This window comes from Quercus lobata, chromosome 1 (genome assembly GCF_001633185.2).
Source record: "Quercus lobata isolate SW786 chromosome 1, ValleyOak3.0 Primary Assembly, whole genome shotgun sequence".
Classification (NCBI taxonomy): domain Eukaryota; kingdom Viridiplantae; phylum Streptophyta; class Magnoliopsida; order Fagales; family Fagaceae; genus Quercus; species Quercus lobata.
Window position 1 is genome coordinate 10,628,103 of NC_044904.1, and position 71,571 is coordinate 10,699,673.

General features: G+C 33.6%; 5 protein-coding genes, 1 long non-coding RNA gene and 1 pseudogene across 12 annotated transcripts; 5 read left to right on the forward strand and 2 right to left on the reverse strand.

Moving 5' to 3' along the window:
* Positions 1-2,630: 2,630 nt before the first annotated feature.
* Positions 2,631-10,459, forward strand: LOC115978318 (pumilio homolog 12). 4 transcript variants are annotated; one of them, XM_031100340.1, is made up of 7 exons: positions 2,631-2,894; positions 3,719-5,409; positions 5,515-5,677; positions 7,458-7,621; positions 8,540-8,798; positions 9,707-9,820; positions 9,952-10,459. In XM_031100340.1, the coding sequence occupies exons 2-6, from the start codon at positions 3,809-3,811 to the stop codon at positions 9,812-9,814; spliced, it is 2,295 nt and encodes a 764-aa protein (XP_030956200.1). In that variant the 5' UTR covers positions 2,631-2,894; positions 3,719-3,808; the 3' UTR covers positions 9,815-9,820; positions 9,952-10,459. The 4 variants fall into 4 exon arrangements, with proteins under 4 accessions (XP_030956200.1, XP_030956207.1, XP_030956219.1 ...); XM_031100347.1 differs by having other exon boundaries at positions 3,661-5,409; positions 9,952-10,197; XM_031100359.1 differs by having other exon boundaries at positions 2,631-2,733; positions 3,661-5,409; positions 9,952-10,197.
* Positions 10,460-15,684: 5,225 nt separating this feature from the next.
* On the forward strand, positions 15,685-18,908 carry LOC115977141 (NAC domain-containing protein JA2-like). 2 transcript variants are annotated; one of them, XM_031098944.1, is made up of 4 exons: positions 15,685-16,239; positions 16,973-17,256; positions 17,401-18,199; positions 18,324-18,908. In XM_031098944.1, exons 1-4 carry the CDS (start codon positions 15,786-15,788, stop codon positions 18,344-18,346), a joined length of 1,560 nt encoding a protein of 519 aa, XP_030954804.1. In that variant the 5' UTR covers positions 15,685-15,785; the 3' UTR covers positions 18,347-18,908. The 2 variants fall into 2 exon arrangements, with proteins under 2 accessions (XP_030954804.1, XP_030954721.1); XM_031098861.1 differs by having other exon boundaries at positions 15,687-16,239; positions 17,401-18,908.
* A 2,326-nt stretch (positions 18,909-21,234) lies between these two features.
* LOC115978343 (protein MET1, chloroplastic) lies at positions 21,235-24,826 on the reverse strand. The gene is made up of 7 exons (XM_031100369.1): positions 24,231-24,826; positions 23,304-23,410; positions 23,029-23,123; positions 22,795-22,871; positions 22,240-22,360; positions 21,701-21,760; positions 21,235-21,616 (listed from the first exon to the last, which is right to left on the reverse strand). The coding sequence occupies exons 1-7, from the start codon at positions 24,644-24,646 to the stop codon at positions 21,473-21,475; spliced, it is 1,020 nt and encodes a 339-aa protein (XP_030956229.1). The 5' UTR covers positions 24,647-24,826; the 3' UTR covers positions 21,235-21,472.
* A 4,836-nt stretch (positions 24,827-29,662) lies between these two features.
* LOC115978356 (LEAF RUST 10 DISEASE-RESISTANCE LOCUS RECEPTOR-LIKE PROTEIN KINASE-like 2.4) lies at positions 29,663-33,833 on the forward strand. 2 transcript variants are annotated; one of them, XM_031100379.1, is made up of 3 exons: positions 29,663-30,565; positions 32,380-32,430; positions 32,538-33,833. In XM_031100379.1, exons 1-3 carry the CDS (start codon positions 29,779-29,781, stop codon positions 33,668-33,670), a joined length of 1,971 nt encoding a protein of 656 aa, XP_030956239.1. In that variant the 5' UTR covers positions 29,663-29,778; the 3' UTR covers positions 33,671-33,833. The 2 variants fall into 2 exon arrangements, with proteins under 2 accessions (XP_030956239.1, XP_030956245.1); XM_031100385.1 differs by having other exon boundaries at positions 32,389-32,430.
* Positions 33,834-35,960: 2,127 nt separating this feature from the next.
* Positions 35,961-39,790, forward strand: LOC115978369. Of its 2 annotated transcripts, none has more exons than XR_004088698.1 (5): positions 35,961-36,140; positions 36,564-36,634; positions 36,757-36,958; positions 37,127-37,257; positions 39,464-39,790. It is a non-coding gene; the product is annotated as an uncharacterized LOC115978369 (long non-coding RNA). The 2 variants fall into 2 exon arrangements; XR_004088696.1 differs by having other exon boundaries at positions 36,871-36,958.
* Positions 39,791-58,340: 18,550 nt separating this feature from the next.
* LOC115978379 (ataxin-2 homolog) lies at positions 58,341-61,168 on the forward strand. Its single transcript, XM_031100404.1, has 2 exons — positions 58,341-59,729; positions 59,857-61,168. Exons 1-2 carry the CDS (start codon positions 58,429-58,431, stop codon positions 60,869-60,871), a joined length of 2,316 nt encoding a protein of 771 aa, XP_030956264.1. The 5' UTR covers positions 58,341-58,428; the 3' UTR covers positions 60,872-61,168.
* Positions 61,169-64,614: 3,446 nt separating this feature from the next.
* Positions 64,615-71,571, reverse strand: part of LOC115978390 — an 8,806-nt pseudogene continuing 1,849 nt past the window's right edge.

A 71,571-nucleotide genomic window follows, 5' to 3' on the forward strand; every position in this document is an offset into this window, starting at 1 on the left:
TCGGCAATTAAATAATTAGATTATACTAAAAACTATTAGGAACTATATCATTTATATATTTAAAGTCAAAGTTGAGAGAAAATTCAATTAAATTTTAAATTGGATTTCAATTTAGGTCAAATTTTCTTTTGAAAAAAAAAAAAATTGAGGTCAAATTTTGCACCACGTGACTTATTCAAGATTTTAAGTTTTTGTGCCAAGTTAATTACTTATTTAAAAAAAAAAAAAGAGTGCAATATTAAATGAAGCACATATAAAAAAAACCAATCATACACCTAATCTAGTCATTTTATTGTATAAATACCTTTGATCTAAACCACCTTGAGGTTGATCTTGGGATAATATGTGGCATTTCATTGACCATGTAGTATGCTAGAATCACCATGTGGGTAGTTGATAAGTTTTGTTTTAGTATCAAAAAAATGATAAATATTTGTTATTGACCAAATTATAAGTATATGCAAGTTAATTAGGATCAAAACACTTCTTTGGAACTGTATGATTGATTTTTTTTTTTTAAGTGCTAACCAAAAATTATATGAAATCATCATGGTTTAAGTTAAAATAAAAAATACAACCTAAAAATATTAAAATATGATAGTTAAATATATGATCTACAAATCTTTATTATTTTTTTTTTTGTGAAGAATCTACAAATCTTAGTGCATGTAAAATGTATCCACACATAGTGTGGTTACATGCTTGTAGTTGTTTAGGTAGGTGTATAAAGTAGGCTTGATCCACCCCCTCCAAAAATAAAAAATGTTAGGCTTGATCCAAGCATGATCATTCCATTTGACCTTTAACCTTTGACCTCTTATATCTTATATCATGTCATCTAAATCAAAGATATGACGTCAAGGGGAAGGGGGGGGGGGGGAGGGGAATCTAAATCAAAGTTCTAAATATTCTAATTTATCAATCATATCAGTCAAATATTGTATATTGATAATCTCATACTACTACTCAAATATTTCAATTTACTAACTAAATTGAAACAACCTCTTATAAGATTATTTATAGCTTTGATTCAAATCCTTTCTTGAGGTCAGTAACTCCGTCAACTAAATATGAGATAAAAATCCTACTTTAACATAATCTCTACGCTCCCAAATAGGTTATTAGCATGATAGAATGACGGGTTGTGATTATCTTTAATGGAGGATATGTTTAATATAACAGTATAGCCATACGACTAATTACAAGTGTATTGAAAAGTCATCATTTCATTTGTTTAGATAGTAACGTGTTTGATAAAAAAAGGAAAAGAAAAAGAAGAATGATGATCCGAATACGCACCAATTTACCATTCCAAATTTGCAACAAATTAATTAATTTTTTGGGGCCATGTGTTACAGTGAGTATTCAACTTGGGGCACGCTATCCCTATGCTTTAATAAGTGGGGGCACTTTTTATATGAACCCAGTAGTCTTATATCCTTTGATTCCAAGAATTCATTTGAGATTTTTGGTAAAGAGGCTTTTATGAATTGTGTTATCATAATAATTATTATAATAATAATAATTTATTATTATCATAAGACCAAAACACTCACCGCCATCAGAATTATGATAAACAAACATATGGTGGATGGTTTATATTAAGTATTTGCAGGATTTTAAAATTCACACAATAAAAAGTTGGTTGGACTAAGGGCCAATTAATGGGAAACAGGTAAATAAAAAAGACCTTGTAAATAGTTTTCCCAATTAGAGGTTAAATGTTGTTTCTAAAAAAAAAAAAAAAGGTAAAATGTGAATTGGACTACGGCTTGTAAAATGCACTTATATAAATGTAAAGACATAATTAGAGTTAAAAGTATTATTTTGCTGTAAAATTTGGAGCTATGTTTATGAATTTTATGATGCATACCCTTCTGTCGTTTACCATTTTAGCTAGGAGCCTAGGAATTTGTTTCGCGTAGGAGAAACCTTAAAAAAACAAAGAATAGAAAAGGAAAGGTAAAAGGTCAAACATGTAATAACTGTATTAGTATTTTATTATTATATAATTTATTTAAAAAGAGAGACTAATGATTTTTTTTTTTTTTTGAGATATGAGAGACTAATGATTGGAATTTGGAAATAAGACCAGGTCTTATTAATAATAATAATAATAATAATAATGATAATAATAATAAGTTGTTGTTTCTAAGATATTTATAGAATAGATATATAATATAGTTTGTGAATAAGGGTATTTAGACCGGTTAGTTTAATTATGTATAGTTCTTCCATTTCATACACACTAGATAATTATAAAGAAAAATCCATTATAGGGGATCTCAGACGTTGGCAAGAGTTATATAAGGTGGTATACATTACACATTGGCAATTCTATGAGATATATAATATAGTTTTTGAAGGACATGAGATATATAATATAGTTGATTCTTAAAAAAATAAAATATAGTATGTGTCAAATAAATAAATAAAAACATTATTATAAGAAGTTTGACATTAGGAACGTACAACGAGAAAAAGCATGGCATACAATAATTCCTTTCCATGCAGTGTCATTTGCTATATAAATCTCGCAATTCTAGTTGGCGTGTGTTTCTTTGTGTTTATAGCCAAATCAATTTGCTCTCTTTCTCTCTCTCACACAAAACAATGACACAAACACAAAACACACACACACTCTCTCTCCACTAGTCCTTTGAAAACTTCTCCTTCTTCTTCACGCCGCCTCTCTTTTCTCTTTCTGACCTCAACCAACACCGCTTTATACATGTAACTCCCTTTACATTCCCATTTGTTTGTTTTTGTTTTTTATTATTATTTTTACTTTTGTAAGCGCTTTCGCATATACACACATATTCACACACTGACTGACACATAAACTCAGTCATGGCCTCGTCTTCTTCTCTCTAATGCCGGCTCTTTCTTCACTGGTAATGCCCTTTTAAGATATGGGTTTCTTTTTCTCTGTATCAGTCATTGGAATACATATTCATCACTATGGCTGAATTTTGTTATTGGGTTTTGTTCTTTTTTGGATAAAGGTTTGAACTTTATGTGACTCTGAATTTTGGGTTTTGATGATCGGGATATACTGGTTTTTTAGTGATGTGAACTGGGTTCAATTTGGATTTAAAAAAAAAAAAAAAATTGTATGTTCACACATTCCGATTTGTTTTGTGCTGTGTATTGTGCTTGGACGTAAAAGTTTTTGAATTGGTCTGATGACGATGATGATAGTGGCTTCCCAAGTCGTTTGTGGGGTCTGATTACGAGGTTGGATTTGGCATTGATTTGTTTTCTAGTATAGAATCTGTATATGTTCTCTGTTCTTTGTTGCTTTTATATTTTTCTTTTTTTCTTTTTTCTAAATTCAATTTTGTTTTGTGGTGGGAGAATTTGATGACTGAGGTATGACTACATTAGTTGATGAATCAATTCAATCTGTTCATAACTTGGAATTTTGAGGATCAGTTAATTTGGTGGGGCTTGGGAGGGGCTAAGATGAAGGTTTTTATGAGATGTTGGATTCTTTACTCCTTGTTAAGAAAAATTTTTCTTGTTTGGGAAATGATTATGGGGTTGTTTTCATAATGCACAATGTAGTTGCAACTAATTTGTATAGAAATTGTTTAGATGATAAGGATGTTGATGAAATTTTGGTTAATTAATTTGATTGAAATTTTTTATTTTTTGTAGGATTTTACTGAATTTAAAATTGTGAATGGTTCAAGTGATTTTTTCTTTTCTTGTTTAGTTGAAGGATTTTTTGTGTGGATCTCCATTGCCTGGTAGAGTTCGCGCTGTTTGGTAGAGAGGATTTTGAACTTTTTTTTTTTTTCACAATATGGACCAAGGGAGAACTGAATTAGAATTTGATGAGCTTGAGAAGCTTCTTGGTGAGATTCCAAATGCTACTTCTGGAAAACCACATTCTGATGGATCTGGACCAAAGGGGGTGTCTTTGGGTGGAAACTTGTCTCCTATTTGTCTGAATTCCTGCAAAGGGCCTTCCAGTGAGAAACTTCAAAACAATAGGAATTTGGATGAGGGAAAAATCTCATTGAATAAATTTGGGCAATCACTGACTAAAAGGGTTCAGCCAGAGGAAATGAATTTGCCTGATGACCAGTCCTTGTCGTCTGCATTTGCAGGATTGAGCTTCACCAATGGCATGCCAATGGAAGCTGGAAAGTCTACATCCTTACAAAATCACAACATTTTATTGAATGGTCAATATCTAAACAGCTTAATGAAACCAAATTCCAATGTGGATTCACAGGTGATGGTTGTTCCCTCTTTCCAATCACCACCAAAAACAGTACCCTGTGATTTTGATGAGTTTGGTGAGACAAAAGTTGGCCAGGAAAGTTCAAATTTGTTGAAGCAGCAAGTAGGCTATTGTCAGCCAACTGAAAATTTCTCCACTGCTGTTCCATTTGCTCATGCGGTGCCAAGCTTACAGTACCTCTCTAATGTGCCGGTCCATGGTGTACAGTTTCCTGTTATGCCAGATCGGCAGCAATTCTTCCTGGATGCACAGTCTCCAGTGCATTATTTACATTCACAACAATTAAACCAGCCACAAATTAGTTGGAGGAATGTGGAAGAGGAACAGTATTATAGGATGCATCAGCAATACCTGTACCTGCAGCAGCTTCAAAGTCAGAGGTTTGAAGCTCAGCATCCTATTCAAGCACATGGGAATGTCTCAACTAGACTGATGAGTGAGAACCCAAGGCAGCCATACTTTGAGGTGCCAATCTCTCACCAGCTTGGAAACTCTAGACAAGAGTCATTTTGGAACAACTATACAAACCATAGGGGTTCAAACCATTTGAATCCTTCCCTTTCATTCACAGATTTTAATGCAATTCAACTTTTGGACAAAGTTACAAAGGAAAAGTTTAAGTTTCCTGACAAAATTATGACAAGATCATATGAAATGAACACACCCAGAGCTGTGAAGCTCAGCTCCATTGGCAGAAATGAATCACCAACCCATGTCAGCCAAAATGGGAAATTTCTCTCAAATCATCATCTTTGGCGTAGCTTATCTACTCCAACTGCTGGATGTTTTCAGTTAGATGGTTTGAGCTCGTGGGATTTGTCCCCTGAAACTACAGATTTCAAGGGTACTGATCTGAAGCCACTGACTCAGAAATATAACTCTGTTGATGAAGTCACTGGAAGAATATATCTCTTGGCCAAGGACCAACATGGTTGCCGCTTCTTACAGAGAAAATTTGTGGATGGCAACACAAAAGATATTGAAAAGATTTTTCTTGAGATCATTGATTACATTGTTGAGCTCATGACAGATCCTTTTGGGAATTACCTAGTACAGAAGTTGCTTGAAGTTTGTGATGAGGATCAGAGGATGCAAATACTTCATGCAATCACTAGAAATTCTGGTGAACTTGTTAGGATATCATGTGATATGCACGGGTTAGCTCTATTTCTCTAACATGAGTGTTATTGCACAAATAGATGGTTATTATTTTTAATTTGATATGTGTTAGTTGTCTGCTGAGTTTTTCTTCCCAACTACAGGACTAGGGCTGTTCAGAAGGTCATTGAAACCCTTAAGACTCCAGAGCAGTTCTCCATGGTTGTTTCCTCACTGAAGCCTGGCATTGTGACTTTAATGAAAAACATGAATGGCAACCATGTTGCTCAGCGCTGCTTGCAACATTTAATGCCTCAATACAGAGAGGTAAGGATTACATGTCTTGTGCATCTAATTTCTTTTCAGTTAAGTATGTGCATTAACAGATATATTTGTGTGAAAAAAAAAAAGAAGATGTTTACCCTTGCTGTATGCAAAGTTGCAAACAAGTCAACCTATTTGTTATACCTTGCCATCTAGGGGTCATATTCTCAAGGTGAAAGTGTACAAAGATTACAATGAGAAATTTTTTCTAAAGAAGTTAGATTTATCTACATATAACAGAGTTGTATAATCCTAGAAGTAATATTTTAGGTATTACTTTCATCAAGTAGATGAGACTATGAAGTTGTTCTTCACTTCTTGGAGTGGTTTTTGGTAACATCTTGCCGATGAAATTTTAAAACATGTAAAAATGGAAGTTTTCCTAAAACAAAATAGGACTTTTGTTTTTGGATCCAAGTGCTAAGTGACCATTGATTCATGTTGCAAGTGCACCGAAGATATGGATGTTGAATTCTCCAAATATTGTCCACACCTTGTATATTGATAGTAAGATTGAAAGGTGCTAGGGTTTATCTAGTCTTAGAGATCTCTTTGAGGGAACCATATCATTTGATAGCCTTTGTGCTGGCGGTGCCTTGCAGCCGTGCAAGTTCTACAAGGACATATGATTCAATTTCTTCAGAGCTGCATTCAGATGGAGTGTATCTGGTTTTGCGATATATCTCCATATGTGGTTGGCCTTGTAATCCTTTAAGTACTTCTTGTCTTGTTTGTTTGCTCCCCTGATTTTGCTTTTATTTGTTACGTGTTGTCTCACTTTATATCATGACAGACATGTGAAATACTTTGCATATTTCAGTGGGTTCTTTGGTGTTGTATGCTTTATTGTCAGTAGCAGTGGTTTTCTTCTAAAACTGTGGGTAATTTCTTTCCTATATTGGGTCTTGAATAGGTGATGTTTTAGTCAAGATTGATGTTTCACCAAACTTATGCTCTGTGTTCGTGCTTTACATTTTTTCAAGGAGAGTTCAATGGATACACTAATTGTTAGTATGTTAATATTTTGAAATGGAACTTTTGGAAACTCTTCTTTTGGAGTTGTTTTGTAACAATCTTCCGCACATTAACTCATTTTGTTCGGATATCACTGGGAATTTAAAATCATTCTAGAGTTAGTGGAATATGCCTGTTTCATATCTGTAGCATTGGAAGACTGTTCTATATGGACAATGCTTCATAGAAGATGCAATGTACAAGTCATATTCTGTATCATTATTTGTAATGAGTTCCTTTAAAATTTGAAATTGGTCTTCTTCCTTGGTCATGTAGCATCTTGTTTGTCGCTTTATGCCTTTGAGTTTTGTGAAATAGAAATTGTAATGATTGCAATTTTCAAGCTCCTCATAACTAAAGTTATCATCTTTTGCTATGTGATGTGGTGTGGTGTGGTGTCTTTGATTTGAGTGAAATGCTAAGACTCTTGAGGGTTTCTTCCCTCAAATCTTTATTTGAGTGGATGAATGCTTCCTCTTTATTTTCTTTTGTGTATATGTTTTAGATGCTTGACAATTGTTCATTTTGTGCTTAATATTGGTGTACTCTGTGTACACATCCTATGTACAGGGTTGCCCCTTTTTGCGTTTATTTAATGAAATACTTAAAAAAAAACTGAAGTTATCATCTTACATCATTTGTTCAGCTCCTATGTATGTATCCATCTGATAGTGTTTCTGCTGTTCTAAAATCTTGCAGTATATTTAGTTTAGCAATCAAAGGAAGTTTGCAGGATGACATGAAATAATAATAACGTTTTCTTTTGCAGTTCTTTTTTGAAGCTGCAACCACTAATTGTGTTAATCTTGCAACGGATCGCCATGGCTGTTGTGTACTTCAAAAATGCCTCAGCCATTCTACCGGCGATCAAAGATGCTGTTTAGTCCATAAGATTACTTCAAATGCTCTAATCCTTTGTCAAGATCAATTTGGGTACTCTTTTTTTCCACTTCCTTCTTCTGTAACCATGCTATCTTTTCTTATTCACTTGTGACAATAACTTAATGGTTGTTTAAACACGTCTTGTCCTGGGAGTTATTTAAATGTAATTATTCTTGCACATTTTTTTAGAAGTGCTTAGACTTGGTCATTCATGATTTAAGTACAGATATGACCTTGTACTAAGAAGGATGCTAGGAAAAGGTTGTGTAGCTAACCTGCAATGCATGTGATAAGGCTTTATTCAGCATAGTTGAGATCTATAACAAAAATTTCTCATGCAATTTGCACTGATAAATTAAACGATGCTGCCTTATTACTTTTAAACGACTTGTACACATAATTACACACACACACACACACACACATAACATGCAATGCATGTGTGTACACACACACGTCTATGAAAAAAAAAATTAGGAACAATCAAATATGTCATTGACTTGACTGTCAAATACTATGATGTTCTTGCATTTTTCCTGTTCTGGGAATCACCCTCTCACAAAAAAAAGAGGGGGGGGGGGGTGGTGATGTTAAGGCTGCCTATCAATTGCATTTCCTAGACCCTATAGAAGTGGGAGTTTTGTGCATTGGATACAACCTTTTTTAGATAAATGCCATGTGTGTAGAACTAGTGCTTGGGGTTGGAGGGCCCGGATGCAAGTGGTTCATTGGATCCACTTCCATATTTCTCTTCTTTTTTTTGTTTTTGTTCTTGTTCTTGTGTGTTGAGAAATGTGTTTATGGAAGGCATGCTGAACACACCCGTTACATCAAATCAAATTTTAAATTTCAGTGAGAATTTTATTCCACTGTATTATTATGTGTTTTAGCGAGACTTTGACTTCCCATTGCATGTGCATATCTGTATTTACAATATCAAGCTTCAGACTCTAACTTTCAGTTCTGCAGGAATTATGTTGTGCAATTTGTCTTTGAGCTTCAGCTTCCATGGGCAACAGAAGATATTCTTGACCAGTTGGAGGGTCACTTTGGGGACTTGTCCATGCAGAAATGTAGCAGTAATGTGGTTGAGAAATGTCTGAAGTATGCAGGTGAAGAACACCGCACTCGCATTATCCAAGAGTTGATTGATAATCCTCGGTTAGATCAAATAATGCAAGACCCTTATGGCAATTATGTTATCCAAGCAGCATTAAATCAGTCAAAGGTTAGCAATTGCAGAGTTTTAAGCCATCTTTTTCTTAAGGACAATTTCGTGTATAAGCATGTCATGCTTTACAACAATATATTATGCGGTTATACTCATATAACTTAGGAATTATTTGATTTAATCATGTTTTTCCAAGGTTTTAAAGTCTCATCTGTTTTTGAATGGTCCCATTTTCTATCTTCATTAGTATTCAATCATCCATTTCTCTCATGGAGAATTCCTTATATGGGCTTAAATCTAGTTGTATATTAGCATGTTCCATTTTAGTACTTTCTTTCTTGAGAAGGCACGTTTCCATTGGAGTTTCACTGTAAGCAAGGTTTGAAGCTCAGTCATCAGTTTGTGATTTGCTTGCAGGAGATATAATCAGGAATGAAAGCATTAAAAAATTGAAAACTGTGAACTAGGTTTTATTAAGTTAGAAATGTACAAAAAGGAGATTGAGCGTTGGTGCAATGGCAAGTGCCTTTCACCAAAAACGATAGGTCACGGGTTTGTCTTTGGGAATCAGCCTCTCCAATAAATTGGGGGTAAGGCTGCCTACCATGACCTCTCTAAGACCCTACAAAAGTGGGAACTTTGTGCATTGGGTACAACATTTTAATGGTACAAAAAACCTTGGTATATACCCACATTGTTGTGATTGCTTTGGTTTGAGAAGCATTCTTTTTCTATTTTTAATTTCTTTTCTTCAAAAGAGGTTTATTGTGTGATTCAAAGATAGGAAACACAGGAAAGAGGGTCATTAGAGTTTCCACTGTTATATGTCCATACATTATGATCATCTAAATATTGCTACTTTTAACAATTAGAGTAACAACTCCAAGATTATGAGACTTTAATAGTTGTGATTTGACTAGTTTTCTTTCTTTTTTAAGCTAATTGTTGTTGTACTTGTTGAGCAGGGAGCTCTTCATATTGCATTAGTGGCTGCTATAAGACCCCATGTTCCTGCGCTTCGGACAAGCCCATATGGGAAGAAAGTTCTCTCTTGCAGTAGTTTGAAAAAATAATTTTTGGTATGATCTCAAATTTATTTGGGTGCATTTTTTTGGTCCTTTTTTTTTTGGGTGCATTTTTTTTATAAAAAAATTCTATTTTTATGTGGAATTCTAATATGCTTTAATTTTTTTTTTTTTTTTTCATTTAGGTTTAATTGTTCAAGAAAATCCTGTATATTCTGTAATAAGCAAGTGAAGAAAAGCTTTGAGCTGGGCTTTATGACTTGTGAATTTCAGAATCAGAAGCTTAGTCCTGAAAGAAATAGGTCATTGATGCCTTCAACAGCTCATCTGAACAGATGAAAGGTGAATTTTTGGTTGTTTTATTGTCCTTTTGGACAAGGTGGGATCATATTTGTATGTAGGCGTTTTTTTTCTTTGCATTGGGTAGAAATAAAAAAAAAGGGGTGACGATCTAGAGTTCTTTGAGTTTATGGGAATTTTTCTATGGATGGATTTTTTGACTAGAGCTCAAGGCTTGGCGGGTGGTTGCAGAATGGAAGAGCCTTTTTTCCCAATGTCTGGGTTTTCTGCTAGGCATTTATCATCTTGTGTAAATCCTTTGCCTGTAGATTGCCACGATTAGCCCTTGTTCATGTTATCGTATATTGTATTAATACTTGTTCTGATCTTTATATTCTTTTAGTGATGCCTTGATATTATAAGTATAATGCCGCCAATGGCGTATAAATAGTCTACAATTCTCATATTCTACACCCTTGAATTCACATTTTATTTTGCAGAGCTCTTTGACAATTTAACTTCAAATGCACATAACACTTGCTGTGTGTGTGTGTGTGTGTGTGTGGGGGGGGGGGGGGGGGGGGGTGGTGTTGTGGGGGTGAGAATTCTTTGAGAGCTAGCCACCCCTGGCATCTCAAACTCTGCGAACAAGAAAATCTCTTAGAACCATGGTAGACTTGGAAAAAAAAATCAGCCCATTGCCGCATTTAACATTGAAAAATTGATTGGTGTCAAGAATCTCCAAGCTGCAAGCATGTTTGTGTTCTAGCAGAAATGAAACATTATCCAGTTAAAGTTCCCTTCAACTAATCATCCTGGCTACCCTAGACCACTACCACCTAGTTCGAACTTAGGTAGAGGATCAATCCGTAGTGAAAGGAATTTAGGTATGAATGGGGATCCAAAGAATCCTAGATATCACAGTTGCATTAGAGATAGAAGCAACAATCCTTAAAAAATCACATTGAACAATTTGAACTAATGATATGGAAAAATGCACATAAGGAAATTGATTGATGACAATGATAACTTTGTTGTTGCTACTATCCTTGTAGTTATAGTCTTTGTACTTTAGTGATAGACTTAATGTTAGAAGATCGTATAATGCCATCTATGGAGTTTGTGTACTTATTGATGATTGATGATTCTGCACTGCTCATTTGTTACACCCTTAATAAAAAATTCATTTCTGCTAAAAAGTAAAAATAGTGTCTTTTAGCTGGTTTTATTAGACTTGGAATCTTTTTTAAAAAGAAGAATGAATTTAGATTAGCAAAAATAGAACCTTTTTTTTTTTTTTTTTTTAAAGAAAAAGTTGGGGGGTGGGGGTGGGGGGGGTTTATAAAGTAGAAACAAATTTAATATTTTGAATTTAGATTGGAACCTTATGCCAAGATGATAATTTCTAAGGCAGAGTGTTCTTTGACGATTTGTGTGTTTCTAAGTACAAATGAAAGCTCATTTTCGCAGTTATCAAGTTCAAAGCAATTTTCGCAGTTATCAAATTCAAAGCATTTTTCACGAAGGTAGGATTGGATTTAGTTGGATTGACTAGATTTGAATTGGATTAGACAACAGTTATCCAATCTTGTGCTTTTCATGTTTATATAAACTGTGGATAAAACTTCGATTCCAAGAAATCATTTTCAAGTGTTTGTTTTGTTGTAAAAAAATAGAATAAAATAAAAATCAATACATATATAAAAGCAAAGAGACGTGGGAGAGTATAATGTTCTGCCAAGTGGTACATTCCTTGAGTCTTTCTCATTTAGGTTTCCATCTCATCAAATTTGCATTTATGTCAAATTTTTAGTTCATTAAATATGTCAATGGAGTAAATGCACATATTAATTATTTATAGATGTGCACTAATATTATAATATAAAAATATTTTATATATATATATTTTTAAAAAATTTTATGTAGGAAAGTAAAAATCTCATGTGGTAGAACATGCAGTTCTACCATGTGGCTCTTTTTTAGAGTAATTTTTCATTTAACTTTCTACCTCACAGTTTTTACATATTTTGAATTATAATAAAATTCTATTAGTAGGATATTATTATTGTGTGCGGACTGAAACAATGGCCCGGCCCAAGTTAGATGGTTTGGTATTGTATTGTGGCCCAATAAAATTAATTTGTAAAGGTAGGTTATCAAGATCAACCTTTCAGGCCTAACTAATTATGTTGGATGATTAAGAGAAAACTGTGCAATTAAGGAAAAGCTTCATGAGAAAAGATAGTGAAAACAGACAAAGATATTGGTATAAATTCTTCCTCGGGATGGTCCGAGGAGCCTTAACTCATATGATAACACCCTCTCGGTTACAAAGTTTTTGATTATACTTTATATTTTTCCCTCTAATTCTTTCGTTTTCCCCCTTTCTAGAGGAGTCATTTTTCCTTATATAGCTACCTGAAGTGCATCTCAGCTCTCCACTTGGACAACCACTAATCTTCACCTGGATGCTTGTCCAATCAGGACTTTGCTGGAGGTGGTAAAATGTGCAGTAAGTTGTGAGGGTACTGTTTAGGGGTTATTCTGTCATTAATGCAACCAGCTGAGTTGGTATAGTGCATTGAATGCGGAGGTGATGAACTTTACCTGGAAACTTCCCCCCTTTCTTTACTTGTACATCTACTTCTTTCCTCTGTCTTCAATCTTCTGGCCTTGGTGGTTTGTCTATGGTCTCTTGAGGAGTGTTCGCTCCCCGGGCTCCTTGGGTGGGCCGTTTCCTTGGTTTTACTATCTGGGTTATCGTCAATGTGCTGGACCGGAGCTGATGAGAAGTTGGGCCCACCTTCTCCTCAAGTTAGATCTATTTGGTAATATTCCGTCTTCAAGCCTTCCCCTCCCACAATTATTTTTATTGAGTATTTAACCTACCACTATCATAAATTTTCTGTGATATTTCTATAAGCCAACTAAACATTAACATTATATTATAGAAAATTTATGCTAACTCCAATGCATTGAAGAAACAAAAACTATGATTAAACAAACATCAACTTATTACACCACATAATAATAATTTCTAATTTTATGACATTTACTCTATAATCTAAATTCTTCATGCCCTTAATTTTGTAGTACATTATTGATTTAACAAAAACCTCTTCATGTTATCGTAACATTACCTCATTTTTTTACTTTAAAATATTTTGAACATTTTATTAACCTTCTTATATGGTTGTTTATAGCATTATCCGTGCATCGTGCAAGCCCATTGCTAGTATTTCAAATTAGAAAGAATGGCATACTTATGTCAATTTAATTATAATATGTTATAGAAAATCAAATCATTCACAATTTGACTTAAAAAATACTTAATAGATGAAAAAAAAAAAAAAAAATTTCAAGGTTACAATATAATATATATAATTTTTATGTTTATAGTAAAACTTAAAAAAACAATATTAATTTTGATAATTTAATTCTTATTATATATATAGTGATTACTTAACAAATTTAACGATTATGTCAATAAAAGTATTGAGGTTGAGTTAAGTGAAAATATTCTTGTACAATAGTAATGTTTAATATGTTATTTATACATTCAATTATAGAAAATACTTATATTTTCAGAAATTTTTTTTATTTAGTTTGATAATCATGAGGATTTTTTTTTTTTTAAAAAAAAAAAAAGGAAAATGCTCTAACTACCATCAATTTTACTACAAAATCCTTACATATTGATGCTGCAATGATAAGGCGGCTTCACATTGAGTCCAAGGTGGTCACAAGACCACCGTGACTTGGAAAAACAATTATTATATATAAATTTAAAAAAAAATTGATGATTTTTTTATCTTTAAAAAAAATTTGTGACCACCCTAAATATTTTTAGGCTCAACCTAATTAAATTTTGAAAAATTATTAGTAATAAACTTGGTTATAGACTAAGGCTACAATTCCGCTTAATATTTTTTTTATTGGATGTGAATTTTGATAAATCCACCATTGAACTACATTTTTTTCTTATATCCTTCTCCATACTTGCAAAATTTTAAGAAGATCAAAGATCAATAGTTATGTCATAAATCAAATGTTTAAATTTTGAGTTTTTCTAGTATAAAATTATACATAAAAAAAAGTTTATGGATCAAATAGTAAATAACATTCGATTGGCATGAAATTTGACATGTGTTTTAAGAACATATAATTCAACGGTTATATTTTCAAAATATGTAACTATAAGGACTCAATTCGTGACGGCCCCAAAATAGTATTGGGTTCGCACGTTAAGGGCTCAAACAATATAATTTGTAGAATGTAGGTTTGAAAGACTAGGCCTTGGTCACTGGACGGTAGTTAATCAGGGTTTCCATATTGATTTGCACAAGGATGAACTTGATGCGTTTAGTAATAATCTATTCTGGTACGCCATGAGTGACTCCAGTCCTTCGACCTCGTCCAAGGAGCTTCATGTCCTTATTATTCTCCCTTTTTTAGGACTCCATGGTCTAGAAGCCCCCTCTTTTTGGCGCACAAGTCTTTACATTATATAGCCCTTCTCGGTTGATCCTGACCCTCCACCTGTTTATCAGGTAGGTTCCTATTTGAATACCTGTCCCATCAACCGCCTCCCCCTGCTTTTTGTTAGTTGCACTAACCGAAACCACACTGTTCAGGCGTCTTTTCTCATTAATATGGCTAGGACGTTTGTGAGCGCATTCAATGCGGAGGTGACGTATTTACCTTGAACCACCCCCACTCCATACCCCCATGTGGGCCCCATTCTACTCGCCTCTTCTTCTGGGGGCATTTTGGAGGCAACCTTTGATGAGATGTCGCTCTTCCCTTTGAAGTCTTGGGATGCCGAGGACAGGGTCATCCTCGGCTGCGTCTCTAGGCTATTTGGTCTTTCACCATTTGTCCTCGGCAAATACTCTCCACGGCACGGGCCCTAGGCCCTAGTGGAAAGTGGGCCGGGTCATAAGTTCTCTGGCCCCACAGTAACCATGTTAATTTGTTTAGTGACAGTTGTAACCTTATCCTGCAACTAAGTTTAAAGCCAAATTGTCTTTAAATTTTGGTCTACTTAACAATATATTGGGATTTAAAAAAAAAGAAAAGGCTCAAGAAAAATTCTATTGAACTAAAATTTTGATAGAGATATAGTCTGCAACATTGATCATAATGAGACTATCACGTAACAATTTCAAAATAAGAAAATTCGTAGAAAGAAATTGAATGACTTTATGTATTTGCATGTGTTTTGTTTTTTTTTGTTTTTGTTTTTTTGTCGTCAATGTATAAAGTTCTCTTTTTATTTGATTTTGTATAATTTTTAAGTTTTTGAATAACCACCTTAGAAAAATTCCTAGAGCCGCCACTAGTCAATGAATATGATTATTAGTTTTACTTCAATAACATAATTAATAAATATTTGAATTTTTTTATATGATTAGTGTCACATTAATTTGTAAGCCATATATAGCACAATTTATAATATCCCTAGTACTACCCTTAAAAAATAATACTATTACCCTTAAAATAAAGTATTACCTTTAAAAAAAATAATGTACCTGTAAAATACAGTTAGGCATATTTTTGATTATCTCAATAACATATATAAAAAATGGAAATATCTGTTATTTGGTCTTTCTATTTTCTGTTACTTATCATTTCAAGATTGATTCTTGGTAGAATTCTTTGAATCTTACATATATATAATAGTGAGATAAAAAGACACAGTTTCAAAGTCAAGTTTGTACGTAGCAAATCAGAGAATAATATGGAATCTAAGCAAGACAAGCCGAGTATTATGGCTTCTGGTGTCACTAACCAAGTGATTCCCAACGTGATAACCCAATCACTACAAGCCCTGAACACACCAAGGAGCAACACAAGTTCACGTTCATCACCGAGTGTGGCTGATCATTCTGATAATGAGGAGGAAGAACCAGACCAAGAAGAGCAAAAGGAAGAGGAGAACCAATCTTCAAAAGAGGTGGATTCAGTGGCTTTACACAGAATCCTCAATGATTTGATGAAGCAGTTTGGTGAGGAACAAAAGAAGAGCTACCTCAGCTTTGAACATAAGGATCCACCAACGGGGTATAGGTTCGAACCCACTGACTATGACCTCATCATGCGTTATTTGATCAGGAAGGTCTTGAAGAAACACCTGCCATGGAATCAGATTGTGGATGTTGATCTGTACAAACACAACCCCGAGTCACTTGCAGGTTCTTCTTGAAACATATTTCTTTTTAGTTTTCTTTAATTCTTTTGAGTTGATTAAGACTTGTTCTTTCCAAATCATGAGTCTATTTGATTCTATATATTGCATGGTGTTAAATTTTCGTAGAATCATTGGCATCCCATATTATGTAGTCTTAAACATACATTATGTTTAACTGGGTTTCTTTTTATTTTTCTTTTATTTTTCTTGCATGAGGTTAAAGTTTCAGACTTTCAGAGTTTCTTTTGCTAAATTGTTTATTAATCTGAATGAAAGAATCATGGGTTTTCCATATTCTGTAGTCACTAGTTTATATAAGACTATATGTGCATGTTTTACTCAGAACTGATATGCTACACAATCTTTCTTAGGCTTTTGAGTGTAACATCTCTGTTTTTCTTCTTCTCTTTTTAGAACTTCACTTAATTTAAATATGATCCTTTTCCCACATTATAACCTCATCTTATAAGTAAATCATGTTCTTTAATTCTTTTGCAACATCCTTTCAAAATTACTCCACAGTTTATATACTTCAAACAATTGTGATGAATCACTCAAGTGGAAACTAATGTGCACGGTGCATCACAATAATCGATTTTTGTTTTAATATTGGTGAAGTGATAGTACAGTATGCTTGGTGTAGAACAACACGTATAAAGAAGTTTTTACTTTTTAAGTTTTTTGAGTGCAATTTTTTCATACGAGTGTATAAATGTAACATTTTGGATGATTAACAGAAGCCAACAAGAAATATGATGGAAAAGAGGAATGGTACTTTTTTACTCCAAGGAAACTAGAGTATAAAAAAAGAACATGTCCATATAGAGAGGCAGGTGATGGATATTGGAAACGCTCTAGAGCTGACATAAAAATCGAATCCAAGGGAACTATAGTTGGGTATAAGAAGGTGCTTGTTTTCCATAGAGGAAAAGCTCCAAATGGTGTCAAGACCAATTGGATCATGCATGAATATAGACTTAATCATCCTCCTGTAACTAGAAGGGATGAAAATGATATGGGGGTAAGTAGATTTTATCCTTTTGTTTTAGCTTTTTTATTATTAAGATGTAATTTGAATTTTCTTTGAGCTTGTGTATTTTGTTTTTCAATATCATTGTTGTCATCTATTGTTGATCTAACTATCATTGAATTTTGTGTCATCCAGTTGGATGAGTGGGTTCTATGCAGGATCTATAACAACATCAAAACTAATACTCAAGATAAGTCTTGTTCTCTGGTCAAAGGAAAAGGAAAAAAAGAGAAGACTTGTTCCACATCTTTGCATCATGGTGACAGAAATGCTAGAAATCAGCCAATGCCAAAAGTTGATCCAACAACTGTAATAGTCGAGGATTATATGAATCAGTCCCACCAAAATGTACCTGCATTTTCTCATATGGCTAGCAGGTTCCCGGATCAGTTTCATCCAGTGGCTAGCGATTATGGAACTCCTCAGATAATTGAACCAATTCCTGGTATGCATTATTTTCAAAATGATTCAAGTGGATATGCTAATAATATGGTTAGCCTCCCTAATGAGTTGCAAACAGTGGTTGGCAAGTACGAAACTCCCCCTGCAGTGGTTAAACCAATTCCTGGTATGCGTTATTTTCGAAGTGATTTAAGTGGATTTGTTAATAACAAAGTCCATTTCCTTAATGAGTCACAAGCAGTGGTTGGCAATTATGGAATTCCTCCTGCAATGGTTAAACCAATTCTTGGTATGCCTTCTTTTCGAAATGAATCAAGTGGATCTGCTAATAACATGTTCCACTTCACTAATGAGTCGCAAGCAGTGGTTGGCAAGTACAAAACTCCTGCAATGGTTAAACCAATTCCTGGTATGCCTTCTTTTCGAAATGAATCAAGTGGATCTGCTAATAATATGGTGCACTTCCCTAATGAGTCGCAAGCAGTGGTTGGCAATTATGGAACTCCTCCTCAGATGATTGGACCAAATCTTGGTATGCCTCCTTTTCCAAATGAATCAAGTGGATATGTGCATTCGAAATTTTCTGCAAATGAATTGGGTCAATACCAAAAAGATTTTGACAGTACAAATGCTGAATTGCAATTAAATTTCTGCAGCAACAATTATCCTGCACCAATGATGCAAATGGATGATATTGTCCCAAATAAGCGTCAGAAACTTTCAGATGACGATAAGCCATGTGAATGATTAGTAGCAACTTAGTGGCTTTTGAATGTTTAACATGAAACTAGCTAACCAAACTTTTACAGTTTTAATGATTACCCATTGACATAGACTCATGACCTTGTGAAGCAAAGCTTCTAACTTTTCACAATTCTAATTACATTGGCTGAAGATACAATGGAGTGTAGAATGCTATGGTTTGCTGTAATTGATGACCAGAAGACTCTCATCAAATGCTCTACGTGTACATTAGGTTCTTTGTAGTGATGTAATGGTCTTTGTCATTGGCATTTGTTTTTCCTTTTTGTTTCAATTAGTAGGGGTGGCTGTACAGTACAGGAGTTGTTTTGCTGTGTCAGGGCTAATTAGCTTTGTTGTTCCTGTGTTTGGTCTATATTGGCCTGTTGTGTAATTTCTGTTTCTCATCAATGAAAGTATACAGATTCATCCAAAAAACAATGGTGATTGGTCCCTCTAGTACAGCCCAACAAGTGCTGCAGCAACTTTGAACTTAATGAACAGTATATGTTCTTTGCTAAAGTTTTGTACTGATTGTAAATCTTGAACAATAAATTTTTAGAAATTGAAAATTTTAAATGGTAATAAGATCTATATTTGACAACTCATTTAAGGGTTCATATCCTTAAGTATGTTACTGATTCAGCATTGTTAACCACGCAGTGCTCTGTTTCGCTCTGTTTCATGAGTTGAATTGTGTAGGATTCTATATCTTTGAGTTGTGGTCAGGACATGTATAGTTTAATTGTTCACTATGGGTTCCTTCTATACTGTTTTGTAGTTTGGCCTGTCTGTTTTGATGTAGGGCTTGTACTGATTGTTTCTTTTTAATAAATCTCTTACTGATAGACATAAAGATAGACATAAATTTCCATTTCTGGAAATAATGTATCCTTCATTTATTTATTTGAAATCTCTTCAACTTTTTTTTTTTGCTCGGAATATTTGAAATCTCTTTACTTTTTTATTTTATGCTTCTAGGGAAAATAAAATAATGTTTGTCCATTCCCCACCACCACCACCACCATATCTAAAATGTTAAATCACAGAATCATTACCATTATACATGTAAAAACAAAATAGGTAAAAACTTACATGATAAATTATATCAGTATTGCATGATAGAGGGGAAGATAACTTGGTGTTCAGTGTTCACTTGAGCTTAGAAACATCTTGATGCTTTTTTTTCTTTTTTTCTTGATGAATATTTACATTTAAAAAAAAGTGTAACAATCCTATCTTACCGCCATCTTATATGCGTCCCCTTCCCCCTCCCCCCCCCCCCCAAAAAAAAAAAAAAAAAAAAAAAAAAAATTTGAGTTGATACAACAACTCTAAAGAAGAACATTTCAGTTTGGCATCAGCTTTTAACTTTTATGTACAGTTTTTTAAGACCTCATATTTTTCCCACTTTTTTTTCACTTTTCCCCACTAGTTCCATTTGTCATAATTGTTATTTTCTTAAGACACACAATGATCATATATTTTGTTTATATATATATAAAAGAAGAAGAATCATTACTCATTAATTATTATCTTTTTTGGATTTTATTTGTACATGTTTATTGAATTTGAATTATTTAATATTTTACCTCTATAAGCTTAATTTGTTTTATTAATAAGTCATTTCTAATTAGATAATAGGTATTTTTGGTAGTACAGAAAAGTGGACCTGTTTTAATTATATATATTGTTTTTTTTATTATTAATTATCACAAATATATTAGTAATATTTAAATTTATGAGGGCTCAACCCTTGAATCTTTGCTCTTGGGTTTAGAAAGTGAGCAACTGAACACCATACTAAAATCTTTAGACAATTGCAGTCATTGCCATCCACTTTCAAGTCATGTTTCGCCATATAAACACAATAACAAAGAAAAACAGAAAACAATTCTTTGAGAGCTAGCTGCCCCTTGCTTCTCAAAATCTGGCAACAAGAAAATTATTTGGAATTGTAGGGGTAAAATTCCCAAAATCAACAATGGGCCTTGGGCCCCGCACGGAGCCCAACCATGACCAAAAGGGGAAAGGGGGACCAAAAGACTTCTAGCACAATCCTGTTGAGCCCAGTTTATTTAAAAAGATGTCCGAGGAGGAATGTCTCCTCGGACACACAAATACGGGCCCAATGTGCGCCCCCTCCACAGTGAAGAGCCATCCCAGACAAACGTGGGTAGTAGGATGAGCCTCGCACAGCGGGAAAGAGGAAAATGTAAGACGTCCAGGGAGAAGCCACAACTGCCGCATTAAATGCAAGGAAGCTACTTTTTCAGCCGCATTAATGTGGAGAAGACAGGCGAACAGTGTTATATTGGCCAGTGCAACTCACAGAAAAATAAGGTGGATGTCCGATGGGACAGGCATTCAAGTAAAGGTCCAGATGGTTAACAAGTGTAAGACTCTTATCAATTTAAGGAGGCTATATAAGAGAAGGAAATCCCCATGAAGAAGGGATCGGAAAATTTAGAAGGAAAAAAGAGAGAGAGAGATATTAAAGAATTCTGTAATTTTTAATCAGAGCAAGAGGTGCACTCATACGACTCCTCGGACCGGTATTCTGTGAACATAAATGAAATATTCTTACGTTCAGACTGTTGCATGGCATATAACTAATTAACGTTCACTTCGTTTAGCTCTAGTTCTGTAACCCGCTCTCTACACAAATTTATTGTCTAAGGTCTTTTGGGCCAAAACCACTTACTTGCTAGGCCTGGGCCCCAAAAATTGCCCTTACAGGAACCATGATTGGACGCAAGAATGTCTGAGCATGTGTGTCTATTCTCTACCAGTTAGTTAGGTTGGGACAATCAATCCATAGTGACCGGAATTTAGGAATTAACTGGGATCCAAAGAATCATCTTAACATATTCTGATTGGAGAGAAAATTTGGATAAGCAACAGTCCTTAAAAAATCACATTGAACTAACAATATGCAAAAAATTCACATAGAAGAAACTGATTGTTGGAAACATGGCTAAGTCAACGCTTCCATTGGCTTTGTTGTAAGCTCACATGCAATTGAGAACTTGACTCCTATTTGCAACCAAATCAAATCAAGGCTCTATTTCTTGTTGAATATGCCAAATAAAGATTTAATGGCATTGATGGCATTTTCGTTGATAAATGACTCATCAAATCTTTTCATTAAAGGCTCAAAACCCTCCGACGCTCTGATATTGGCAAGGTCAGGATCTGTTCGGATTCTCTGTTAAGAGTAGCAACAATTTCAGACAGCTTGCAGATTATAGTGTTTAAGAAAAGCACAACTCTTTTATCATTGGTTCATTACCTTGAAGTCTTCAAATCCTACTTGCAAGGCATCTTCAAGCGCAGAGAGGCCAGCTTGTATCTGTTCAAAATAGTATAGTTCATAAAAATAGATACATAAAATGACAGGTTTTTGGTAAATGAGGATGGTTTTTAGTAAATAAGTTTGTATCCTTCATCAAATGCCATAATCCATATAAGTAGCAAAACCTCACATAAGTCACTCAGATGAAATGTTGTTCCTGGTTGGGCAATTGAGCTAGGATAGAAATTAGAGACAACATACTGAGAAAGCTGTCAATTGGAGCAATGTAGAATAGCTTGAGGGATTTTGGTTTGCCATGTTTTATATCAGGTCAGGTCATGAGACTTTGCTGTTATAGTCACATTGATCTCTACCTATAGAACATAAAACCCAGCAAATTGGTGCACTAGCCTGCTAGGTCCAAGTTTGCCAGGTCTAATGATATGAACACCACCAAGAACAAATATAGTAAAAGAAAATGCATTTCTAATCAGTGGTAACAATGTTTTTATGTACATGCTAACAAGAGCAGTTACCTGATTAAGCTTAGAATAACAACACGCAACATTGTAACTTGCAACTGAAGCTTCATCTGGATCTGGTTTTGATCCCAACACAGACTCAAACCTTTCTAATGCTTCCTCATATTTGGCATTCCTTCATGATTAACCAAAAAGAAAAATACAAAATGAAAAATAGGAAAAGGAAATAAAGAGAGTGAATGAATGAAAGAAGAGAGCAAGATATGGATTCTAAATTTACCTGCAGAGGCAAAAATCAGTATATTCTATATGTGAAAGATCAGATAGCCCCTAAAAGGCATCTCAGGTCCTTATAAGGCTATTACTGAAATTTTTGTTTAGGGGAAAAGACATAATCCTAAGTTCTCATATGCCATATAGGGCCCAAAAGTTAGGAAGTGAAATCCTTAGCATGAAAAATTTTATTAAGTAGCAACTGTAACTTCTAGATTTTGGGATAAAAGATGCCACCAATCCCGTTAATAGAATACAAAATTTCAGAGTCACTAGCTTAGAGAACCACTGAAAAACAAAGCAAGCTTAGGAAAATATCACACTGGCAAGTCTTACTTGTAAAGTTGTAGTCCTTCACGAAGATCCTTTTCCCTGCTCTCTTTTTGTTCTCTTTTCCTCAGGGCATTTTGCAACTGAAACCAATTGTAATAACTCAGACACCATGTTATATTATGTTTTAGTGAAGAGGGAATATGATTCTTGTTGATAGAGGAAGCATAGATGATTAAGGTTTACAGGCATGCAATTTTAGCTAGATATTAATTGTCATTTTTAAAATGACATACATACCTGAATTTCCCTCACTTTGTTACTTATTACTCCAGAATTCCTCTCAGCTCTGATAATTTCCCTTTCACTTAATTCACCTCTCTGCTCTAGCTTCCCTGATAAACATTTAAATTTACAGCCTTTAATCATGATGCAAAATTATGAGGTCATTGAAATTATGAATTGGAGAGATATATTAGCCTGAAAATATTGGCAAATTGTCATATTAATTTAACATGATTGACATCAGCGTGAGCTCAGTTGTTTTATCCTGTGATAATGGGCTATGAACTAACCATATCTCTTCTGCATTCTCATGAGCAATGGCCCGATTCTTTGGCGAATGGTGTACATTGTCCTTCCATATTCAGCTGCAGGCCATATGTCTGTCCCAAACATTGCACTGGATACAGTTACAATTCCTTAGTCACATTTCAATCACGACTTTGTCAACAATAAAATAGAAGTCACAGAATTTTCTTAGATTTAGGAAAATTAAGTAGACATAGATAAACCTATAAAACGATATCTTGCCAATCAACAACTTGGTTTTGCCTAAATCTGCTGAACCGGTGACAAGCTTGAGCACAACATTCCAATTAAAAGCATTATCAATAAAAACAAGACATAAACCATCGTTCACACTCATACTCAGATGAGTCGGATTTGGTAACATAATCATATACCATTTAGCTCAATCAAGGGACACCTTTATTTAAACATTAGCTTATTGTCTCGCTGCCTTTGTCCAAGATGATTAGCAGGACTCATTTTTCCAGTCCTTGTAGCACCTTCAACTTGTAATTGGTGCTGTCACAACTTAGTCTTCTTTGCACATGATTAGCCCGTCCAAGACAACTTCCTTTCGATATCACCCAACATTTTGTCCCACATAGGCTAAGTCACGGTGGCCTGCCTTGCCTGTCCTCTCATTTCATATTAGAGAATTTTAATGTACACCTTGTGCCTATTCTGAAGACTAACAACAGATAAATTCTCCACAAATAAACAAAGAAAACGGAAAATTTAATATTAAAACCTCCTCATATTGACCAAGCCACCCCATAAACAATTACATTGAGCAAATAAATTAAGTATGCCTATTCAATTGAATTACCAATTTATGCAATATCCATGCACTTTTATTATCCTTGACAACAAAAACAAACTCATCAAAGAAATGAGAAAGTAAATATATATATAAAAAAAAGAGCAAAGAAAACCTGGTGGCAAGTACTTTATCCCCCACAGTGAACTTCCCAGTCTTGTCAGCCGATCCACCCTGCCCAATCGCATCTATGTAAGTCCCACCATCTGGGCCCTTGACAAATTTCAGCCCATATGGCTGCACCAATTCCACCTCATACTCTTCATACTGTTCTTGATCTCCATCCCCTCCTTCACTTCCACTCTCCTGTTCTGATATCTGGGACTCAGTTTCAGATGCTTTTACTATCAAAACCGATGGTTTCAGCCAAAGGGTATGTGAGAAACAGTTTGAGGCGCTCAGAAATGAGTGTTTCTTGAATGAAAAATGGTTGGTTTGACAAAACAGAAGTTGGGTTTGCTTGGTTTGGATAGTTCTTGACAATGGTGGTGAAGAGTAGAGAGAAAGGTGACTACTTGGAGCTAAAGACATGGTTGGTATGTTTAACCTGTTTAGTTTAAGTTGCTCTGTTTTGAGCTTTAGAGATTAGAGTTGGAGAAGTATATGATTGAGTAGTGAAATCCAGAAACAAAACGTGGCCATTGGAAGAGAGAGGCTTTTGGTGTCGAAGAAGAAGAGGTTCAGATTACAGGTAATTGGACTAGTGGCTCTAGTAGGCCGTTGCCGTTTCCTTGTTCAATTCTTTGGTGTCTTGCCACGTGGCAGTTATTGTGGGCTTTACCCTGTTGTGAGACTAGGACTCTAGCTTTTTCGACTGGACTTAAAAGCATATGCCATTCTTGGCTTAAGGTTTTTTTTTTTTTTTTTCAAAAATGCTATGGTACTAACCCGAGCTCAAACCATTCGCTCTAAACCCTAATCACTTTGTATACGAAGACATGCTTTTTTTTTTTTTTTTTGGAGAAATAATTACAACAAGTTGCTAACCTTGTAGTTCGAACCCTTTCCCCCATAAACCCCCAAACAATTTGTGTATGGAGAGGTACCAATTCAGCTATAAAGCCCTTGACAAAGACATGCTAATTAAATTACAAGGTTCTGGGCTATTATTATTTACACTTGAGTATATGTAGTGAACATCTATATATATATATATATATATCTAAAAGTTAAAGTACAATATTTATTGTTACTACGCTTCTGTTGAATCACATCAGCAGCCGTGTCATTCACTTATTTCATATATTTTCTTTTCTCTATTTAAACTTTTTTTTTCCTCCCTATTCTCAAATATATATATATATATATATATATAAATTCTTCTCCCTATTAATTCACACCTATAGTTACATTTTTTCTAACATTTTCCCTTCTTTTTTGTCTCTCTATCTCCCCACTACTCTTAACTTTATTGTTACACTTTCTTCCTCTTTTTTATATTTTGACTCTTTTTCTTCCAATTTCATTTTGTATAAATTTGATATCATTTTCCTTATTCAATCCATATTTTTTCTCCCACAAAACTATGAGTACTCTCTCTCTCTCTCTCTCTCTCTCTCTCTCTCTCTCTGGATTTTTGTTCTTTCTTATACCTCTAATTACTAATTAAGGTTGATGATTTTTTTTTAATATGTGCTTTGGTATTGTGTGTGTGTGTGTGTGTGTTTTTTTTCTTTCCTAATTTACCATTAGAAAGTCTTCTCTTTCCCTTTTATAGCTTTGGTTGAATTTTGGTTTGGATTAATACTTAATTTCTTTTGGAAATAGGAATTTGAATATGCCTACCAATTGTTTGAGTAATAAATTATTATCAAATTTATTTTTTATTCCTTTAGTTTCATTTTAATTTTGGCTAAGATAACATTGTAATTTTATGATAAGTTTTGATTATTATGATAATTTCTTTATTCCTCATAAAAAAAAAATATTCCTTATTCCTTAAGAGATGAGAAATTTGAATAATAAATTTGAAACTTATAAAGTTTAGTTGTATAATAGACAAATATAATACATAACAATAGAAGTTAGAAGAATATAGTTCACCTTTAAAAAATATTAATCAAACACACAAAAAATAATAAAATGATATATTTATAGAGATAAAAAGATTAAAAAAAATACTTGTAAAATTTTTTTTTTTTAAATAGACAATACTTAAAGTAATGGTTACTTTCTATATATTACACATTATTACATAATATTTATATTCTCATGTATTGCATGAGTCTACGGCTAGTAATATGTAAAAACTTAAGCGTAGTATTTATTATTGTTATACTCATGTTGAGTTACATTAGTGTAGCATTTTGGTTTATTTGGTTTATTTCGGTCCACTTCAATCCACTAAGTCCATTTTAGTCACCATGGTTTTTCAGTGGAGTTGTGGTGTGCCTTTGTGTTAGAATCTCTTTTCCTCTCCCTTGTGTGTCTATTTATTTCTCAAAAAAGAAAAGTCCATTTTAGTCCATTCAGTCCACTTCAGAATAACTAAAAATTTAATGTCTTTTTTCTTTTTTGAGAAAGAAAAATTGAACATCTTGTAAGTACAAGAATGACATATGATTTAAAGTGGAGTCATAAAAGCCAGCAATCATGGATAAATTGATAATCTATATATTCAAAATTTTGAAAATCTTAGTGTTAAATTATCTGTTCACTATATTTACACACATGAGTTTATGTTCAGTCATGATTTTTTATTTATTTTTTATTCTACATTATTGATTGGGGAAAATTATTAGGTACTCCCAGAGTACCATAAATATGTACTCTCCCTCTCACATAAATTAGTGGGACCCATCATTTATGTGAGGGGAGGGAGTATACATTTATGGTACTCCGAAAGTACATAATAATTTCCCATTGATTGGACTCACGACCCTAATTTGAGCATTTAAGCTTGCGGTCATATTCCCACTCTCTCTTCATGGAATGAATTTCCCCAATTATGGCCCAGATTTACACAGTATGGGCTTTGAATGAGAAATGTCCAGTTTCAATCTATTTGGGCCACAATTGAGCTAATTGGGCACTCAATTTTTCAAGGTCCGTCCAAGTAACTACAACAACAACAACAACAACAAAAAAAAAAAAAAAAAAAAGGGGTACCGGGCTTGATAAGTAAATATAAAATGACCTTCAAACTCCAACCCATTCTCATTCAAAACAATTACCATCCAGAAATTGAGCACTTAATTTGTCAAGGTCAAACCAATTTCAATTGTTTGTGATTGCTTTGACCTTGACAAATTAAGTATCTCCTTACCATCACCCCAACACACCACTCAGCTTCTGTTGTTAAAACATATAATTACTTCAAGAAGGTATACCAAGTGTGAAAGGATTTGCTCCTAACCCAGAAATTTTTTTTTTGATGTTTAATGATCTGCTAGTGAATTGGAAGCTGTCGATACAAGGTCTCTCAAGTCACAAACTTCTTGATCTCTATTCTTTTGAATTAATACACTCTTTTTACAGTAAAAGTTCAATCTACAGTTCTACATAGATAAGACCAAGTCAATAGAATTAGAGCATTTCCATCAAGTGTGCCAAATGCCAAATATTTGGCATTTGGCACACCAAATACCAAAAATAGACTATCATGATGTGTGTTAAATGCCAAAAAGTTTTGGTATTTGCTATAGTAAAATCTCATCTTTCGAATGGTATTGAAGGAAATGCCATTTGGTTTTTATTATTTTTTATTAATCTTTCTCTCTCATCTCAAATAAAATATCTCTTCTTATCTTCACTTTGAGTCACACCTTCACTACTTCACCCTTTTTATTCTCACATACTCTTTTGTTCTCCCCTCTTCCATCTTGCTCTCTTCTTTTCCCGTTCATGAGCCACCACTAATTTCATCTCTACTATCTCACAAATTCCATGTTCACTAATCTATAAAATCTCTTTCACCATTTTTTTTTCCTGTTTTTTCGCTCTCTCCTCTCTGTTCTATCTCATACACCGAAGCTACCTGGTTCGGTTTAGTTCATCTTAGAGCAAAGTATTACTATTTCGTCTAGCATCTCAGCTTATTGGATTTGCATTGTCTAGCATCTCAACTTATCGAGTTCTGATGGGCGAATTTGGTGGTGGGTGGGATGTGGGGCATTGATGGGTGTTGGTAGTGGGGGTTGGCTGTAGGTTGTGGTGGGGGTGGTGGGTTTTTTTATTTTGTATTTTTATATATTGTTGGTTTTTTTAATATTATTTTAATATTTGTATATATTATTTTAATGTATAGAATTGAAGAATAGAAGATGTGATATATGATGAATTGTAAAATAGTGTGTTAAAATAATAAAGTAGTATTTTTGATGTGTCGAAATGACATTTTTATAGAACACCTGATAGGAATGCTCTTAGAATCTCCTTAATAAGCCTAAGTCATTTAACTCATTCTTATTAAGCAGATTAATTAAAAGCTTAAAATAAAAAAATAAAAAAATAAAAAAAAAATTTGGTGAATTGTCTTACCATTTAAAATTTGTTATGAAAATATTATAAAAATGTTGTAAATGTAACATTTTTTGAAATTCTATACAAAAATAAAATAAAATAAAATTAGAGATACAATAAAAATTCACAATATTCCTAAATCCAAGAAGAATTAGGGAGGAGGGTTCAAATTCCTTTGGGCCCTTGGCAGCTCATTGTCAAAGTTGCTGGTGCTAGACTAAAGAAAATGAACAGAGCCGGGTATGCTTATGAAGCCAAGACTACTCATGGAAACCCCATTCTACAAGGTATATCTAGCTGTACAGATCAACCTATTCCAGTCATCATCCAGGGAGCAATGCTGGAGGCAGCAATCAAGGCTAGGGACTTGGGTTTTAAGCACGTTTTGTTTCTCAGTGATTGTAGGAGGGCTGTGCATGTCAATAACAGCCAAATCACCTATAGTTGGCAAGAGAAGAGCCTCATGTCTGATTGGTCTCATCTTTTAGCTGCTGATTTTGTATATCACTCTGTGTTTTGTCCCAAGAGTTGTAGCTAGTAGTGTTTTTTCTCTAGCTGAATTGGCAACGAAAATGCCAATCAACTGCTGTTCTGTAAATCCGAACCTCTTGTAATGTTTCCTTTTTTCTGGAATGGTATCAAAAAAGAAAAAGAAAAAAGGGAGGAGGGTGCTAGCTGGCTAGCATATAACATTTGACACTTTGAAAGAGTCAAATTTTTGGGGCGTGGAATACAAGTTGATGAAAGGCTTTGTTTGTTGACTCACAGGTAGCTATGATAACCCATCATTAATCATACTATATATATGTTTGAAAAAAATGAAAAATTTTAAACTTACTACTAATTTAATAATTTTATTACAAAAAGTTTAAAAGGACAAAAAAATATGATTAATTCTCTTTATATAACGTAATAAATTAATATTTCAATTAATTTTTGTGATTAGTACCGTGTCAATTGTAAAGTTTATACAATTAAATTTGTAATATTCATCACATGATCACATGACTCTACTAAAATAGGTTGAGTGGGTCTACAAATTAAAATAGTATTCATGACATTACTAAGTCAATAAAATTTCTGAAAGTCCCACCACTGCACTTTCCTATAGCTTTCTTCACCACAATCTATAATCCTAATTTTTTTTTTCCTTCAACCCAACCATTACTGCTCGCACGAAGGGCCATGACCCTTCTCAGGAAATGAATTCCTGGCTTCTCTCATCTTCTCCTAATTCTCTTGTTTATTCATTTTTCATATTCTTCATCTTCATCAATAGCATTCATCTATCTCTTTGCAAAGATGATTCATACTCAAACTGTAGCAAAAACATTTTCTCTTGTGGAAACATCCGCAACATTGGTTTTCCTTTCTGGGGAGAAAACTATGCTGGTTGTGGCTATCCAGGACTGAAGCTCAACTGCAAGGAAAACGTTACTACCATGGAGATTATGAACGTGACTTACCGTGTGTTAGATGTGAATCTCAGTGACCAGATACTCACAATTACGAGGGAGGACTACTGGACTGGTTTTTGTTCACCAAAGTTCACAAACACTACCTTGGATCCCACACTCTTTGATTTTGGTAATGGTAATTTTCAGAATCTTAGACTAACTTATGGTTGTGCTTTGTCTTCGATAGCTCACCCTAGGCAACTCACTTGCTCCACAACTACTGGGTCATTGTTTGATGTGCACATGAAACCGGGAGCTCTTGGTCCTGATGAGAATTGTGAAACAAGTGTGATTATTCCAGTTCGGTACAGTCAGTCCTTGGACACATTGGATTGGTCAAAATTGGAGCAATCTATGAAAGAAGGATTTGATGTGAAATTGGTGGATTCTTCAGCATGTAACAACTGCACCAAATCCAATGGAGTTTGCGGTTTTGACCTCAAATTGAATCAAGTAACGTGCGATCACTCGCAATCTAAACCAGGTGTTGAACCAGAAGCTAAGCCAGGAGTTGAACCAGAAGCTAAGCCAGGTAATTAAGTTCCTTCAACAAGTTGTCATTAATTGATGAGAAATAACTTTTTTGTATTTTTTTTTTACTCTTAAAGTTTGGAGCTTTAGCTATTTTGTTCATTTTGCATTGTTTTAAGGTAGTCTACTATTTTGTCCCTAATTTAGGCAGCTCTCTGATGGGCTTCATGACCACTGTTTTACCACTTTTGCATCAGTGTTATTATTTTGGGAAATAGGGTAACTCACCTCACAATTTACCAATTCAAGGAAGAAAAGTAGAATTTACCATTTACATTTTGTATCAAACCTCTCTTTATACTTCATTTTCTAATTTTGGTCACCTTCTCTATTATTTATTAGCTTTTAAGTATTCATATTATAAATTGGAGTTACAACACTTAAAGCCTTCAATTGATAACTAATTAATTAGCTTTTTTTTATGGGCTTTAATTAATTAGCTATTTGATTGCATGTTTGGGTCTTTTTTTCACCATTTTGAGATGGAAATTTAATATTGATTTTTATTCTTATTATTTAGATTACAAAATGCCTCAAGATTGGTCTTTATATTATACTATTAACAAGAAAGTTAACCATTCGTTAGTAATTTTTTATTTATTTATGAATTCCACCTATATTATATGTTCATCATTGACTCATGACTTTGCTAGCTTCCATACTTCTAAAATGTAAATTTTTAAATAAATAATTTGATAGTTGGAGTAGAGGGATTTGAATCTTAGAGTAATTGATTTTTTACTTCCAATAGAATAGAGGGATTTGAACTCTAGATGTTATAGACACCCTAAAAAGTATAAACCAATTGAACTACAAAACTCTTGGTATCTCTTTTGAAGTTTAAATGAAACTTCTCCTAGATTATTGTATAAATTATATTCTCCATTTGAGGTTCCTATAAACACAATAGATAAATTTACACCCTATTACATTGTTCCTTCCTTAAGGGAGAAGAATATCAATTTGCCAATGTCCATAGTTTAGGTAGGAATCTTGTTCTGGAAATAGAATATTCCTTTAAAAAAGTCAATCATGGACTTATGTGTCTATTTATAGAAATCTAAAAAAATAGAGTGTTATTTATACAAACTTTTAGGGGAGTATTGGTTCAATAAACCTTAAAGAATGTTAGTCTAGTTTACGTTATTATATATAAAGAAAATTGACATCTACATACACATCTTTTAACGTATAAATATGATTAAAACTCTCTAAAAAAAAAGTATAAATATGATTTTCTTTTTCTTCACAAAAGGCCGTCCTTTTGTTCATTAGGTCTTTTACGGTTGTACCTTTAAGCATTCTTTAACTTTAATTTGTTTTGGGTTATTCTATCTAATTTTATTTAATTTTGCTGTAAGCTTTTGTATTTTTTCACTTTTCAAAACGTTGTGGTTTTGATGGACTTAATGGTGCAGATTAGACAAAAGAATTACATTGGAACAAAAGGAAGTTAAATAACTGAAATAAAAAAATTAAAAAAAAAGTTAAAGGATTGAATTAAAAATATATCAAAATTACAAAATTTATAATCGAACCTTTTTAAATATAATCCTTCCTCACCTTTCAATGGTAGATGAGTTTATCAAGTTTGTTTCAAATTCTTTTCCAACCATCTTTAAAAAATAATAGGAATGCAATTAACGACTCAACAATTTCTAAACTTGAAACTTTATATATGTGCTTAATTCTTCTTAAGCCATCAATTAATAGGAATGTAATTAATTAACCTACATGTGCCTTGAACCCTCAATTGGTTTAATATATATGACATTATCTTCCAATTAAACAAATGCTCATACTAAAACAATGCAGGTTTTACAGGATTATCCTTCACGCAGACACCAAAGTTCAAGATTCTAATAGGTATGTCATATAATAATCAGTGTGAACCATTTCATGGGAAGCAAGCACCTTTCTATTTCTTTTGTTTAGAATGATTTACATGATTAAATTCCACTCTTTCAATATAGGTGCTTCGGCTGGTGTTATTGGGATCATAGTCCTCGCTGCTGTGATAATTTGCTACCTTAAAAGAGAACAATTATCAAGCATGGTCGTGATGACGAAAAAGAACACGACAGAGAATCAATATGCCAAAGCATTCATAAAGAATCAAGGTTCACTTCAACCTAAGCGATATAGTTATTCAGAGATTAAGAAAATGACCAATTCATTCAAAGAAAAACTGGGCCAAGGAGGATATGGCAGTGTATACAAAGGAAAGCTATTGGATGGCCGTCTAGTCGCAGTGAAAGTCATAAAAGAGTTAAAAGGTAGTGGAGAAGAATTCATTAACGAGGTTGCTAGCATTAGTAGAACTTCTCATGTTAACATAGTCACTCTTTTGGGTTATTGTTATGGGACAACTAAAAGAGCTTTAGTCTATGAATTTATGCCCAAGGGATCTCTAGATAAGTTCATAAACAACCAAGGGCCTTCAGGAACAAATTGTCAATTGGATAGGGAAGCACTCTTCCAAATTGCAGTTGGCGTTGCTCGAGGATTAGAGTACCTACACCGTGGTTGTAGCATAAGGATTTTGCATTTTGACATAAAACCTCAGAACATTCTTTTGGATGAAGATCTTTGTCCAAAAATATCTGATTTTGGACTTGCAAGACTATGCCAAAGGAAAGATAGTATTGTATCCATGCTTGGTACTAGAGGAACTATAGGGTATATTGCACCAGAGGTTTTTAGTCGAGGCTTTGGAGGAGTCTCTTACAAGGCTAATGTCTATAGCTATGGAATGTTGGTTCTTGAAATGCTTGGAAAAAGAAAGAATCTCAACGTAGGAGTGTCTCATACTAGTGAGAAATATTTTCCGGATTGGATTTATCAGGAACTAAATCTAGTTGAAAATGTTGGAAATAACATTGAAATGGCAGAGGAGGTAGAGGAAATGGAATGGAAGATGATATTAGTGAGTTTGTGGTGCATTCAAAGTGCTCCCACAGATCGACCATCAATGACTAAAGTGGTGGAGATGTTGGAAGGTAGCCTTCAATCTATCGAAATTCCACCAAAGCCCTTCTTGTCTTCTCCTAAAATGTCTCCTCCTAAAATGTCCATACAAAATTCTTCAACATCATCGTTTACATGAAAAAGGAAAAACAAAAAACTAAGGAAATCTATCCGTTCTTTTTTGGATAGAAAAATAGAGTTGTTGCTCACTTTTCTTTTTTTTTTTGATAATTGTTGCTCGCTATTGTTGAGTAATTGTTTATGCCAAAAGACTAAATACACGTATTTAATTTATTGGATAAACAATTTTACTTCACAATCTTATTACACAAATTAGTATGTCTTTTTATTAATCATATAGGGATTACATGGCTGTGTTTCTACTTATCAATTAATCAGTAAATTAATATGGATTCACATCATTTGGTCACATTGATTGTAATACACCTAGCTTTTGTTATACTATTGTGCTTTCTGACTGACATACTGATATTCTATATAGTTAGAGCATCCATGAATGAGAGAAGGTAATGAAGCACCTGACAACCCAACTTTAAACTAGATACAATTAGCAAAAATTGTAGAGTTGACTTTGTTTTGCATGAATTTTAAAAATTCTGATAAGTTGCATTTTGAATTTTGTGTAATGACTGTCAATTGCTCTTACAAACAACATAATTGCCCCAGCTGAATAATTTAACTGTTCAAGAAATGAAACCCAGAAAGAACTAATAATTAAGTACTCTGTATCAATTGGATGGGATTACCTTACAAAAGATGTGGTCCTTCTGCTCCATTTTTTTCAAAAAATATAAGTAAGAGTAATTGTATTAAGAAGAAAGAGGGGACCCTAACCCATCTGTACCTTCTGCTCTATTCCTCTCCAATTAAGAAGATGAGAAGACATGTTTTTTAATGGTTGCCCAAATACCAAGAGTTCTCCCCTCTTTTTTTCATGGAGCTAGATGGTTTTTTTTTTTTTTTACTTTCAATTGTATTTTAAGAGTCTCGAAACAACTAGGTCATTGCACAAAGTCTCTTTATCCTTAGAATGATGAATTTAATTCAAGGCTGCTACTTAAGTTTTTACTAATAATCATTGAGTTTATTCACATAGTTGGGACCAGCTGGGTAATCTATCTTTTGGTTTGAGTAACTGGAATGCCACTCCAAATTTATTGCAACCCTTTCTGCCTTTTATCTTTTGGCACTATGATACTATTCTTTTTTGGCAATTGATTGTGACATCACCTCTCTAACTTCAGAAAATTGTAGCACTAAACTATTTCTCATCATTTGGAAGAAATTTGTGCCCTACCTATATATCATCGCTAAATATCTCATGTATAATATAATTTTTCTCATTGACTATCCATCTTTCTAAAATATAATATGGAGGAACAAAGTTTACAAGAGATTTCTTCACGAAAGAATTCCAATAAATCCAAACATATGACATGTGCAAATAGCTTTCTTTTTTGTAAGTTCAATTTTAACTTCATAAATTGGACTCTTTTTTTTCTAAGAGGGACCACCTTATATATTTTCTTCATTCCTTCCTCACAATCTTTGGATGCCTTGTATTTTTTACTAGAAAATTACTCTTCTTAAAATTTCAAAAATTACTTCCTTATATAAGCATTTGTCGCCCTTTGCTTCTATCTTGTAACATGTTTTCAAATTTGGTTTTTTGAAGCTTTTGTCTTTACATCCTCTCATTTCTCCTAAAGATAATTGCACATATAAGACCTTTTCATATTGATGCATCACTTACTATTGTACTTGAACAAACATAATCATTAAAAAACTTATTCATACTTTCACTCCTTGGAGTTGTTGACATCCCAACCACAAAATGTCATTCTCAAGTAAGCTGGAATCCATTTTTCACGTTGCATGTAAAGAATTTTCAACTTGTTATTATCCCCCCAACTCATACTTGTCTATAAGCTCATCTTATTCTAATTGAAACTCTTCAATAGTGATTAGATCATGAATGCGATGGTGAAATTCACTTTGAAAAAGTGAATATTTATTATATATGAATCAAATATTATGGAACTTTCTTTTTAAAAAAAATGTCGCATACGCAATGAGTAGTATTCGGTAGTATCTTTGAACTTGCCTTACCCATATATTTGTCGTCATCTATATATTTATATATATTATTAAAAGCTGAAGCGTAACATTTAATGTTGCTACGCTCACATTAAGCCACGTCAGCAGTCACGTCATTTCCATCCCCTTTTCTGAATTTTTAATTTAATTTTAAAATACATTTTACCAATTTTAAAATCCTAATAAAAATAAAATTATTTCCAGCCCTATCTCTACTTTAAAGTCCACTTCTTTTACATTTAATTCCACTATAATTAAAGCCCAAGCCCACACCCAAAGCCTTTTCAACTAATTTCCTTTGTCAAACCTGATGTTTTTTCACGGTTACAACTTCCTGTCTCCCAATCCCACATTTTGTTTCATTGTTTCAGGTTTAGTCCCTTTCCCTTCCCCACTTTTTGATTCTCACGGTTTTAGCTTTTGTTTTATTGTTTCACTCACGGTTTCATCTTCCTGTTCTACTGTTTCAGCTTCAGTTTTGACTTCTAACGGTAGCCTCTTTGTCTTCCTTCCTTCCTTCCTCTCCTCACATCGAATTTGTATATTTGGGTTGTTTTGATTTTGGATTTCACCTTATAATTCAAAGAAAGATGAAGTTTTGCTCTCCACACATCATGCACAATTAGTTATGAATGTATTTTAGCATCATTTATTATTATGTTGTGAGTTTTGTTTTGTTAATTTGCAAAATCTGTTTATTATTAAATAATTCTGCCTTTCTTATGTTATTTTCAGTCTATTCTATTTAGTTATTAAGTTAATTTTCCAAGAATTTTATTTCATATAATTTAATATTTTATACCTAATTTATCATATTTGCCTTCTGTTTTGAAGATATTGGGAGTGTCACCCTTGATTTTAATAGTTAAATCTGAAAGCTTAATTCTGACCCTGTAATTCTATTGAAATTACAGATTTGTTGAGATCTTTGTCACTTACAACACTTGGGTAACTTCCAAGAAGAGTTGCTGGAACAAACTGATAGGTTAGGATGGTTTGATTTCCCTTCTACTAATCTTATACTTCGTATTAGATTTTGTCCAATTAGTGTATTTGTGTTTGAATTGATTCTGATTTGCATGTTTTAGCAAGCTTTTTTCTTTACAGATTGATTTTATTAGCCAAATCTGAAGTTTAGAGTGAAGATTTTGTTAAACTCTGTGTTACTGCATATTAAGGAATTATTTACCTGAGTTTTTGATCTTGATATTCATATTCAAGCTAATGAGGACAATGTAATCGTTAACTGCAACTGCCATATGATTTGCTGCTCTGCCTCATCTCTTCTCTGCAACATTATTTTTTAAAGGTTAGCACTCTTTTTTTACATCAAATAGTCTTTTTCCCTGAAACTTCTCACCACTGCATTTAGTTTACGAATTATCATATTAAATCTCCAATATACATACGTTTCTGTTTTAAACTGTTTAAAATCTGAATTGTCAACCGTTGTTCTTTGAACCCTTTCAAAAAATAGATGGGTTTTGCCATTGTTTTTCCTACCGTTTGGCATGAGGGGAGATAGGGAGACATCTTAGGTCAGCAACACCGTCAGACTTTAACCACCAAAAAACTGGCTTCCCTCAACCGGCGGTACACTATTATAGGGTGAGTTTTTATTTATTTATTTTTCCTTTCTTTGTTTTCTGATTTTATTTTAATTTTTAAAAGAAAAAACCAAAATCTTGCGATAACTATGATTTATGTTTGGTAGTTTGGGTATTTGCTTTGTTTTGATCTAGGCATTTCGGTTATTTATGGTTTCAATAAAGGTTTTTCGGTTACAATTTGGTTTTTTCTTAGCGTTTTGCTTGTTTTGGATATTTGAAAGAATTCTGTTCCGCTTCTTCTTTGCAACACCATATACCTAAGTTTAAGCATAACATTGTTAATTATCCTCTTCGAATACTTTTCCTTCCCCAAATACGGTTTCTGTTGTCTATAATTTACTACAATTGCTTTTCCTTAGCACCTGAATTTTTCAATATCTACACTCCTAATCATTAAAACCTACCGATCCACACTTTATTTAAAAAATAAAAATAAAAATAAAAACTTAAAATGAGAGCCCATAACCGTTAGTAAACTTTAAACATAGAACAAAATGAGATAAATAAAGAGAGAGGGAGATAGAAATAAGAAGGTCAACCCCTCTGTCAAGCCAGCTTCTTGCCAACGTGTACCCTCCCACCACTGACTCGCTAGGACTGCTAACAGTAAGTTTTCCTCTTTATTTTTAAATTTGTGCATTAAATATGATATTTTTTCCCCCTAAATATGTTATTTGTTCTTTATGAGATGTATATGTGTTGATTGTGATTTTTATGTTGCAAAAGCCACTGAGAGTAGGGAATAATCCTTAAAATTGCTTCTAATATTGCTGCATTTGGATTATTTAAAAGTCATATAAGGCATGGCTTTATGCATAAATTTGTGATGTTTCTTTTGCTGCTTTTATGTGTTTGAGATTTTGACATCTTATTTTTAGATTAAATGATCTATGAGATTTTTCTCCTTCATTTATGTGTGTGTTTTAATGTGCTGTATGTGTTCTATATACTTTCAGCCTCAAAAATTTCATTCGAAGTACTAGCAAATGCAATTTGGAGAACTTAGTCTACCAAAGGATTTAGTTGTTGGGTTTTGAGTTGAATGTATTTGTAGGTAGTTTTTTGATAAGATTATATGCAGCAGTGGTTGCAATAATAATGCATGATGTGTGTTTGATAAAATGCCTGCCTTGAAAAGATTATATTATGCGGAATATTTTGCTAAATGGTTTACTTATTGTAGTAATTCTCTAGAACTTTTTTTGAAATCAAATCAGCATGTGCATGAAATGCTTACTTATTGGATTAATAATAGATTGTTAGTGTTTAATTGGAAGAAAAACTAAGCTTGAAATTGATCCAATCAAACTTATCCAACATAGGCATTTCTGCGGTAGATGCAACTGTTAGGTCCTAATAATGGACTTAAGTTCAAGACTTCAAGTTTTGTACAAGCTGCCTCGAGGTCCACTTAAGTTTGTTGCCTAAGATATATGGTTATTTATATTTGTATAATTGGAGCACGTGAGGATTGATCTGAAAGTATGTACGTAATCAGCTATATGATCTGATTCAACAATTACAGGGTGTGGCCTGCATGATTGAATTTATGGCCTATGGGACCAAGGTTAGAGTTAGATTTGGCCTTATTCCCAATGTTAACCATGCAATTCATTTTGTTATGAGTTTTCCTTGATAAGTTATTGATAGCATGGTCCTTAGAAATCAACTATTTTTAAATTTGTGATTACCCCTTCCTACTGCTTGTAGTTCATTTGTACAGCCATGTTGTAGTTTTTGAAAGTTTTTTAGCACCATGCTTGGTAGCTAAAAAAAAAAAAAAAATCAATGTTATGCAAAAGGTAGAAGTGTTTGAGAATATGAAACTGCCTTTAGTACTGTTTCTTTTTTGAGAATTTTGGTTAAGAAGGTCAATGATAGGAGGGTTTAAACCTTTCTCTGCAATTAAGGCCATTGCAACATGTAGGAAAACTCCCCACTTAAAAATCTACCACTTTGTTCCGTTTCTTCTTTCTCCTCTAGGTTTGTATCAGTTTGTTTTATATTTTCCTTTTGTTTTTATGTAATTAGTAATGTACTTCATATATTATAATTGTTTTCTTAATTTTGTAATCACTATGAAATTAGAGGGTGGGGTTAAATATGATCTGTCATGATTTATTATTGCATAATATTCTCCTTGAGTTTGGCAAAGATTAGATTTGATTTGATGCAATGATTTTCTATGTTCGGGTTTCTACCAGAATGAGACTGATTTTCAGGATTTATGATGGCTGAACCAATGCTCATGATTGGTGGCAATAATGCTCAACTTAAGTTGCTGCATAACTCATGTTGGTGCTGCTGCTGGAGGCTTAAGTAGCTGCATAATTGTTGGTGTTGTTGTTGCTTAAAGTCAAATTCTTTTTTCAGACACTATATGCTTAAATATACTACATTATTTAAGTCAAATTCTTTTTTAGAAAGAGCATGTAATTCAATAACTTATCATTATGTTTAGCTATTTAATTCCATGAAATTTCAGGTCAATTGAGCCACAAGTGAAAGGAAACGATTTACTTTGACTGTGATATTGCTTTAAGTCCTTTCACTTTTGGGTTTGCTTTCTACTAAATTATCTCTATCTTTATCTTTATCTTTTTTATAATTCTTTTGTTAGCATTGTATAGATTTTCATTATTAACATAATAAAGCATTGTATTAAAGTTACCTAATATATGTGTTAGATGAAGATGAGGTTGCCAGTTTTATTTTTGTGCAGCAATTGGTTATATGATTATTTACTAAATTCGACTTTTGAATGGTGAAACTAGAGAAAGAGATTATTTAATTTATTAAGAAGAAATTTTCTTTTCTATTTCTTTGAGGAAATAAATAATATTTTTTTCCCCGAAGGCGTGTGAGCTCTACACTTTTGGGAGCATATAAGTCACCATGGGAAAGGAAGAACTCTACCAAGAGCTTGGAAACCACTTTTTATTGTACTTTGAGACCACGATTTAACTTTGCCTTGTCTTGTGGTGAAAAAAGAGACTACAACATTCAGTGATACAATGTATACAATAAATGATCATTGTCATTCATGACAAGTGGAAGCCATGTATAATAACTAATTAGATTAGTTTTATATTTATTGGGATGTGATGTGAGTTTTCATTATTAAAATTATTTCCTCATCTAGAAGGATTATATGGTATGGTGTAGCCAATGTTTCATATCAAAAAAGTTTACTGGGAATAACATAAACTTGATGTTATGCATAGACATAAATTGATGTACCAATTCAACACTACAATGTCATTAATATAATTGTCTTAAAGGATGAATGTCAGATGTGCCATGTGACCAATAGTTGTTCTAAGTTTTGACGCCCTTAATCTTTCTTATACAAGCTTTGATATTTTGACATGGTGGTAATGCAAGCTTAATATGTATAATTATTACAGTGTAATAATTTGTATAAAATGAAAATTATGGCATATTGGCTCTTACTTATATCAAACTTCATTACTTCAATAATCTCTTTCTTTTCTTTTCTTTTTTTTTCTATTTTTTTAAGGCACATGCCTCATTTTGAACAAATTAGAGAAAATACAATTATGTGTATCATTTCAATAGCTTTGCCATGCATCGCACGGGTTTGAGGCTAGTTTATATTAATTATAGAAGGAGCACATCCAGGTATGGACTGAAGCTATGTCTTTAACAACCAAGTATAAAATTCAGTTGTTTCATTCACGAGCAAAGCACAAAAATCACCCACTGATTAAAATAAAATTTTAGAACAAAAATTATATTAACTAATTTTTTTAAAAAAAAATTTAAGATATTAAATTAACATAAATGATTCAATGATGAAATTAAACTTGACATATATTTCAAAAACAAAATTCATAGCTTGCATTTTTTTTTAATATATATATATATATATAAAGTTATGGGCGAGGGTGTAGGTGCATTTCAATAGCTTTAATGTGTTGGTGTTGTTGATGCACTACAACACCACCTGCGCCACAAAATTGCCATGTTTTTTGAGAATTTTGTAACTCAACTGACATTTTTGTTGTATTTCCAACAAAGATATTTGAGTTTAAATCCTAAGTATAAAATTAATGCAACAAGGATGAATGATGGTTGTTTGAAATCATTCCACGTGAAAGCCATGAATGATCACATCATCGTTATCAACATCGATCGCTTGAGAATCCGTAGGGAAGTATACTAGGAATATTTCCTTTTGTCCTCAGAATCTCAGCTGAGAGTTAAAAAAATGAGAAAGATTTTTCTTAAAGTTAAGAAGATCGGTGTGGTCTCCACACCCCCAACTTGCAGATCGTGGAATTTGTAACTATTTGCTTATTCCAAACTGTCTGTGTCAATAATGGGGATTTTCAGCTAAGTCACACAAAATCATATCCAACCTCATGTGTATAGTTCAGTTTCCCTTATCAAATTGAGTCCATCCACCATGTTAATGCTTAATTGTTCAAATATTAGCTTGAATAGTTGATGGTTTTAGCAGCACAATTTGAAATATTGTGCTCTAAAACACTAATTCCTATAGGGAAAAAAAGTCCAACAATTCAGTGAGTGGTGCACTGCAGTGTCATCATCATCAAGTGTCTTCATGCCATGCACTTCTCTTATTACAGATTCCATATCTTAATCACAATGAACTTGGGCATATATCAGCCATATTCTCTGCCCATACCAAAGCCGAAGTTATAGATAAGAGCAACACGAGCTAGTTTCAATACCAATATGTTTTACTAATTTTTAATGCATTATTCTCTTTTTACTTATACGAATGCTATAAAGTGCACTTATTTTGGTACATTATTGTATTGTTATAACTTATATAAGCACGCTAGAAAATTAATAGAAGAAGAAAAAGGAAATTGAAAGGGATTGGTTTGAAAATTAACCAGAACTTATTCTTGCTTATCTCAACATATCATATCAGCATCTAAAATTTCTGCTTTTTCGTGGGGGCCTAATTCTAACATTTCTACAATATTAACACGAAGTCACCAACTTGTTGACAGAGAAACATATATATAATCTTAGCGCCGGCTTTGATGACAATATATACCATGTATTTGACACACTACATATACAATTCCATGTATCCTCTTTATTGGGTAGCCAATCATTGGACAATCTTGCTCATCTTGGTCGCTCTTGACATCGATATCCTCCCACTCAACTAATATAGTGGTAGCTCGGAAGTCCCTTCGCCAAATTGCAGATTAGTTTAGCAATGAATCTATGACACAAGCAGTTAATCTTTCTTTATGAAAGATGCTTAGTGAATACCCTCTTAAATGATCTAAATTACAATAAAACTTCACCATTATACATGTATATAAAAAAAATAAAAAATAAAAAGAAAGAAAAAAAAGAAAGTGAAGAGGAAGGTGTGACCCGTTAGTTTTGATAAAACATCACCCTATATGCAATAATTTTGATTGATCTTGTACTTGGCCGTATTTATCCAACCATAAACCCTGACAACACAAATCAACCCGCTGCGGCAATAAATCTCTACTTGGGAATAACTTTTTTTTTCCCTCTAAAAGTGTGCTAAAATAGACTTATATTATGAAAAAGGGAGAAAAAGTAATATATATATATATATATATATATAATGAGGTTTTAAAAAACTATACATAAAAGTTAAAAAACTAAATGCTGACTTATAATCTGTTTGATATATATATATATATATATATATATAATGAGGTCTTAAAAAACTATACATAAAAGTTAAAAAACTAAATGCTGACTTATAATCTGTTCTCAAACACATACTTAATATTATGTATACAACTTATATCATAATTTGTGATGTGATAAATTGTCAATAATAAATGATAAGTGATATCCTTTGAGTCCATAGGACTAAGTTCACAAATTGTAATCCTGTGTAACCAATATTAGAAATATTGAGGTCCTATTTGGTTTGCCCTGTTTTCATCACTCACTGCTCACTTTTCGTGGGACTCACACTAGTTGCAGCTGTTTGGTTTGATTTCCATTCTTAATTTTCATAACTCATAACTCAAAAAATTGAGTTAGATTTATGGAATGAGAACAAGTTTTTGGTGTTTTCGAATTTTCAAAACTGAGTTATGAGGGCAATTTTGCAATTTTGCTCATTTACTTGGGTCCCACATGTATCTATTGTCAACATGAAAGTCAGAGTTCCACATGCACTCCAACGGCTCAATCATTGTGCACACACCAGACTTATGTTGTTCCTTCACGTTTCCTTAGTTTCACTTTCCTTAACTCATTTCTTTTAGTTTAGAGCTTCATCTCTTCCAAAAATTGAAGATATATCTTTCCTTCTTGCATCCTTAGAAGTGAAGAACAACTCTGATAACTGAAGAACCAGTCTGGGTCTTGCACACTCTGAAGTTTTGGTCTCTCCTCTTCCATGTCCGTGTGTTGTGAAGTTTGCAACATCTTTGGGTCTCGCATCTCACAGCAAACCCAATTGTGTAAGCACTTCCGTAGTGGATCGGGGGAAAATTTCTTGGAACTTTCTTTAATTTCTAAATTCCTAACTCCCTAAAGCCTGATCTAATTCTCTCTATAATTTCTAACTTTTTTTTTTTCACCTTTTTGTTGTTGGGTTTTCTATTAGATCTGCTCTTCATAAAACCCATTATCATATAAAGAAACTTCATCCATGTAGCCATACAACAGCTTTGAGAAAACGGAGAGATAGAGGAAAGCCAAAATTATGTTAGGTTTTGTTTAAAGAGATGAAGATGTGAATGGGTTTTGAAGTGGAGAGAGAAAGTTTACGCGGGTACAAACAGTAGCCATTCTGTGCATTTTGCTGAGCAATAATTTTCGTAGGTCCCATAACTTTACTTAAAAGTTGAGTTTTTGAATTGAAATACTACTGAGAATTTCCATCCAAACAGACTGCAAGTAGAGTATGGGAAAATTTTGAGTTAGAAATATGAGAATTGGGTAATGAGTTTGAGTGATGAGATTTGAGTGTTGAGATATGAAAATTGAGTACTCTAGTGTGATTGAAGTCAAGTTTAAGATTAGGACAAGCCAAAGTTCAACCCACACAAATAGTCCAAAAGTTTCTTGAATCTTGACTCCAACTCGATTCCAGCTTGAACCAACAAGATTTACTTATCTCGACCGATCAAACCAAAATCTTGGCTGATCGAGATTACAAATTCAATTTTCTAGTTTTGCTTCTTCTTTTTTTAAGCCATTTGATCCAAGGTTTTGCAATTTACAAATCAAGTATAAAAACAACTCTAGAGCACGTTTTTCAAGACTTTTGGGGCCGTTTGGTAATATTTTTTTAGTAACGTTGTTTAAGTTTTTTGGAAATACGTATGAGTGAAAAAGTGTTGTGCAAATATGTGTTATGTTATTTGAACAACGAAAACTGTTTTGTACACAAGTATTGGGGATTTTTCAACTCTCTTAAAGTATCAATCTAGAGATCCAATTTAAGCTCCAAATATCTAGTAAGTGAAGCGAAGTTGCTGCAATCCAATTTCATCAAAGTTGCTAGAACAATTCTTTAGGTGGGTATTTGAAGTTGTGAATGGGAGGTTCATGTTCAACAAAGTCCAGAATTAAAAGAATTTGTAGATTCAAAATTGCATGCAGTCATGTTAATAAGTACTACATGTAATAACATTAAATTTAGAGTTAAGTATCATTCTATTCATTATTGTTTGATAAAATTAAATATATAAAAAAAAAGGAAAAAAAAGAAAAAAGAAGAGAGAGAGAGAGAGAGTTTCACACCCCGCCTCCAAGTCTATGTTAAAAACTTAAAATAAACAATTGTAGGACCCTAAAACAAACCAAAAAAGTATGCCTTATTATTATTATTATTATTATTATTATGTATTTTCTATATTTCAATGGTTACTACTAGCTAAACTTCATTTTTTATATTTTCTAACGAAGGATATATTAGCAAGATACTCACTGATACACGTAGTTGTCAATGAATACTACATAAGTTAATTATTCCAAGAAATAAGTTATTGGCTGGCAGCAGTCTCATACTGGAAAATCAAAGGGAATTGAATGGAGTCTTTGACGGCACCTCGGGACCCTAAAACAAATGGTTCCCATGACTCGGGTTGTTTTACATTAATTCACTAGTTGTTTCTTAAAGTGCCCCCACTCACCCAGAAATTGTGATTACTTGTTCCTTAAAGTGCAAACTCTGTGGGATCCAGCCATTCATTCATTCATTCTCTGACCAATTCAGCTACTACCAGAGCTTACACAGTTCCCTATGTTTCTCTATTAGGTTTCTATTAATAAAGGTTTCTCCTCCTTCTCTTTTTGCTTGAGTTTTCAAGGCTGTTGCGGTGGTTTTGCATTTTGGCCTCTAAATCTTGTGTGCTGTCTATTTGTCTATGGAACTTTTCTTTAACTAAAATAAAGAAGGGTCGGAATGATCTGTGTCTGTGAAAGACATTGTCTCTGTCTATGATCATAGCAACATTTGTTTCATAAAAGTAGGGCAAATAGGGTTGTCCAACTCTCTCTTTAACTCTCCCTCCAAGCGAGAATTAAAACATTTGGTCATTAATGAAGACCTTGATTTTTTTTTTTTTTTTTTCACTTTGTCAGGCATACAATTTCTTAGATTCATATGCCCAATTAGCACATCATGAAAAACGATGTTTTGTTTTTGTTTTTTAGAAACTTTATTTAGAATAGAATTCTTTGTGGCATATGCATGAGGTGTAGCTCTTTCTTTTTTTGGTTTGGTGTACCATGAGTGTGCCTTATAGCTTATACCCTCCAAAGATAATTATACATTCAACAGATGCCCTGATAATTTGGCTTTAGTTGCACAGTATGTAACTAGAACATTCAAAGTTTAGTGACTTTCTTTTTCTTTATCATGACTACTTTTATCCTCATCAATGTTTCAGTCTTTCAATGGATTTTCATCCAATCTAATACATCACTTTTATATATTATAGCTAGAGAAGAAGACTTCCAACCATTTACAAGTGAACTTTAGGAGACTAGGACCAACTCTTCTACTAGGCTAGCGAGGAATTGCTTCTATACATGAAAGAATATGTCATAATTTTAGTCTTATAGATAACACGTTTTCATCATCATATTGGAGACCATTTCAGTTGAGTCAGAAAAATAAAATATTTCGAATATTAATAATTATCAATGTACTAATTAAGAGTTACCTTAATATATATTATAAATATGTTATTATTATCTTATCTTTTGTTGATTTTTTAAAAAGTTTTTTTATAAAGCAGTGAAAGCTACAGCAATCCAAAAAAAGAAAAAGAAAAAAAAAGATTAGTATATCCTATAGAAAAGCGAAAACACCAAAATAAAAGGTGACAACCCAATTTGCCATGGCCCAACAACTGCTAAAATAAGATTTTATATTTTTTGTAATTAAGCCGCGGCTTAGTATTACTATTAACCAAGACACTTTCCTGGAAGTTTCGTGCACCCCATCTTTTACTAGACTAGTAACAGTATCTCTGGATTTAATAAACCCTAATTCTCCGATTACTTTTAGATTCTCTTTCTATATTGTTTTATTTTATGCTCAATATTTTAACAAGGGAAAATGATGGTTTCTCTTTACCCACAAAATATTGAAAATCATCACTTTATTTATGGACATATGATATGATGATGACTACATGTTACGCAAAACTAAATTACCATTACGTAATCATGAGAATGACCATGGTCACTTTCATATGTAAATGTGGTGCAATATCATTGGTAGGATTAATATTGTTGGGACATGATTTGCTTTGTCACATTTTTAATATAGCTAGAGAGGGAATTAATTAGTATAGAAACAGCTCATCTCATATTAAATCGCAAGTTCAAATTTTGGTTTGGCGAAAGGCAATTGGGTGAACAAATTCACATTCTTTTTCTTCATCTTTACCTAAACACCAAAAAAAAAAAGACATAAATATGTAATCTTTCTTCATAACAGTAAACGAATTGGGTGAACCTCTTATATCAGCAAAACCCCAAAATGACACTTGTAAATTTCTTGACCAATATAAGCCAAAAAAAAAAAAAATGAGAAATAAATAATTTAACAATAATCCTAGTATTACACACACTTTGTCACAACTGTCTTATATGATAAACTGTAATTAATTGTTTGTCACTGTCACAATAACCTATTATTTTTTCTCGAGTAAGTCTTGCTAGTCTTTATCCCAAGATATCTAATCAACTTTTTTTTTCCCCTCTAAAGACCTAAATAATAGGGGTTGATAGCCTATAACTGACCTGTATTGTGGTCATGGCCAAAAGTCAAACTAACAAAATCATGGGTTTCCGGATAATTCACTCACTCGAAGTCCATTAGTTATATATTTAAACAAAATTAGGTCAATAATACAGAGGGATTGAAAGTTTGAAACACACATTTTGCTAGATTATTATAGGAACAAATTAAGGATAGTGTTCCACACCAAACTAAAATATGGTGTGAAATGAAATGAATAGGATATAATACTAAATCTCTCATGAAAGTCATACTTCTCCAACAAACTTAATCAATCATGTTAGCCAATAGCCCCAATAATACTTATTAAAATGTTGGATCTTATAAATGGTTATCCACCTCTGATTTAATTTTGTGTCCACAAGCAGTCACTCCCATAACAAAAATACATTATTATATAAACACCATTAAATATCATTATCATTATTATCAGTATTAGTATTATTATTATTATTATTGTAATAATAGTATAGTATTATATTATATTGCCATTATTGGCTAACGTTGCAGGTGAGCTGGAGAGTGGGCGATGCGCCACATTACCCCTAAAGTATGTCATCTCTGTTTATTTAAATTTGCAACAAGGTCAACAGCAATTCAGACCATGCAACTGGCTGCGCACAATTCAACCATTCTTTAATCGCTCTTTCGCTTCCATGCTTTTTTATTCTAATTGGAATTTAATTAACCAGAAAGTTTTATTTGATATCAAAAGGCGAGTTCAAGTTATACTTTGTGTAACTCTAAATAATGTTACATCACCCAATAACTTATTATTGAATTAATATTTTGAAAATCCAACCGTTGAATTACATATTCTATATGTTCTTAACATGCATGCCAATTTTCATATCAATCGGATATTATTTACTATTTGATCCATAAACTCATATTTTGTGCATTATTTTAAACTACAAAAATTTGAATTTTAACAATTGATTGATGACATTACTATTAATCTTTAATCACCTTAAAATTTTGCAAGTATGGAGAATATATGAACAGAGTGTAATGTAACGGTGGATTTATCAATATTCGCATTCAATTAAAAAATATTGAGTGTTGTAACATTGTTTAGAATTACATCAGGTGTAACATATATATAGACTTATGATTATAAATTAGATTTTGTTTTTCATTAACTGATCAGTATTCCAGTGCTTTCTGTGATGGACACTCTCTAGAGTTCTTTTAAATACATAAACCTGGTTAATTTCAAGAAACTACAAAACTCTTGGTTACTTTAAAACCTGTTAAGCTCAAAGAAATGACAAGATTGTTTGGAGATAAACCCTACAAACTTTTTTTAATTTATATATTTTTATTGAATGTAAATTTTGACAATTCTATCATTAGATTGCATTTTCTTACTATATCTTCGTACTTGAAAATTTTCAAGAAGATCAAAACCCACCATCAATCAATGTTTTAGTATCAAGTTTTTATAATATTAAATTATGCATAAAAAATAAGTTTATAAATTGAATAATAAATAACATCCGTTTTGAACGAAATTTGACATGCATGTTAACTGTTAACAGTGACGACTCCAGGATTTTTTTTTTTAAGGTGGTCATTAAAAGTCTTAAATTAAACAAAATTTAATAAAAATAAAACTTGAATATATTGACTTCACAAAAAAAAAAAAAAAAAAAGTGCAAATACATAAAGTTCAGGATTAAATTGATGCAATACTTCACTATTTTTTTTTTTAAGGAGATAATGGTCAAAAGGTTGAAAAAGCATCTTTGTAAATATACTATTTTTATTTCATCCTAATCATCAATATATATATATATATATATATAACCGAAACCTCCAAAGTTCTAACAATTTTCCACGTCAACACAATATTTAAATAAAATTATTTTTGTTTAGTCCAAACTTAACAAGGATGGAAACTCTATCTCTTTAACAAGTCCAACTTAAACTCAAACTCATCATTATCATTTTTTTAAAAAAAAATTATTTTTGTTTAATCCAAATTTAACTAGGATTGAAACTTTATCTCTCTAACAAATGTAACTTAAACTCAAACTCAAACATTGATAGTTTATTTCCAAATTTGCGAGGTTAATTATGAACACTATAAAAGCAAAGCAAACCCCAATATTTTTTTTTAAAAAAAACCGAGTAGAGATATGAGCTCTTTTTATGTTATTTTCTTCTCCTCTACTTTGTTAATTTTTATTTTATTTTATGGTTTTTTATTTTTTATTTTTTAAAAAGTAATTTTCGTACATGAATCACCAAACTCTCTTTAGCTGTTTTTTACAAGATAAAAAAGCTTACAATAATTGAAATTATTCTTTTGAATGTAACCCATCTTTCTCTTATATTTCTCTATTGTTTAGTCATATATATTTTGTTTTGTTTCAATAATTTATAAGCAGTGAATCATTTGATTCTTTAATTTTTTTGTAAGGCATTACACGTTCAAGTAATGGCTTCTTCATCAAATTGTAATATTGCAAATTGAAGTCATATAAGAACAAATCATGTAATGATGTAGTTTTTTAAATCTTTTATAAAATTATTTTAGTCTACCTCACAAATAGGTAGGTTCCTGTACATAGCACGGGTAAGCGACTAGTTAATATAAAAATATGAGACATTTTCTTATAACTTAGGGTTTAAAAGAAGATTATTCAAGTCAATACGAATTTGTGTAGAAGATGAATCTTGTAATATAAGTGATTTATTTATGAGAAATTTGTCTATAGTGCTAACAAAAGAATAAAGAATAAACTATAAATGCGTTCAACATATTCAACTTAGGCATTCAACTGCTATATTGTTCCTATTCAATAACGTATTCAAGCATTATTTTATTGTATATACATATGTACAAAATGAATCACATAAATCCAACAAATTCAACTAAATATTAAATCAAGCAATAATAGACTAGCTATTTGAAAATGTGCTTTTAAAAAATATAGTGATTTTAAAATATGCCTTTAGAAAACACAATTTAAAAAAATCAAAATTAAACATTTAATTTGGGCTTTTAGGCTAATTTGTTTGTTTGGGAAATTTTTTATGAGAGCTACATGCACAATATTTTAGCAACACTTTCACAACGAAGCCTAAATGATAAGTTGTTATTAGTTCTAATTTGATCCTAACACTGAAATTATTTTTGTATTCACCTTGTGGGGACTATAACCCAAAATAATGTATTGGGCCTTAGGCCTTGTCCGAGGACACTAACAAGTCCGAGGAGAGGAACACGACTCAGATTATATACGTTACAAGCTTCTTCAGAGGGAGACAAAGAGAAGATGGTCCGAGGAGGAACTCCTCCTCGGACACGGCAGATCCAAGCCAAGTGTATACTCAAGTAGTTGAAGTACGTCCTCTGAACACGTGAAAGGGAAAAAAACTCAAAATATTTAAGGAAAAACTGTCACTACCACATTAAATGCATTGCAGCTACTTTTTTGGCCGCATTAATGTGGAGAAGACCTCTGAACAGTGTTGCCTTAGTTGCCGCAACTCACAGAAGACTGAAAGGGATGTCTGATGGGATATGTGCTCAAGTGGGGGTCTAAGTGATCAACAAGTGTAAGGTCCAAATGATCAGGAAGAGCCTATATAATGTGGAAAAACCCCCCATGAAGGGGGAGCAAAAAAGAGGAAGATAATATTGTAGCATGTAAAAGAACCCTAATGTGGTGATCTGTATTCATAAGGAAAATTCTAGTCTCCTCGAACAAAAGATCCTTTAATCATAATAGCCTTTATTTTTGTCTGATTGTTCCTTAATCCCATGCAAGCCATTGCTCAACTCATCTAAACCTAATTCTTTGACCCATATTCTACAAAATTCATTGTATTGGACTTTTTGGACCAGGATTCCATATGGTTCGGGCTTGGGCTCCAAACTTTGCCCCTACACACCTGTAACAACTTGCCACTCAGGATTGATTGTGAAATAAATGTGAAAATGTTGTTAACATAACATTTTTTACAAATTTTTTGTTCAACCTTCAATGGACCCAAATTTTAGAAAGGTCAAATTTTTATTTAGAGTGTTCAATTTTTTTTTAGAGTGGTCAAGTTTGTTTTCTAGGGTGGTCATCAACCTATATTAATTTAAAATTAAATTTTCTTAAGGTATGTATATAAATAAATAAAATTCATATCAGGGTGGTCAAGTGACTACCTTAAGTAACACACGGCACCGCCCTAACTGTTAAAAACATAAAAAAAATATGTAATCATGTTAATTTTTTATTGAGAGTTTGAAGAAAAACTTTGTCCTACAAAATAATACACAAGTCAATCAAATAATTCAATATATTTCAATATTTCTTTAATATATGAATTATGATCAAGAAACAAGAATTCTAGATATTCATAAAAAGGCCCCACAGCATTCGAACATGGTATCGTGTATACACGTCATCAGATAAGTCATCAGATATGTCAATTTCTGTAGACTAGACCTTTTTTTCTTTTTTCTTTTTTTGTCTTGTTAGATTTACCTTATGATGATGAGATCACTAAAATGATTTTCAATTTGACTAAGAGTCCTCAATAATCCATTCAAAAAAAAAAAACAAAAAAGAGTCCTCAATAATGCCTTGGAAAAAAAAATAATAAAAAGCCACTTGATTCATCAAAATCTCTGTTCTCATGTTAATGGTATGTTTGGATAACGCTTATTACTGAAAATTGAAAATTAAAAACACTGTAATAAAATAATTTTTAAATATGTGAATAGTACTGTGGGACCCAAATTTATATTGAAATTTGTATTTGGATGACTTTTGTGGGTCCGTAAACAGTGTCGTGGACCCACATTTATATTGAAATTTATTTTTGAATGATTTTTGTGAGTCCGTAAATAGTATCATGAGACCTGTATTTTTTTAACAAAACACACACAGAAGTTCAGTGCAATCCAAACACTCGCTAACAAGTTATATCTTATGCAAGGTTATACTTAAATATAGTGTGCTACTCAAGGTTGATATTCAAAAACATTATCATATTTTTAGTGCTGGAGTTTCCTTAGAGTTCACGTGAATGCTTGAGTCAAATAAATCTCCACCTCAAATATTATGTTTGGGAAATCTTTCCCAATTATAACAATCTTTACCGCAACGAAAAAGAGCCACATTTTCTTAGATTTATTAGTCTATTGCTAGATGCCATGAGTGTAGTGAAATTACACGTAGGCACTCGACACATGGTTCAAATAGTTCTTCCTCTTTATTAATTATTATACTCCTATTTTCAAGACCATGATATACAAGCCACCGTAGTCTTTATAAAGAATAAAATCTAGGATTTTGTCTAAAGTTAAGAGCGGAAAGGGGGCTTACTCTTAATATTTGTAGCAAACGTTTACCTATTATGAATAAAGTTTAAAACAACCCTACACTCCATCTCACATTTATAACTAAGACACAAGTCCAATAAAAGCAAGGTGTATTATCAACTACCAAGATCCAATATTGAATATGATTACAACATACTTTTTATATACAAATCCAAATTTGAACCCGAACATTTTTGTTGAAAATATCAAAAAGAGCTAGTTGGACTACAAAGCTCTTAATTGGCAATATGACCGCAACATATTAATATATGGATCCTTCATGTATGTCAACTTAGTCATATTCAACCCATTTTAAATAGACAAAAAAATCATTAACATAAGCCCAATTCTTGCAGATTGCACAATAAATTGGAGTTTTTCAAAGTCTTGGTACCAGCTGTGAGGTACCAGGGGACCAAGCATTTGGGGGATAATCAGTGATTGCGATGGTTGTTGAATTCAGGGTTTAGTCTAGGTCAATTGTTTGGGCTACTATTGTGATGGCTGAGCTTTGCCTCTTTGGGGTGTGACTTGTGAGGGATGGATATGGGAACTCATTGCTTGCAAAATTGACTCTCTACTAGATGTAGCTTTGTTAATTAACTACACGGTTTACTATTTGCAGGTACTTCATGATCTAGCTTTGTACCCTCCAAGAACGACATTCTAAACTGTGAAACTAATAAAGCAGCAGATGCCTTGGCAAGAATATAGGAAAGACTGGGAAAATGATTTCTTGGTCTACTCCTTGGGACTCCTCTTCCAAGCTTTAGTTTTTACTTTCTAGTATAGAATTTGACTCTTCTAGCAGCTTGTATGTTACTTATTCAACCAAATTTTATTGGTCTTCCCATGATTTAAGTTACACTATAAATCTCTTCTCCAAAAAAAAAAAAAAAACTACCTTATAAATCTTTATTAATATTACAACACTAAAGAAATTGATATATTATTTTTTTTTTAAAAAAACTTGCTATTGGATTTATTTTCTTAATAAACATGAAAAATTTTGTATTAATTAAATATTTATCCTTCGAGTCATAGATTTGTGTTTTTTATATAATTTAAAAATATAAAAACTTTATATTTAAATAATAATTGATCTCGGAACATTTTTGATATGATGCAAATATAACAAAGTACCAATGTAATCTAATGACAAATTTGTCAAAAAATTTAGTCAGTGGAAAGTTATTAAAAACGTGCAATATTAACAAAGTACCCAAATATAAATTAAACCTAACCCAATATAATATAATAATAAATGGTTCTAACTTATGCTCCTTTGACCTAAAGTGTAGATACCTCTAGACGTTATTGTTGCTTGCACCATTCAAACAATGACCAGCTAAACAGAGTAGTTAGTTGGTTTTATCCAAATCCAACACAATTGTTAGGATTTGCCTATGCTCCCCGCTTTCTTCTAGGGTTGACAGGGTGAATTTTGTTGGATTTCGATAGGTAGTTCATAAAGTAATAAAAAAAAAAATATATATATATATATATATTGAAAGTGAGGATTTGAATTTTGGATTTCTTCGATTGGAAACATCAAGAAATAACAGTTGAACAACACAACTCTTAATAGTAGATTAAGTTTTTTATTAACCCATTTACAAAATAATTAATATCCATATCCAATCCAACTCATGTATGTTGAAAAGGACTTAACCAATTTATTTAACCAATTATGGATTTAAACATGTAATTTCCCACATATATATATACACCCAAAAAATCCATAAAACTGAAAACAAACTTTTAACAATTGAGTTTAATACAATTTTATTAAGGATAATTTAATATATACACTCATCCAATCCAAAAGGAGAGCTTAATATATAAAATAACTAAATTAAAAAAAATTACAAAGTTAGATCGAATACAAATTAAACTTCATTTATTTTCCAAAATTAACCAATTTGGCAATTGCTCTCACTAATAGACTGGTGTGAGAAACGAAACTCTGGAGTTAAAGCATCTCCAACATATGATATGAGGCTTATTTATCCACTTTTTCATTTAGTCTATCTACTTTTTTTCAAATATACTTTCCAACAAATTTTATATCATTTTTCTATCCAATTTAAGTATCACCTATTTATTCTTTCTTTAATTTTCCTTTTTATTGTTTTTAATCATTATGTGCGAAAAGAGAGAGAAAGAGTAAAGAGAAACTATATTTTAACTCTTTTGTTCATCTACGATGGCTCTCTTGACCAATAGAGTCGCTATTCATTAACAAAAAACTTTTTCATTTTTAGAGAGATCATTGGAGGCGCATTTTATGGTTTTTTTTTTCCTTCTAAATTATAGATGATTTTGTGGATAGAGCATTGGTTGGAGATGCACTAATAGAGAGAAAAATTACTATTGAGAGAATTTTTTTTTTCTTTTTTGAGTTTGTTTGTGGTGGTCTATAAATTAACATTCTGAAATTTGTTTTTTCACTCTTAAAAAAAAAAAAAAAAAAAAAAAAAAAAAAAAAAAAACTTACTGAACTAACTAACTAACTAAATGCTATATTAAACTTGTCTTCAATTAACATGCATTCTCATCACGCTAAATATAAAAAAAAAAACATGTGGAAAAACAAATGGAGAGCATTCACATTGGTTTTCTATTCTTTTGGTTCATATCCTAAATTGGTCTAGGCACATTGGTCTCTCTAAAATAGGGGAATACGCCAATTTTAGGAAATGAACCAAAAAAATAGAAAACCCAAATTGGCTTTCCAAACACATAGCCTAAATTAGGGAAATTATTGTGTACTACTAGAGTACCATAAATGCATACTCCCTCCTCTCACATAAATGGTGGATCTTACTAATTAAATTTATAGTGAGACCTACCATTCATGTGAGAAAAATGACTTCACATTTATGATACTCAGGGAATACCTAATAATTTTCCCCTAAAATAACATATTTCTATTCATTGCCCCTAAACACCCATTTTTATTCCCTTTTTTTTTTCTTGGTAACCAAAATAAATTTTTTTTAAATTGATGTTTTGAAAAGTAGAAAAATTAATAATAAAAAAATAACCAAAGAAATAATGTTTTAATGAAACAAAGTACTCCTATAGGATAAAGAAACAAATATTTATGTTTTGGAAAGTGATTAATTAAAATAGAAATTAATTAAAAAAGAAAATCAAAAGGGAGCTGAAGCACCGGATACCCTTTTTCACAAAGTACAATTAATTTATTTTGTCGTGTATCAAGTAAAAATTTACCCCCTGGCAGTTGGCAAAACGTCGTCACTTTACAGCAGTGCAAAGTGTGCAACTATGGGCGCCGCCTGGTTAAGCTTCACTCGCCTTAGTGACACGCGCCAATGATACGTAGCGATTTCGCAGCAAAACAACCAACAAAACAATCAGGAAAGCGCGTGGGCTTTGTTTTTCAAAACTTTTTTTTTCCCCATTTTTTTAGCGTAATAAAGTGCAAATGATTGCGTTACTCGTGAGTGTGTGTAAGCCAGAATTGCGGCTAAGACTCCGTTTGGCTAAAATTTCTCTTGAGGGGAAAAAAAAAGTGGGTTTGTTTTTGTTTGTTTTTAAAATTAGGGTTCCAAGACCAAAACGCGTTTTTTTAAAAAGTGGGTCTTCATTTTTCAAATTTTAAAATCATGGGAATTTTTTAAATCATGGGAATTTATGTCATTTTAGTTTTACTGCTTGCTAAAAGATCTCCTCCTTCTGGAAATAGTAGAAAAGTTTGTTTCCTTAAAAAATAAAGGTGTTTCAATCATTATTTTTAGAGGGTTGTATCGAATTTTTTTGGAGATATGCACTTTAGTATCTAAAAATTTGTGATCTACTTACCAAACATAATCTTAGCACATTAAAGTTCTTAATTCTCATCATGCCATGCCCCATTGGAAGGTTTGGAACAATATGATCAAGTGGCTTAACCTTTTTTTTTTTTTTTTTTTGTTGAAAATAGTGGCTTAACCTTTTTTAGACAATAGGTTTTAAATCATTTCTATTAATTTTGTGTTTATTGTATTGCCAAAATGATTGCAAGAAAAACGATTCTTGACAGTTTATATCCTACCAAGTCACTTTTTTTTTATTCTAATACCAAGTCACTCTCTTTTTTAACGAAGAAAGAGAATTTTAAACCCTAATTTTCTTCATAAAAGAGAACAAATAATTTCATTGAATTATACGATTTTTTATTTAAAAAAAAGAATTATACAATTTTAAAATAAATAAATAACTCAATTACAAGGCTCTTTAAACTACCAAGCCACTCTTTTTTTTCTTTTTCTTTTATAAATAAAATAATAGACCATTAAGTCAGTCTTACATAAACTGTTATTATGAGAAAAAGGCTTGTATCTTGCACTTTAAAGTTCTATGGTAGTATGAAAAAAAATCTCAATAGAAAAAAAAAATATATATATATATATATATATATTTAAAACAATTTTTAATAAGAGATATTAAGAATATTTCTCTAGATTCATATCAAAAATCATACAATGAAATAATTATACCTCACTAACTACTAATTCTTCTTTACCTTATTTTGGCCATACTTAAAATGAATGATTAAGATCATGAATTCCCTTTTTTTTTCCTGTACTTTTAATTAACCACATGAGAGCCATATTTGTGGTGATTTTTTTATTTATTTTTATAATAATGTGGGAGGATGCGACAAAATAAGCTCAAAAAAAGTTTTTTTTTTTTTAAATAAAAATAAAAACTTACCCTTTTTAAACCACTTGCTAAAAGCACACCTCACATGATTCAATGGATACACACCCACATGATTACCCTGAACATTAGTACACCTGATTGCCACACCCCCCAACACATACACAGAGACCCCAACTGGAGCCAATCAGTGAACAAGCTGTCAAACCCATATGACTCTACTGTGTACAGTACTACTCTCCACAGTTTTTTTTTTTTAGTTTCTTATATTTATTTATTTTTATTTCAAACCCAAAGCTGGCCCCTTTGTTCTTCTTCTACTTCTCTACACTGTAACCACCACTGCTCTTCACACCCCCCTGTCCCACCTCTTCTTCTCTACACTTCCCCACAAAAGTCTTTTGGAAAATTATTAAATTCCTAAATCCTAACTATAAATTAGTACAATAATCTACAGTATCTTTCTTAAGAAATTATCTCTAATTCCTTATTCATCACAATCATGTGTATTTTCTTAATATTCATATACCACTAAATTATAGGATTAAGAACTTCTTACTAGTATCTTGAGGTAACTTTTAAAAGATTTTTCTTCGTAATAATTCAGTATGCGTGGAATCGAGAGACTGAATACCTTGACCCTTGTTTGTTAAAATATATATGGGTTAATTTTTTTTTTTTAGATTGTTTATTATGAATAAGTTACTTTTTTTTATATTTGGAAAAAATTATTGAAAAATTAGTACTAAAAAAAAAAAAAAAAAAAAAAAACACAGCTGGAGAAGACCAGGTGTGGAGTAACTATAAGAGCATAAACTCCTACTTCCACCCTCCCTCTCTTTTCCTCTTTTTGCTTCTCTCTCTTCTCTCTCTCTCTCTCTCTCTCTCTATACCCAACAACTCTCCAAATGGACCCACCACCACCCCCAATATCGGTAGCTCCGCCGCTCTCCACCACGCCAACACCCAGTACAACCACCGTACAATCCCACCTAGGCTACGCAGACTCCGTAGACTCGTCCCCTCGCTCCCGCAACACCGACTCATGGGACGAGCCTATTCCGCCAAACACAAACACAGCCCCCATGAGCACCAAGCTTCGTCTCATGTGCAGCTACGGCGGCCACATAGTCCCGCGCCCGCACGACAAGTCGCTCTGCTACGTCGGCGGCGACACCCGAATCGTCGTCGTGGACCGCCAATCCTCACTTTCCGACCTCCACTCGCGGCTGTCCAAAACTCTCCTGAACGACCGGCCGTTCACCCTCAAGTACCAGCTTCCGAACGAGGACCTCGATTCTCTTATCTCCGTCACCACCGATGAAGACCTTGACAACATGATCGACGAGTACGACAGGACTTCGTCGAACTCCGTTAAGCCCTCGAGGCTCCGAATCTTTCTGTTCCCTCTGAAGCCCGATTCGTCTCAATCAATCGGGCCGATTCTTGACAACTCGGCCAAGTCCGAGGACTGGTTTTTGAACGCGCTGAACGGGTCGGGTTTGATGAACAACAGAGGGTATTCGGTCCCGACTTCGGTGGATTGCTTGCTTGGTTTGGACGATGATGGTGTCGTAGGCGGCGTGAACAACTTGGATTCTTCGAATAGTGGTGGAGGAGCGAGAGAGCTGGAGGCGGGTCAACCCGGAAAGAATGCGAAGTCGGGTCAGGATGTTCACTCGGTGCCCGATTCGCCGATGCTGGAAACGACGTCGTCGTTTGGGTCCACTTCTTCTTCGCCTTCGCTTGCGAATTTGCGGCCGATTCGGGTTCATGTAGAGGATGGAGGCGGTGTTGGTGTTGGTAGCGGTGGCGGTAGCGGTGGCGGTGGCGGTGGGGCTAGAGTGGCGGATCAGAAACTTGGGATTGAGGAGCAATTCGCTCAGATGGGTCTTGGTTCTGCCGGGCACAACAACAACAAGCAAGACGAGGGCTTTGTTGTGATTTCTTCGCCGCCTCCGTTGCCGGTCATTTTACCGGTTGTACAGCCCGTTCCGGTGAGTTCTGCGGCGGCCGGGGAGTACCAGAATAGGGTCTTTTCCGATGACGAAAGATCGGATCACGGCGTGCCGGTTGGTTATCGGAGAGTACAACCGGTTGCTCAGCCACAGCCACAGCCACAGCCACAGCCACAGCCACTGCCACAGTCACAGAATCAACAAAAGACGAGTGGCGGGCTTGATTTGCATTCACCAGATTCAGTTTCAAGGTACCCATTTTCTGATTTGTTTCAGTTTTATTGTGAATAGTTTAATTAGATTGTTGGAATTATCAAATTCTGAATTGGGTTTTTTGTTTTTGTTTTTGTTTTGTGTGTGTTTGTTTTAATTCCGCAGTGAAAGTAGTCTTACAAATCCATTGTCTCGCACAAAACCTGCATATCAAGACCCAGTTGTTCAAAACCCAATCCCATCTGTAAGGGTTGCTAGTAACCCTGTTGATCAAAAACTTAATAATATCTCTGATCCAAACACCCGGGTCCAGTTGCAACAACAGTTTCAGGATTCTAGTTATGTATTACAATCCCAATTCGAACAACAGCAGCAACAGCAACAATTACAACAACAATTACAACAACAACATCATCAGCAGCAACAATTGCAGCAACAACATCAGCAGCAACAATTACACCAACACCAACAACATCAGCAACAATTACAACAACAACAACAACAACAACAACAACAACAACCACAACCACAACAGCAACAACAACAACCGCAATTCGTACATGGCACACATTATCTCCAGCATACCCCCTCTGGGCCAGTGCCAATCTCGGCCTACTACCCTGTGCAACAGCAGTACCATCCACAACATCAACTTGACCAGCAGTACCCAGTGTACTATATGCCCACGAGGCAGGCCCAAGCTTACAACTTGTCTGTGCAGCAATCTAATATCAGTGAAACTGCAACTGGTATTCCTCCTAGCCGCACCCAAACGCCTCCCGGTCCTACAATGGTCCCTTCTCCTGCAGCTTATAACCCCATAAGGAATGCTACCAAGCCCGAAATGGCTGCAGGTGTGTACAGAACAGCAACCACAGGTGCTCCACAACTAGTTCAAGTCTCTTCTGGTCAACATCAGCAACAATATGTTGGTTACTCTCAGATGCCTCACCCATCTCAGTCAATGGCACCTAATTCAGCTGCTCCTGCTAATTATGCTTATGACTTTGCTGATCCTGCTCATGCCCCCCAGATATACTATACTCAGCCTCTGGCACCCTCAATGACTTCTCAATACCAGACCATGACAACAGCTGCTGCTGTAGGGTTGCCGGAAGCTTCTGCTCAGCTTCCCACTGACAACATGAAGCAGCAGATCAGAAGTTCACAGCCAATATAAATCAGTTACAGAGAAAAGAACAATTTTGAAGGAATTGGGTTTGGTTTGTCTCTCAAGTTTATGTTTTAGAGTCTGTCTTGTTATTGGTTTGTGTGATATGTATTTTGTGATAGATAATAAGGAACTAAGACTTGTCTTATATCTTTCTCATATGTCATATTGTTGTTTATTGTCATAGGAAATGAAAGTGGTCTGAGACAATACTGTAAAAGCTCAAACTCATATATGGTGTTGTGTGCAGTTCATATATCGGTTACAGAAATAAATGGTATATAAGTCGGAAGAACTTTAATTTTATGCCATTTCATGTTTATCATTCAGGTCTTAAGAGTTATGATATGCAGGGCCAACGTTTTTGCTTGGATAAAAAACAGAAATAGAACCAAAAGAGGGGATTTTTGTTGGTGAATGACCTTTGTTTATTTTAAGGTTTGTTAGGCCGCAGTAGTTCCGTTTGCAATATGATTTTATGAAGGACCACACCACAGTTTGACTCTCAGTTATTTCCGCACATGATTCACATTTTTCAACTCTAACAACTGAAATTTGGACAGTTGTAATTGTTAGTGCAACTCTTAATTGTTGCCGATTCACCCTTGAGAGAGGAAAGTATTGAAGCAACATGTCAGGAAATAGAGAACTCTTCCCGTGAAAAATGTGGTAAACCAAGGAAGCAACAATTTTTAGGAGTTCAAATAATACTCATCAAGAAGTCATTTTCGACCTTGTACGGTAGAAATTAAATGTCATTGATAATTGATGTGGCTTTCAATGCATTACCAGACAAAGATGTGTCCACCAGCTCCCACTCATATTGTCCTTGATGCGTGCTGCATCTAAATTCTTATGAATAGATGAAGAACTTACTCCATTCTTTTTTTCAAATTTTTTTTTTTTTTTTTTTTGGGTTAATGACTTCTTACTCCATTGATTGTTGTTTTCCTACGTAATCATATCTGACTCCAGATTCTTGCATTTCTTTTAAGCTTTGAACGGTATTGCATTTCTTAAAATTTTGTTTTCTTCATAGGTTGCATTATAAGATGTGATTCATGAACTTACTTGGCGTCCCTAGTTTCATAGCATAGTTTCTGTTAAGTACTTATTATTTTTATAATATGTGACATCATTACTTGCACAATTTTGTGTATAGGCAACATGATTCTTTCTTTCTGGTCATGGTGGTACAAACTTCATGATCTTGTGAAACACACTTTTTTTTTAAATCTTTTTTATTTGTTTATTATGTATTGTGAAACACACTTTGACAACAAGAATAATGCTGATTCTAAACGTGTACTGCATCATCATCTACAGTTTTATGATTTCATCTCTTACATCAACTCTCGTATATATCTTCACAATAATCCTTTTAAGATAACCTTGAACCATATGATACTCTTCCACTTGTATTTTTCTCTACGCCTAAAATGCTGTTTTCTCTGTGATTCTCACTTTCATTTTGTCCAACTACCATCATCCTTTTTCCTGTCCTGATTTTCCAATTTGTCTTTGTCGCTGAATCACGCCTTTTATGGCCATCCTCATCAGCCACTTTATGAGAAATTATGAAGCAGTGGTCCAAAATCTAATACATCTGCATAGTCAAGACTTGAGAGCCTCTCTAGTCTCTACATGGTACGATGAATGAGAATTTTTTCTTTCTTTCTGAAAGAGAATCAATGGATGAGGAATTGATTCGTGCATATAGGATTAGCCAGAAAAAGAAACATATTATTACAATATTTGAAAGCACCGTTAAGGTAATCAGATCAAATATTGGCCGATAGCTAGAGAAATTCCATACTGACCAATGACCATGAATAAATTAAACAGCATACTACAAATGGGTTCACTCAATTTCATGTGAGTCTTTATTGACTGACAGTGCTCTTAGATTCTCTGATTTAAAATCTAAGAATGCATTAATTACTTGTTAAATAATGCATAAACAAATGTACTAGGTTTGTGTTTGGTTTTGGGGATGGGAGAGAGTGAGAACTGTTTGTGAATTTGTGTGTGATTCGGCAGCACGTGTTTTAGCATTTTGGCAGTAGCAACTTCTTTCATTTTTTTAGCTGCTGCGCACTAAAAGCTGCTGCCTCTAATCCAAGGAATCGTCTTTGTCTTATAAATTAGGAGTAGCTCGAGGTAGAGAATAGAGATGTTGATGCTGACTCTGATCCACGCGAGTTCTTGTGAGGACAGACGTCATGATTTGTGACAAGCAACCCCACACTTGACCAAATAATTGACATTTAGTTACGTGTTTCACAGGTCAGAAAATTTAGTGGTAAAATACTAAAATCTGCTCCGTGACAACTTGTGGGGCTCGAACTCATACACAAAAGTTGGTATTCCCCCTTCGATACATGTAATGCTATAAAACACTTTTGATGATGCGCACGATCGTAAATAAATTAATCATTTCAAACTTGTCACTATGTCAATCATTTCAAACTCGCATGTGAGAAGATGTGAAAAATAAAATACTTATGATGCGCAGGATTGTTAATAAATTAATCATTCCAAACTTGTCAGTAAGTCAATTATTCCAAACTCGCATGTTAGAAGATGTGAAGAATAAAATACTTATGGAGTGCACTGGTGTGGTACTAGTCAAAGGCCCTCTGATGGTTAAATCAAAAACTTACAATGATCTCTAAGAACTCTAAAAGTATAAAGATTAGGAAATTGTGTACACATACCCTTGAATGAAGGTGCCTTGGTGCTTATATAGTGGTCTAGGATGATCACGTTTCGTGGAATTTAGGCACTAGCATAATGGAGGTAATAAGGTTAGTGGCACCGAAATATTCGAGTTTAACTTCCCATACTTAATGGATACGGAATTTTAGAAGGACCCTCTGGCAAGGTGCATAACAGTTTCCATATGTAGAAAGTATAGAATGGAGCACTTCCATTACTTCGGGGAGCTAAGTATCTTCATTCGTGTGGGTGTCGAACAAATGACTTTAGCAAGATGACTCCTATCCACAATTTAAGCTTGTGGTGGTTTAATCAGCTACTCAATCAAAGGTGTCAAACGAGTGATGACTGTCAAACAAAATATCCATGTCGGACACAGCTCTAATAGAAATATTCCTCATCACACTTCATATAAAAAGAAAATGCTATCAACACAATCCTTTTTCACAAATTATTGTGATTGGAATAATATCATTTAATTAATGTAATTAAGTCTACTAGCATCCCACTTATATGTCAGAAAAATATTGTTTGAGCAGCTATGACTGTCAAAATTGCATGGCGTGGCAGGTGCCCGCTACCAATTCTAGAAATTGACCTTTCATGATTTGTCATACTGATTCTCTTGCAATAATGCATTTGTTTAAACAAACAACGAAAAGAAAAACCAAAAAGATTAAACACCAATATTCAAGTATGGAAGACGAGCTTTTGTTGGCGCCGTAGCTTTGGTCTACTTCAGCCATGATTTCTCAAAGCGGTGGGCTGTCCCATATGCTCTGTTATTAATTAGAGAGTGGTACTTGAACATGGTCAATGTATTGAACTTTGAATTTTCAAGCCATGCTAAATCTCAATCATGAGTCAAAATCTAGATGATAGCCAGCGTGAGCGTGAGAGGTTTGAACTTTGAAGAAGGAAGGCTGCTCTTCTTATATAGAATTATAGAAGTTGAAGTTGAAAAAAGTCTAGGCCGTAAGTTAGAGCTTGTTTACAACGCAAATAACAATTGACGATTAATGGGGTCCATCATGGAAATCTAACAAGCGGTCTCACAGTCCCATAATTTAAACAAGGTCTAGAACAAGCATATTTCCATTAGAAAGAATTTAAGTAATTATAATCAGCCATCAATATAGGGATTAGCAAAATTATGTCTATAGATACAAAAACTAATTTTCCGCGTAATCAACATTTACCTCAAACACTCTAACACAATTATCAGCACCACAAGAAGCAAGCTGTTTGTTCTTGCAATTTTCACTCTTCTTGGGGCCTTTCCATGCTAAACGGTTTACTGCAGAGACATGGCACATGAAGGGATCAAGTTTTACTGCAACAGCAGCAGCTACACCTGCTGCTGAACCGCTGCCATCATCGGCTCTGTTGACAGACAGACTCCAAAGTTCAATGAGTCCACTTTCCATTCCAACTGCTAGGAAGCCATCGTTTTTCTGGTGACCAAGACCAACCCAAGATAATGCTGTGACGCTGCTATTGAATTGTGGCAAAGTCAGAAGCAGCTTAACAGAAGATCCCTTATTGACAGCCCAGATCTTCACTGTTTTGTCCCGTGAACCCGTTGCAAATTCATGACCATATGGATTCCAAGAGCATGACCAGATAATTCTTTTGTGTGCCTCCTGCCTTGCTAGGAGCTGGTAACTGATTTCATCTGTGCCTAAACAGACATATCACAGAAACTATGTAATTACAATTTACTGTAAAATTCCACAAAAATTCCAAATTGGAAAGGGCAGCCCTGACTGATTCAAAATCAACAATGCCATTTTAATTCCACTCCCAATGAATGTTCCATCTGTCCCTTTATTGTTTAATGATGAGTCAAAGAAAAAAAAATGTGACTAAATATTTATGGGTGCTAGGAAAATAAGAGATGATGGCAAGGGTACTATACAAATAACAGAAGAAAATGATTAAGATGCATGTGTGCCAAGATGATGAGAGGTGGCAGCAAGCAATGGTGGTGTTTACTGAAAAGTTTTCATTCTTTTTTTTAAGCATTTCTGTAGATCTTTGCATTAAACAAAGGAATATGTCACGAAGAAACCTAAAAGTTTTTCTCTTACTGAATCTAATCCACAAGAAAAGAGAACATGCTATCCAAGCCTTCTTGTTTTATCTTATCTTGCTGTGCTGAAATTTTTCAGCAATTAAAAGAGAGAATCATTGTTTACCTCGCAAAGTCCTTCAAATGAGAAAATGCAAACCCCCCAATGTGCTAAATGTAAAGAGATGACCAAATAGAAAGCAGCACATACTATAAGAGATGTTGAGACAATCTCACTTGAAATGGTGAGGGGTTTCGAGTACCTGTTCTTTTGATTGTGAAAACGGAGAATTGGCGATCCCTTGAGACAGCCAAAAGCATGCAGTCATCATGGGAGAACTCCATCTGTGTCACGGTTAAGCTATGAGACTGCAACTGACCAACTGCCTTCCATGAACCCACTTGCCATAGCCATATTTCGGCTGCTGTTGCTGATTGGGCCTGCAAACACAAGTATATTAGCAATAATGTACAACCCACCTATAGCACTCAAAAAGCCAAGCTCTGTGATGAAATTCACTCTCAAAAGTCTGTAATTATAGCAGCAGAACAGCTAAATGACTCCATATACCTTGCATGATGAAGCAACAAGCTTCCCCTCATGGTCACAGCATAAAGAAAACAATTCATTCCCATGACCATAAAGTTTGTGTGATTCTGGCCACAGTGTATGCCATGCCAGTTGATCTTCAATTGGAGGTTCAGTCAGCACAGCTGGAACAGCATCAGGAATAGTTTCAAGGGTGTCAAGGCCATCATTCCCATTTCTGTTTGGGATATCATGCGTGGCTGCATATAAATGGCCCATTAAATCAGTTCTACCTTACCAACTTATCAGCACCAATTCATTAAAAAAAAAAAACCTTTATCAGCAGTTCTGCACTGACTAATAATAAATTGAAGACTTAGATTTTCACATTGACAAGGAAGCTTGAGAGCTTTTTTTTTTTTTTTTTTTTTTTTGGGATACGTAATAAAAATCCATTAAAGAAAAAGCTCAAAGGGGCACAACCAGGAAGCTTGAGAGCTTCACCACTAAAAAGAACAAAGACTTATAAAAATGATAAGGTTAATTTATCTTCTTACAATTCAAAAGGTAGAAAAAGAAAAAGATAAAGTCCTTGAATTTATTTAAGATTCTTTTATTGTTACCTTTAGGATGGTCTTAAAGGTGTTTTAACCACTAAGCCATGCATCATAACAAAACAGGGTTAAAGAGTCTATAAATCATAATGATAAAAAGAAAGTCAATATATATCTAGATAATATAAGTGAGAGAAATGCCAAGGGCCTTTATATATATATATATATATATATAAGGTGATTCACAGTAACAGCCGTCAAGCTCTTAAAATCAGGTGGAAAGAGCCAAAATTATAACAACTACAAAAATAGTGTCGATGGATATATTAGTATCTTTCCAATCCATATATAATGGTTGAGATTTTGATTGAGAGAAGAAAGAGAGAAACTCACCCTGAACATAGATGGGTTTCTGTGATAGCCCAAGAGCAGACATATTTGCACCCAAAACCTGAACATCTGCTTGGAGATCTTCAGGTAAACTAATATTCTGTGAAGTGGCACGGTTCAATGTCTTCAAAAAAGACAAAGTAGCTTCAAAAACTCTGGCAACTTTCTCATCAGCTCCACTGACAAAATGATGGTTCCCCTTTCCTTGGACGATGGTCACACAATTAATATCATGACCATGAACCTGAGGACGTGCAATTTCATGCCAAGAGTCCCCATCTCTAAGGGAAGCTTCATTTTGCCACGAAGCATATATTCGAGTTGTCTGCATATTTTAAAAATCATGAAATCAATAGCATCTTTAATAAGAGAATAATACAAATGATGAAATGAATGCATGCAAAATAATGTTGACATCTACCTCTTAAATTATAGAGAAATAAATAAAACGCTAGGTAAGCAATCTGCCTACTCAACTAAAATTTGTAGGATTTTCAGTAGGATTTTTTAAACTATCAGCCATATTGCAGATCTCATATCAATATGAAAAATTAATAGGAGAAAAAAGTAACAATTTACTTCCAGAAATATCATTTTAAGAAAATAAAATTTTCCTTTCATTTCAAAGAAAAATACTAGAAGTTTCATATTCCTCTGACTTATCAATTTTGCAGTAAAAGAAAATCTCTAATGTTCAAAGATTGTTTGAGTAGTAACCGCACTAACGTGAATTTCATTACCAAGTGCTAAGATGGCTTGTGTTCTGATGCAGGAAGGGCCACACTGGTATCATTTTCCTAAATCTTTTTTCAGAGGTCAAAACGGGCTTATTGAGCAGTACACAACTCTTGCTTACATAAGCACATATCCCAGTTGTTGAGATAAAAATTGTGTCAATAAGAGAAGGTTCATTTGATTGATTTTCAGCTCATTTACTCAGAATTGAATCCGCACCCAAGACTATACTATTTACAAGATACATCTTTGGTACGTTACCCATATCACGTACCAGATCGGACATCAACATATTGCTTAAAAAATTAAAAAAATAAAAGAGAAAAGGTCATTACTTAGGCTGGTCACACTAAAGTGGGGTCCTGGAAGGGATAACTTGGATATGGTACTCCCTTTCAGCATTTTGTTTGTGTTAAGCACTGGCTATCAAAACTTAAGCCTATGGACTTGCACTTGACAACCCAAGACTGTTACCATTGATAAAAATATACAAATTTGAAATGTACTGTTCAAATCACTTGTGGTGTTCACTATCCCTTTATGATTTGCATTGTTAGTCAGACCACTTGAAGACAATTTCAGTTCACAATTAAATGCAATACTTACTAGACTATTAAATGCCATACAGTCCACTTTTCTAAGTTGAAACTGTATTAGTTTCTTAAATCATATTTTACTCACTTTTCATCAGCATGGGATAACTTTCCAAACACTCACCACATCTATAAAAAATTTACAAGTTTCATGCAAGAAATATAGGAAAACTAATTGAAACATCAAGTCATAGAGTCTCTATAAAAGCCAACCTGTAACTGCAATCAGAACATTTTTTCGAAATAACAAAAAATCCAATAAAGTTCTTTAATACTATGGCCAATATATTACCTGGTCTTGGCTAACTGACAGTATGTATTCACCAGATCTTGCCCACACAATATCTGTCACTCCTGCAAAGTGCCCAGAGGGAACTTTGCTAAAATTGAATCCCCACTTGGGCTCCAATGGCCACCGTAAAACCCCAAAGCACAATGACTTAATTCTCCAACAGTGACAACATTCATCCAGATTCCAGAATTCTTTTCAGGTTGCCAGATCATCATTGTCTTGTCCATAGATGCAGATAAGATGCTTTGAGGTTGATAGTAACCAATACCTTCTACAGATTCAATTGAAGGGGGTTGCCACTCGACTGAATATACCCAATCTTCATGTCCAATTAGAAGAGATTCCAAAGATATTTGATAAGAGGATGAACCAGCTACAAGCACAGGGCCTTCAATGTAAGATGCAAGACTCATTTCTTCTTTCCTGTATGAACCCTGAGTGCTGCAAGGAGAACTCCGTAGAGCCATCTTCCATATGCGTATGCCTTTGTCCTGAGACGAACTTACAAGTAGAATACTATTTGGTTCACCATTGGTGCATATAGGTAATGAGAAGTCCAGACTTCGGATCCAGTCCGTATGCCCTTTTAATTCACAAGCATGAAGAAACTGAGGGCATATGCCAAAAAACCAAAAATAAGAAGGAAAGGACCCAAAATGAGTTACTGCCACAATGAAGGCTACATAGGAACTTCAATGTAACCAATCAAAAAAAAAAAAAAAGGAACTTCAATCAAGTTACTGCCACAACGAAGACTACATAGGAACTTCAATGTAACCAATCAAAAAAAAAAAAAGGAACTTCAATATAAGATTGACAAGTAAGACATAAGATACCTTTCCTGTCCTCTCTCCACAGTAAAGATGAATCTTGTTATCCAATCCTCCCATTGCTAGAACTATATGACCAGTATTTCCAGGCAATTCCGCTAATGAAAGTGCCACCATAGGTTTCGAACCAACAAAGAGAGTTTCCAAACATTGCAATATACAATCACCTAAAACAACCAAGAAAAGGTTTCAATTAATGTTTTAAAACAAAATGTTTGCAAATAAGCTTCTTAGGGTCTGTTTGGATACAGCTAAAAACTGAAAACTAAAACTGAAAAACATTGTAGTAAAATAATTTTTACATATGTGAATAGTACCGTGACCCATTTTTAATGAAAAAGTTGCTGAAAAGTGAAATTTGTGGATCCGTGAACAGTACACGATGTGCACTGATTGGCTGAAAAAGTGGAAAAAGTCAAACTTTGCGATTACTGTTCATTGAACAGTGCATGAACAGTAGCCACAAGTCTCACAAACGCGTGAAAAAAAAAAAAAAAAAACTGGAAAAACGCAGACGCAGACGTGCTGTTTTCAGCCCAGTCCAAACGTAGCCTTAGAATAAACTTAGTACACAAACTAGATCAATTCAGATGCAAATTAACATCAAACAACAAGACATTTTGAAAAACATCTTGAATATAACCACATTTAAACAATTCTTCAGAACCGTGACTATGACCTTTTAGGCTTAAAACCATGACATAAAGTAAAGAGATATGAGAGTTATAAGGAATTTGACATAAGATAAAGATCTTTAACTATGAGACAAACCATACATGTGAATCAAATTAAGAAAAAGAGGCAAAATAAGACCCATCTCTTTTTAAACAAGGCGGGCGCTATTATTCCAGTAGCTAACCATATCCTAAAATAAGCCTGGATAGACATCAATTCTTTAATTTTGAACAATATGGATAAGAAATCAAAACATGTCTTTTTGAATCACATGTTTTAAAATAAGGTTATTCAGCAAATAAAAATCTGCATTTACAAAAAAAAAAAGTTAAATAAAAGTCTGCCCCAATTAATCTAGTCAGAAGGAAGCTCTGGGTGGTTGCCATGCCTCATCCTCACACAAAGTATCTTTTGCCACATTCTCACTCTGCAACATAAAACTAGCCCTAACTTTGAAATCATGCAATCATAGAAACCATTTTTTTAACTATTCTGCTAAACAAAGTGAGCAGCAATCGTTTAAAAAACAAATAGACATGCTCCCAAACAACCCTATAGGCTTTGGACTTTGATGGCTGCTTGAAGGACGTGAGAGGGCTTAGTTGTTAATTCATTTGGCCTTTCTTTCCCTTTTCATTTGTTGGCTAGAGAGCCTGGCTATTGTTCTTCCAGGGAGGCAAGGTTGACCATCTACTAATCAAACCCTTTTTCTTTAGCATCATTCTAGTAGAGCTCCCATTTGTTTGCAGATATATATGTTTATGAAGTCCCATTTAACTATGTGCTACTCAACAATATATAAAGAAATAAAATATGATTAGTTGTTTGATATTGCACACGTGTTATTACGGTATGAAGCCTCATCATGGGGATTACTGCAGACATTAAAAAGCATGCTGTCATACAAATCAAGTATCTTGTTGAGACTACCAAGATTATTAATGTCAAATAATTAATATGTTGCTTAGCGTCCAGGCCCACCAGGGCTCTTAAGTTTATTACACAAGCAATCTTTGTGCTAGCAAACACATCTGCACTCATATTAAAAAATCTTGATATGGTACTATTGAACTATCAATAAATTTCTCACAGCAGTCAAGTCTAAGAGAAATTTAACAAGTTGAACAATCGTTCTAAATCACAGAACGACTTTCAAAGTCAGAGAATCCAAACATGGCCCATTTATTCGAGTTTCATTGCTCTGCAAATCAACAAGTGTTCCAGCAATGGCCATTCTATACATAACATGAACCTAAAGCCAATGCTTTGCACTTTTTAGCACATGCACTATGAAGTTAATAGCATAACATTCCTGAAGCATT

Bases quoted from the DNA above. Each gene is read 5' to 3' on its own strand.
- LOC115978318 (XM_031100340.1), top strand. From the start codon at position 3,809: ATGGACCAAGGGAGAACTGAATTAGAATTTGATGAGCTTGAGAAGCTT. The intron at 5,410-5,514 runs GTTAGCTCTATT...TCCCAACTACAG, and splicing joins ATATCATGTGATATGCACGG to GACTAGGGCTGTTCAGAAGG. The intron at 8,799-9,706 runs GTTAGCAATTGC...CTTGTTGAGCAG, and splicing joins CAGCATTAAATCAGTCAAAG to GGAGCTCTTCATATTGCATT.
- LOC115977141 (XM_031098861.1), top strand. From the start codon at position 15,786: ATGGAATCTAAGCAAGACAAGCCGAGTATTATGGCTTCTGGTGTCACT. The intron at 16,240-16,972 runs GTTCTTCTTGAA...GATGATTAACAG, and splicing joins CAACCCCGAGTCACTTGCAG to AAGCCAACAAGAAATATGAT. The intron at 17,257-17,400 runs GTAAGTAGATTT...TGTGTCATCCAG, and splicing joins GGGATGAAAATGATATGGGG to TTGGATGAGTGGGTTCTATG.
- LOC115978343 (XM_031100369.1), bottom strand. From the start codon at position 24,646: ATGTCTTTAGCTCCAAGTAGTCACCTTTCTCTCTACTCTTCACCACCA. The intron at 22,361-22,794 runs GTAAGACTTGCC...TTAATCATGAAG, and splicing joins GAAGGACTACAACTTTACAA to GAATGCCAAATATGAGGAAG. The intron at 21,617-21,700 runs GTAATGAACCAA...TACTCTTAACAG, and splicing joins TAGGATTTGAAGACTTCAAG to AGAATCCGAACAGATCCTGA.
- LOC115978356 (XM_031100379.1), top strand. From the start codon at position 29,779: ATGAATTCCTGGCTTCTCTCATCTTCTCCTAATTCTCTTGTTTATTCA. The intron at 30,566-32,379 runs GTAATTAAGTTC...AAAACAATGCAG, and splicing joins TGAACCAGAAGCTAAGCCAG to GTTTTACAGGATTATCCTTC. The intron at 32,431-32,537 runs GTATGTCATATA...CTTTCAATATAG, and splicing joins AAAGTTCAAGATTCTAATAG to GTGCTTCGGCTGGTGTTATT.
- LOC115978379 (XM_031100404.1), top strand. From the start codon at position 58,429: ATGGACCCACCACCACCCCCAATATCGGTAGCTCCGCCGCTCTCCACC. The intron at 59,730-59,856 runs GTACCCATTTTC...TTAATTCCGCAG, and splicing joins TCACCAGATTCAGTTTCAAG to TGAAAGTAGTCTTACAAATC.